Source organism: Lithobates pipiens, unplaced genomic scaffold (genome assembly GCF_037356315.1).
Source record: "Lithobates pipiens isolate NorthernLeopardFrog02 unplaced genomic scaffold, aLitPip1_a1.2 Scaffold_13, whole genome shotgun sequence".
Lineage (NCBI taxonomy): Eukaryota > Metazoa > Chordata > Amphibia > Anura > Ranidae > Lithobates > Lithobates pipiens.
Window position 1 is genome coordinate 272,801,128 of NW_027507718.1, and position 72,089 is coordinate 272,873,216.

Consider the following 72,089-nt stretch of genomic DNA (forward strand, 5'->3'; position numbering starts at 1 on the left):
AACTATTGTGTGCATTGAATATGAGTGATATAATGTGAGATGTGTTAGGTGCACAAAAGGCAACTCCAGGAAAAGATAGTAAAGAGGAATAAGCAAATGCTATGCTTGGAGCACTTCAAAATTAAAAACAAAAGTCCTCTGTGCATAAGAAAATCAAGAAAACCCAAAAAGAAACATAAACCTTACAGAAACAGGGGTTCCTGAACTTGGCAAATGGAACACTGGAGAAAAAGACCTAGGCTGAATTAATGAGTTCCCAGTAAAGGGAAATTATGGTAAATATGATAATTTTCTGTATTGACCAGGAAATAGCTAGCAGAAACCAAGGTAAGAAAGAAAATAACAAAAAATAAAAAACAATCCTTAAATAGGATGCAAGAACAAAGGTTTAATAAGCACAAACTTTAAACAGCCAGATCCACCAAGAGAACTCAGGCTCCTATGAACTGAGAAGAGCTGTATTCCACGTCAAACTGATCATGGCGGATGAAGACGTACAGGGACTTCCAGCTTCAAACTTTGAAACTACAGCCAAAACCAATGCACAAACTTGCCCAAACAGCCCTTTTGGAGTGTGCAGAAACCTCTTCTAGAGGGGAAACACCCAAGGACTATCCAAACTGAGATGACCCTTGTTGAAGCTGCCTGACTTTTTTGTGACCTTATGGTAGAAGGAAGGGACTCTGAAGTCTTTTGTTGTATGAAGACATGTAGCAATGACCTGGAGTGGATCCAATCCCACCCTCTCCCTCTGGTTCAACAAGTCAGCAGCAGGCACTGGAAAAGGCAGGACAATTCCCCAGTTCAAGTGAAATGTTGTAGCCACCTTTGGGAGGAAAAACAGAGATGGGTGTAGGGGAATATGGAGGGGTTACCTTCGTCCTAGGAGTCTTTCACCCTAGAGAGGCTGAACCCGGGCAGGAAGGTAAGTAATCTTTTTTGTCTCCGAGCCAGGACAACTTCTTTAACCACTTGCCTACAGGGCACTTACACCCCCTTCCTGCCCAGGCCATTTTTCAGCTTTCAGTGCTGTCGCACTTTGAATGACAATTGTGCAGTCATGCAACACTGTACCCAAATTCAGTTTTATCATTTTCTTCACACAAATAGAGCTTTCTTTTGGTGGTATTTAATCACTGCTGTTTTTTTTATTTTTACAAAAAAAGACCAAAAATTGTGAAAATATTTTTTTTTTACTTTGTTTCTGTCAGTAAATTTTGTAAATAAGTAATTTTTCTCTTTCACTGATGTGCGCTGATGAGGCGGCACTGATGGGCACTGATAGGCTGAACTGGTGGGCACTAATAGGTGACACTGATAGGCGGCACTGGCGGGCACTGATAGACGGCACAGATAGGCAGTACTGATGGGCACTGATAGGCATTGATGGGTGGCACTGATGGGCAACACTGATGGGTATTGATGGACAGCAGTGATGGGCATTGATGGGCAGCACTGAAAACCAGCACTGATAACCAGCACTGATGGGCACTAATTGGTGGCACTTGTGGGCAATTATTGCTGAAACTAATGGGCACTGATTGCTGGCACTGGTGGGCAATGTTGGGCATTGATTTCTGGCACTGATTGGTGACCCCGTTCTCTGTAAAGAGTCATGTTGGCAGGGCTGTACACCCCCTGCAAGCGTGCGAGAGTGCCCATTCTGGGACGCCATCATATGACTGTGGGCAGGTGGCAACTGGTTAAAAAAGAAAGCTTTGCAGCAGAAAAAAAAACAGTTTAATCAAAAATAAAGAACCTAACAACATAGAATAAAAACATTATACACCCAAAATAAATAATAACATCAAAATACTAAACCAAAAAATTTAATAATAAAAGCAATAAAAGCCCCTAGTAATAATAAAAAGGTAGAAAAGGAGGTGATTGCCTAAAGAGCTATCAATCAGAATTAAAGTACCGTTTTCTAAGAGATCTTAATCTCTGTCTATGCAGTTTGACAGCTTTCCCTATTCCTTTCCCTACTGCAGCTTCCAATACAGTGACACTATGGCTGTCCAATGCCCACCCCTTTTGCATTTAGGAGGCTGGCGCACATCAAAGTCCCCATTATTGGCAATTCTGAGAAAGCTGATAAACGTTTGAAGCCCCTCCCATTGCATTTATGTTAACTAACAGAGGTTGGGTGAATTTCTGCATTAGTTCACAGGTGCTTCCACCTGCAAATGACCTGGGCTTGCCTCCAACAGACGTCCGACCCAAAACCAAGCACATACCTATTTTCTGCTTGTTAAAGTGTATGTAAAATATCTGTATCCCTTTAAGGAGATTTACCTTCACCTCTTGTTGCAGACTCACATTTGGAAGTAAGAAGCTCTCTCCAGCCTTAGGCAGTGAAGGTAGGTGTCAGGTCAACTGAGGTCAGTTGACAGATGCACATCGTTGGTGTTAGGAGCACAACGCTGAGGTTGTGAACCCTTCGGCTGACTGCTGCAAATGGATCTCTGGGTTGTTCAGGAAAGCAGCTCCAGCTGAACACCAACACAGACCAACAGGAAGCTAGAGTATAGGATTCCCCTGGGTGCGGAGTCTAAGAACCAACAGGTTTTCACCAGAGCCTCTGATGGTTAGGATGGGTTTGGCTGCAGCTAAATTCAGGTCGCGGCCCCTGGGGTCTCTCAGCTCACGCTCATGGACTGGCTCTGGTGGACAGAGCAGAAGCAGCAGTTCGGGGCTGTCGTGGAAAAATTCCCTTGGGCCCCGTACGCAAATCCACACTGTGGCAAAATGTGCACTTCCAGCGTCTAAATGCACACAAAGCACAAAACAATTCCTTCGCGCTTAAAATCGCGTGTGTATCAAGCTCTTTTGTACAAGGAAATTGAAGTACTTCATAGCACCAGGTAGAATCAGGAACAATGCTGCTTCAAGCTGGAATCTCAAGCGTCTGTCCATTGGCCCCAGACCCTTGGTCTTTTTATTGCTTGGACACAAAAGAATAACAAACAGGAAGTGATTGCCCACAACAGGCAAGCACTTCCTCAGTGCATGAAATAATATCACAGGAAATGACACATAGAAGGGGAGGGCACTCACAAGAGGAAGTGCACACACCCCCTTTTAGTCAGCATGCAGCACAGCACATACTGTTTAAAGTAAACAGTATCTATTAAGCTCATTCTACTGGTTCTTCAGACAATCTGCGGGGACATTGCTACTGGTGTTGATAATATACGGTACGAGTATATCAATAAGGCAGGTACCAAAGTCTTCTTATTAAAGCAGATATGTATCCAAAAGGGATAACGTAGCCACAAAGAGATAAAATAATATGTTTATCTCGTTATGTGGACTTCGCTTCTCTAATGTTCATAGTCATTTGAAGGCAAGAAGCCCAGCGCATTGCACTTGGTACCTACAAACCAACAAACATCCACAGACACAGAGAACATGTCTCAAATCCCATGAGAAGGTTTTCATACTAACCGTTTTTACCACTGGTCTTGATTTAACCCAAGAGCGCTCTGCTAGAGCGCTCCTCGATTAAACCAGACACAGGGAGACAGATGACAATCTATAAAACACACATTCTAGGATAAAAGGTTCACATAAATGTTATACAATCAAATTTCCACAACAAGGCTAACACAGGATAGTCAGGAGAACAAGCCAAGATCGGGGAACTAGCAGACAGGGATGGTCAGATGGACACTCCAAGGTCAGGGTCACTGGCAGATAGGAATGGTCAGAAGGACACCCCACGGTCGGTACACGGAAGTCAGCGATAAACAAACAGCAGGACACCACAACAGAAGCCAACAGAAGCCAAATCACAACTTTGCATCTGCAAAGCTAGCTTGTAGTGTTTCCTGTTGAGAGGCTGGGGTGGAGCCATACTGAGAGCTCATACTAAAACTCCCAGGTGTGGGGGCACGCTCTTTTAAGGCTGAGACACAGACCTGAAAGGTAAGCAAAGAGTCAAAGCATAAAACATTACTGCAGATTCATGACAATAGGTCTTTCCAGTGGGGACAAAAAGAGAAATACAAATTATACAGGGTTTCTAATCCCTGAATATTTAATGCAAAATAAAAAGTTCTGCATTTACATAAGTGTAGAGGGGATATAATGGTGTATTAATGCAATGAATGTGAAGTACAATGTAAATATATGGACATGTATTCAGATGTATTCACTAGTATTGGATGCCATCTAGTGACCAAAAACTGGAACTGGACCTTAGCTATTTTTCTTTTCTATGGTGTTGAAAAATAACAGGAAGTGACTGTGTTTACTTTGGTCATTTTGACCTTATCTACCCAGGAGTCTGTGTGACTTACCCATGAACACTTTGATATGCAGTGCATGCTGGATAGGGTATAAAAGGGACTGCAGCGGCCATTTTAGGTCTCTTGGATCCACGTTGCCTGCCTGTGTGTAAGGTTCTCAGACGCATCAGTAGATAGTCACCGCGGAGTGCAAACCGGACTGTTTGCTGGGTGACTTGACAGAGCCAAGAGCTGGTGATCAGACAGACGGGGATTGGAGACGCTTCTTGGAGCAACGGAGTGCCGGATCCAGTCGGTGGAGTGACACGAAGCATCTGGCCTAGTCAGCGGAAGCAAGCTGCAGCTGTAGGACTCAAGCCATCACTCAGAACTCTGATCCGATTGGTGAGCGGGTTGCGGCCCACCGTTTAATCTATTACACGTACTTAGACTTACTAATAGGCCTAGCTGGAACCTGTTGTCCCGCGGAAGTGCAACTGAGCAACTTACACTTAGTAGGCCTAAGGCCCGTTACACTTTGGTATCTAAGTGTGATTACAAGTTTCTGGAGTTACACCTGGAGTGTTCTAAGTTTACTTTCTCTACTTACCCCTTTGGATTACAATTATTTGAGAAACTATTTAAGCTAGCGAAGAAAGAAGATAAAGGAGGAAGTACATTAAGTGAGGTCTCACGTTGGACATTAAATAAGGGGAGCTCCCAGGTCTAGATAGCAACATACCTGCATGCTGTTTATTGTATTTGACTGTTGATTTATGCTGTGCTGACGTTCTACGTTGAAACGACAGTGCAAACTCTGTAAACACGTATTTGCTATATTTTCAGTAAAAGTATTCGTGTTTAAGTGTACAAGTGTGTGGTTTACTGTCTTTCCCCACCAGGTGGAGCCAGAAGATCCTGAGGGATAGACACAGGTACATTATATTTTTTACACTGTATTATATCATTATTGCACCATAGTTGTGCCAAAGGGACAGAGTCATTCAGAAGGGGGGTTTCTCAGTAGAGTGCAGGCCCAATTTAAATCAGCAGCTCCTTCGGGGGTCAGTGCTACATAAGCTTTAAGAATAAATGCATATTTGAATTTTCATGGCCTCGCCACAGCTCTATTTATGTTTGCCAATTTGCTGCAGGTAGTGCAAGGTGGCCCTTTTTACAAAGTACTGGTCAAATTCTGAAAAGATAAAAAGTAGCTGTGGCGGAACGTGGCATCAAACTCACATTCCATCATGAATGCATGAGGATAGAACTCTCGGTCTTACCCTACTCAGATATTTTCTAGCTTTCAGGACCAAGATCTAAATGACCAGAAAACTGAGACATGTTTCAAAGGTATGTCCTTTATCAGAGGCTCCGATGAAGAAGAACATATCTTCAAAGCCAGCAGGAACCCCGGTGAGGTCCCCTCTAAGCTTGAGCTATTGGCTAGCCTGGGAGAGTGTAGCCACGAGGAGTGGCCTGATGAGTGTTTTTGCTACCTATGTTTGGGATTAGCTATTTATTGTATTTTACTCCTAATAAAAAATATTGTTGGATAATGCACTAGGCCAGTGCACTCTGTGTCTTTATCTATTTCTACAGTGTTCTCAGGACAACTCCAGTTCTAGATGGCAGCAAGGCTTCAAGAGAATTATCCACTTATAACAACAGAGTGACTTTTCCTATTTGGGCTATCATGTATGCACAAGGCATTATCGTTGCAGTTTACGTTGGTGAATCACTGTGACAAGTCTGACCATTAAAGATATGTCTGCAATACATGCTGTCACGCAGGCAGAAATATATCAGAGATTTACATTATAATAGCACTCATCAATGAGATAGGAATTCTTCAAGTCCTGACTTAGCTCATTAGAGATAAGTGTAATGATTTTAAAATATAATTTAATAAAAGAAAAGCAAAACTGCGCAGAAAAAAATATTTTGAGAAAAGGATATTACAATGAAAATAGAAAATAGTACAACAGCAAAACAAAAAGCATTAACAATGAAAGAATTTATCTAATTCTTGGATTCTGTAGCTTTTGGTGGAGTACAGTCAATTGGCATAAAATGGATCAGAGATTTTGGGGTTGATTTACAAAAGGCAAATAGACTGTGCAATTTGTAAGTGCAGCTGCACTCTGCAAGAGCAGTTACTCCAGAGCTTAGTAAATGAGACTATTAGAATTCTTTATGAAATACTGTTATCGGCAGTAAACAGCTATAAGAACTAGGGTTAAAAGTAACTATGGCTACACTAATTACAACAATACAGAAACATGTTTTTTCTCACACAATGATACAGTATGCACTTCCATGAACAGTAATTTTTTGGCAATGGATTCATTGCTTTTTGCACCTTGCACTACATTACTATTAATTGTCTAAATTATCTAATGTACCTAAATGCATGCTATTATACCTTAACATCTGTGCATTCTACTGTACTTAATACACAAGGTGTACAATGCTAATAAGCCTCTTATTATTTACAGTGCTAATCACCTCTGACAAAATTTTGGACGTTGTTACCGTATAGAAATACATAGACGGAGAACCTAGCTCTGTTCCTTTACTGAGTACCTTATGTTTGACATTAACCATTTCATGTTTTGAGGTCATTAAAGTGGATAGAAGAAACCCTCCCCTATACCCAGTAGTGAACAGCCTCAGATGATACATACAGTAGGGATGAAACAAATCTCCCTACATATGTTTTACTTGTATATCTGCTGTCTTTGCCTTTCTAAATCCTTGAGAAAGTGCACATTGTGTTAGAAATCTTTCTTCCTGTTTTGGCAGCACATAGGGGTGGAAGGAGAGTCTGGGCTTTAACTGTGTGTGAGCTGATTGGATGAAAGGCACATACCCCCCTCCACATAGGCAGAGGAACAAAGAAAATTGCAGAGCTGTACTGTGAGTAGACAAGCTCTCTGCTAATATATCTCAAAGTTCCCTCCCCGACACAAATTTCCGGCTGCTTTTGTCTCCTGTGTCGGAGAGCTTGTCAGAAGTTATCATACTGATAACAGAGAAACAAAGCAGCATAAAGACATGGGACTTAGAGCTTTGGACAGAGATAAGTAAACACTACAGATATATGAGAGCAGTTAAGATTTCATGAATGGGCTTTATGTCCACTTTAAAGTGGTTTTAAAGTCATTTTGTGAAACCATGTAATCCACTGTGTTACATGATAATATAAAATCCAGTGTGTGTTTTTGTGTAAAATGTTTTCTATAAATACCTTATTTACAGTGCCGCTGCGTGCTCATGTGACCCACCTGAGCTCTCAGTCCCCACTCCAAGCACTACAGAGGGAGGGGCTGAATTCCCTCAGCTCAATTCTTCAGCTGGGAGGGAGGCAGAGCTCTCCAGCGGGTCCTGTGAGCACCCAGCTGCGCTGTTAATTACGTATTTATGGCAATCAGTTTACACAAAAACACACACTGGATGTTATATTATCATGTAAATCAGCAAAGTACATTATTTCTCAATAGTAATATTATACACTCCCAAGCTGACAGGCAGCTAGGGAGGAAGAGAGGTGGGAGAGAGGAGATCAGTGGGTGACGGAGTCACGTAAAGTGCCCATGGTGGCAGGGCTCAGCAGCCATGATTATCGTGGTCAGTACAGAGAGGGGGACACAGGAACTGTCAGGATCAGACAAGTTTTTTAGAACATAGAGAGGGATAAATGACACAGCACAAGCACTATGCTGTATAACATGCTTTAAAGGATCAGGATAATTTGTATTTATTAAATTTTTTTAGGGTTACATTCTTACACTTTAAAGCTGATCTGCAGCTTTTGGTAAAGTTTAACCACTTGCCGCCCACCCTATAGGCAATTGACGGCTGCAAAGTGGTTGCATAATCCTGACCGGACGTCATATGACGTGATAAGGATTATGAGCCGCTGTGCGCCCCCGGGGGCGAGCATCGCGGCGATCGTTGTTGCGGGGTGTCAGTCTGACACCCGGCAACTACGATCTCAGTAAAGAGTCTCAGACGGAGACTCTTTACCACGTGATCAGCCGTGTCCAATCACAGTGTAAATGGGAAGAGCCGGTGATCGGCTTTCCCTCACTCGCGTCTGTCAGACGCGAGTAGAGGAGAGCCAATCGGCTGCTCCTCTGACAGGGGGGGTCTGTGCTGATCGATTATCAGCACAGCCCCCCCGAGGATGCCCACACTGGACCACCAGGGATGCCACCAGACCACCAGGGAAAAGGTAATCCTCCCTAGACCACCAGGGATGCCAGTCATCACAATGGGTGCCAATCAGTGCCCATAATGGATGTCAATCAGTGCCCACAATGGGCATCACTGATTGGCATGCATTATTGTTTGGCACTGATTGGCATCCATTACTATAGTATAACACCAATGCCGCCTATGAGTGCCCACCTGTGCCGCCTATGAGTGCCCACCTATGCCGCCTATCAGTGCCCACCTGTGCCGCCTATCAGTGCCCACCTGTGCCGCCTATCAGTGCCCACCCATGCCCATCTGTGCCGCCTATCCATGCCCATCTGTGCCGCCTATCCATGCCCATCTGTGCCGCCCATCCATGCCAATCCATGCCAGCTATCAGTGCCCGTCCGTGTCGCCCATCCGTGTCGCCCATCCGTGTCGCCCATCAGTGCCGCCTATCAGTGCCGCCTATCAGTGCCACATATCAGTGCCACTTCATTGGTGCCACATTGGTGCCCATCAGTGCCGCCTTATCAGTGCCCATCAGTGTAGCCCCATCAGTGCCCATCAGTGAAGGAGAAAATGTACTTATTTACAAAGTTTTGAAACTGAAACAAAAAAAAACATTTTTTCTTTCAAAATTTTCGGTATTTTTTTATTTGTAGCGCAAAAAATAAAAACCGTAGAGGTGATCAAATACCACCAAAAGAAAGCTCTATTTGTGGGAAAAAAATGATAAAAATTTCATTTGGGTACAATGTAGCATGACCGCGCAATTGTCATTCAAAGTGCGACAGCTGGTCTGGGCAGGAAGGTGTTTAAGTACCTGGTATTGAAGTGGTTAAAAACTTAATTTGGACCAAGCTGGTCCAAATGAACTATTACTTTCACCAACACCTGCAGCAGAGGGTAGAGCTGTATAAACTGTATGTGGCCTCAGCTACATACATACAGTGTGTAGCTCAGTAGTGGGATGAAAACTTCCCTACCCACTCCTATAACAAAATCAAGTTGGGCTATGAGGCGCTTAGCCTTTCACTGGGAGCTTTGTATTCTATGAATAAATGCAAAGCTTTCTCTGATTGGCTGAGGTGGAGAGACGGGTGAATGATGTCACAATCTCTTACTCTGTCAATCAGAAGGAGCTTTGTATTCATTTATAGAATACAAATCTCCCTGTGGAGGGTTGAGTGTCGCTCAACCTGACTTTGTTCCGGGAGTGAGATGGAAAGTTCCTATTCCACTGCCTGAACACAGCACTGTATACTGTACACAGCTGAGTATGCATACAGTTAATACAGTGCTCCCAGCCACTGCATTTATTAGTGAATGTATTCATTCATACAATTCTGCATTAAAATATCAACAGGGAATTTGCTCACATAATGTTTTGATATATGCTATAAAACATATGCGATTCCCTAAACATGCTCCGCTACTCCATTAAATAAATTGTGAATAAATTGAATCAGTCCAATTAATATATAATAACATACAAATAGTGATGGACGAACTTCTGACGTGACGTTTCGTGAACGCGATCTGAGAACGTGCCCAAATGCGACGGACCCCATTCACTTTAATGGCAGGCAAACCTTAAAAACCTCCAGGTCATATTTTTAGCCACAAAATACTTACTAGCTGTGCACACATAGTCCCACAACATGGACACTGACATAACAGAAGTATTAAGTGAATCTGGGATCGACAACGACAAGCATTCTTTTTTTATCTGTGACAATTCAGGAGCGCATGAAGGCCATGGAGGAGAGTCAAGGTCAGGCAAGGCTATGAAGGGGGTGCAGGAGATGATCAGTGCCACAGTCAGGGCAGCGCAGTCCTGTGCCAGTGTCCCAGTGTGCCAACCTGTGTTTGAGCCCCCCCCTCTGCCCAGCCCTTACCCCATCTATGCAGGGCTCCACTGCGGTGGTCCGGAGGTGCCAGTCCAGTGCTGATCCTCAGCCATGGTGCTGGCACTGCCTGCTGATTGGCTTCTCTGCTGCTATCTCCCTCACTGTCTGAAACCAGCACCGCGATAGAGACTGAGCACTGACACCAGCACCACGATAGAGACTGAGCACTGACACCAGCACCGAGATAGAGAGCACTGACACCAGCACCGAGATAGAGAGCACTGGCACCACACCAGCACCATGATAGAGAGCACTGACACCAGCACAGAGATAGAGAGCACTGACACCACACCAGCCCCATGATAGAGAGCACTGACACCAGCACTGAGATAGAGAGCACGGACACCACACCAGCACCATGATAGAGAGCACTGACACCACATCAGCACCGTGATAGAGAGCACTGACACCAGCACCGATATAAAGAGCACTGACACCACACCAGCACCGTGATAGAGAGCACTGACACCACACCAGCACCGTGATAGAGAGCACTGACACCACACCAGCACCATGATAGAGAGCACTGACACCAGCACCGTGATAGAGAGCACTGACACCAGCACCGAGATAGAGAGCACTGACACCACACCAGCACCATGATAGAGAGCACTGACAACAGCACCGAGATAGAGAGAGCACTGACACCACACCAGCACCATGATAGAGAGCACTGACATCACACCAGCACCGAGATAGAGAGCACTGACACCAGCACTGATACCAGAAACTCGCTGCGGGACCCAAAAATATGACACCGCTCAACCTCTTCAAACAGGAGGGTATGGGCATATAGTACCATGTGCTTTTTTTGTACAAGGAAGTGAGCCAACGGTAGAAAAAAGGTCTGTGTGCTAGATTATATAAATTGTTTATAGAGTTATGCATATGCATGGTCTACTGGTCACATGTGTTGAATTCCTCCGAGATCCATGCCTCATTCATGTTTATAAATGTGAGGTAGTCAACACTGTCGTGAGCTAGGCGAGTATGCTTATCGGTCGCGATCCCCCCTGCTGCGCTGAACGTCCTTTCGGACAGGACACTGGATGAGGGGCAAGCCAACAGTTCCATTGCAAATTGGGCAAGCTCTGGCCAGAGGTCAAGCCTGCCCACCCAGTAGTCCAGGGGTTCATCACTTCTCAGAGCGTCCACATCGGCCATTAACCCGATGTAGTTGGACACCTGACGGTCTAGGCATTCCCTGATGCTGGATCCGGATGAGACTTGTCGATGGGTCAGCTGAAAGAAGGATCTCATATCAGAAGTGACCAACACATCTTCAAACCGCCCTCTTCTTGCAGGCGGTGTTGGATTAGTACCCGCAACTCTTTCTCTGGTAGTGGGAATTCCTCTGCCAGCGCACGCAAAAGCAGAATGCAGCATTTCTCTAAGCAAGGCCTGTAAGTGCTCCATTCTGACAGCCCTCTGTGATGGTGGTAACATTTCCACCATTTTGTGTTTGTACCGGGGGTCTAAGTACATTGCCACGCAGTACTGGTCCTTGACCTTTATGCTTTTTATACGGGGGTCCCTGTTAAAACACTGGAGCAAGAAGGCCCCCATTTGCACTAAACTGGAAGCGGTGTGGTGGCCTGGCTCGTGCTCATCATCCAGGATAATGTCGTCCTCCTCGTTCTCCTCCCCCCATCCACGGACAACAACAGGTATCCCAGAAAGGTTTAAAGCATGCTCTTCTTGCTCCTTCTCATCCGCTCCGGCACCATCCTCCTCTGACTCCTCTTCAGACCCCTGTTGTTGACTTATCTCAGATAGAGTAGCCCCCCTGGGAATTCATCCAGCATTGCGACTTCCTCATCTTCCTGCTCCTCCATGGCTTGATCAATGACACGATGCAATGCACGCTCCATAAAGAAGGCATAAGGTACGATGTCACTGATGGTGCCATGGGTGCGACTGACCAGTTTGGTGATCATCAAATGGCCGCAGAAGTCTGCATGTGTCGCGCATGAGCAGCCACTGGTGCGGTGAAAAAAACCAAGCTCCCAGAACCTGTTCTGCCGCAGAGTTCGTACATGTAGTCGTTAACTGCACCTTTCTGCTGGAGGAGCCTATCAAGCATATAGAAGGTTGAGTTCCATCGCGGCGGGCAATCGCAAATAAGATGTCTGACCGGCAGATTGTGTCGCCGCTGAATGTCAGCAAGGCGAGCCATGGCCATGTAAGATCTTCTGAAATGGGCCGAGATTTTCCTTGCCTGCCACAAGATGTCCTGGACCCCAGGGTATTTGACGACGAATCGCTGCACGACCAAGTTTGAGATGTGTGCCATGCATGGCCCGTGTGTAATTTTGCCCTGTTTCAATGCGCTAAGCAGATTGGCACCGTTGTCACACACCACTTTACCAACTGTCAAATTGAGTGGTGTTAGCCACTGATCTGCCTGTAAACGCAAAGCTGAAAGGAGTGCAGGGCCAGTGTGGCACTTGGCTTCCAGGCACAACAGATGCAGCACAGCATGGCAATGTCTCACCTGGCATGTCGAATAGGTTCTGGGGAGCTTGGGCGGCACAGCGGAAGAGACGCTAGCAGCGGAAAAGGAGGAGTCAGCCAAGGAGAAGAGGGAGGATGGAGTAGGAGGAGGAGAAGAAGAGCCAGGCCTGTATGCAATCCGTGGCAGTAAAACCAAATCTACACGGGTGCCACGGGTTACATCCTTGACGGCCGTCAGAAGGTTCACCCAGTGGGCAGTAAAAGTTATATACCTTCCCTGCCCGTGTTTGCTAGACCAAGTGTCTGTGGTCAGATATATCTTGGCACCGACACTGTGTGCCAGAGATACATTCACTTGCCCCGTTGAACATGGCCATATAGCTCTGGGATGCCCTTCTGTGAGAAATACTTCCTTCCATTGTGGTGTTCCAATGGCCACAAATTTTCGAAAGACCTCCGAGTCCACCAGTATATATTGCAGTAGTTGGCGGGCTAACAATTCTGACAAGCCAGCGGTCAACCGTTGTTGGGCAAGATGGTTATCCGGCGTCATCATTTTTTTACACTCGAACATTTGGCCCACGGAAGCCTGCCTTATTCCAGAAAAATGTGAGGACGGCATGATGGAAGGTGGAGTGGAGGACAATTCTGAGGAGAGAGGAGAAGGAGAAGTAGAAGTGGCTGGACGGTGAGAGCCTGGAGTGTGGCTTTCTGGGTTCCGTTGCTCCCACTGGGCTCGGTGATGGCAGCTCATGTGCCTTCTTAAGGCGGTCGTCCCTAGGTGAGTGTTGGGCTTACCGCAACTTATGCGTTGACTGTAAAGGCTGCAGATGGCAACACTATTGTCAGCAGCGGACACATTAAAAAAGCCCACAACGCAGAGCCATGTGCCTCCTGGGAGCACCAGATGTGACCGTACATGGTTTATGCCTCGCTCCTGATACATTAGCAGTCTGCTTTGTCCCTCCTGTGCAATCTAAGTTCCGCCTGCTTCTCCTCCCTATCTGCTGGTCCATATCTCCCTCTGAACTCCCCTCCTCTTCCTCTCTTGTGGGCACCCACGTGACATCACTAGACACGTCATCATCGACATCACCTTCCCCACCACTATAATTAGAGATCTCGGAGTAGGCAGCAACACCGGGGACAACCTCTTTGGGCTGATCTGGGTACTGTCGTCAGACTGCTGAGTGGCGGTTGTTGCTGCCTCCTCTTCCTGATGCAATGTCAAGAATGGCTGCGCATCGGCAATGTCTTGTGATGGATGGCAAAATTATTCCTGTGACTCAAGCGGAGGGTATATGGTGGTGGTGGGGGTGTTGGTGGTAGTGTCTTTGGGGGTGCACACAGCAGAGAGTGAAGAAGGTGCAGATCAAGAGGATGGGGAGGGTGCAGAAGAGTAATGCCGCGTACACACGACTGGACTTTTCGAGGGACTAGGTCCGACGGACTTTCGGCGGAGTTCTGACGGAGTTCTGACAGAGTTCTGACGGACTTTCCGAATGAACGGACTTGGCCACACACAATCACACCAAAGTCCGACGGATTCAAACGTGATGACGTACGACCGGACTAGAATAAGGAAGTTCATAGCCAGTAGCCAATAGCTGCCCTCGCGTCGGTTTTTGTCCGTCGAACTAGCATACACACGAGCGGATTTCTCAGTAGGAACTGGGTCCGGCAGGGGTTTCTGCGGAAAAAATTGAAATATGTTCCATTTCTAAAGTCTGACGGATTTTTGCAAATCAAAAGTCTGCTGCAGCCCACACACGATCGAATGGTCTGCCGGAATCGTTCCGTCGGACCTTTGAGTCCGGTCGTGTGTACGCGGCATAAGGCTGAGTAAGCCACTCAACCAAGTCTGGTGCGTCCTTTGACGTAATCGAACACACCTTCTGCAATTTGCCACTTTGACTCAAGCCTGTTGCTCCTGCCCTACCCCTACTACCCCTGCGGAAGGGCCTGCCTCTTCCTCTGCCTGTCATTTTTTAAATGACCCTATGACAAAAGTCTCTAGAGAAGTGCAGTATATGTGGAAGAAGGTATATAACACCCTGCTTCAATCTGTCATTTTGGAGGGGCACTGGTCTATCACACCAGTTATAATACTTTTTTCTAATTGCATTTGTCACTCTTTGTAGTATTGCTGCAGAACCACTCAGCAGTCACAATGCTGCACAGTGGAAATGCACTATACTATGCTTTCTATATTTGAAAGTATGTTATACGTGTATTACACCCCTATATTTTGCACACCAAATAGTACACCTATACCAGTCCTTAAAAGGACCTTTGTGGACCTAATAGTAGCTAGCTAGTAGCTAGTGAATTGCAGATTGTCCCTGCTCCAATCACCAAACTGTCCCTACACTGAGAAACGACAGCTGCAGAATTGGTCAGCAGCACTGCATGCAGTGCAATATAATATGCTTTCTATATTTGAAAGAAAGTATATTATACGTGTATTACAACCCTATATATTTTACACCTATACCAGTCCTTAAAAGGACCTTTGTGGACCTAATAGTAGCTAGCTAGTAGCTAGTGAATTGCAGACTGTCCCTGCTCCAAAAACCAAACTGTCCCTACACTGAGAAATGACAGCTGCAGAATCGGTCAGCACTGCATGCAGTACACTATAATATGCTTTCTATATTTGAAAGAAAATATATTATATGTGTATTACAACCCTATATACTGTACACCTATACCAGTCCTTAAAAGGACCTTTGTGGACCTAATAGTAGCTAGCTAGTAGCTAGTGAATTGCAGACTGTCCCTGCTCCAAACCCCAAACTGTCCCTCCCTACACTGAGAAAAGACAGCTGCAGAATCGGTCAGCACTCAGCAGCACTGCAGTGCACTATAATATGCTTTCTATACTTGAAAGAAAGTATATTATACGTGTATTACAACCCTATATACTGTACACCTATACCAGTCCTTAAAATGACTTTTGTGGACCTAATAGTAATAGCTAGTGATTAGACTGACTGTCCCTGCTCCACACAGCGTCCTTTCCCTACACTGACAAAAGACAGAATGTAAAATGGCCGCCAGATCAGGTCTATTTAAAAGGTAGGGGGTATGTCCATGTGCTGAAATGTCTCAATTGGCTGTCCTGTACCCCATGATGGATGTGTCATGGGTCAAAGTTCTTCCCCATGCAAACGAATATATCCGCCGCAAACAGCGCCAGAAGTCCACCGGTTTGGCGAATTGTGAACGAGCAAAGTTCGCCGCGAACTGACCGCCGGGCGAACCGCAAGGCCATCTCTACATACAAATAAGGTGAAATAATTGTTTTAGTGAAACTAAAAAAAGACCAAAAAGCTTTTTTTACTTTCAATACGTTTTTTTATTGATTATACACCGAAAAGCTTTTTTAACCACCTCAATACTGGACACTTTCATCCCCTTCCTGCTCAGGCCAATTTTCAGCTTTCAGTATTTAAATAAAAATTACTGATGAGTCAAAATTAGAAATATTTGGGTGTACCAGGAGGCAGTTTTGTCACCCAAAGGGCTGGAGAGTGGTACAATAATAAGCGTCTGCCAGTAATATTGAAGCATGGTGGAGGATCCTTGCAAGTTTGGAGCAGCATTTCTGCAAATTAGGTCAGAGATTTCGGTCAGGATCCATAGTGTCCTCAATGCTGAGAAATACAGGTAGATATTTATCCATCATGCCATACCATCAGGGAGGTGTGTGATTGGTGATTGGCCCCAAATGTATTCTGCAAAAGAACAACAACCTTTTTTTATGAGTAAAATTGTGCACACTTTGATTGTTTAGAGCCCCTTTAGTTATTATGTATGGTTACTATCTTATTGGTAGTCGGTTTAGTGCTGATAGGGTTTTTTCATCTGGTTCTGCTGGGCTGATGTTTTCATGTTGTCACCAGATTCTATTCATTATTTCCTATTTATCATAATTTTTGTATTTAGGACAAGTGAATTATTTAATTATTTGATCAAGACCGTTCTTTGAATAGGGCCGCATGCATAGATTGCAGTATTTTTTTTCTGCAGTAACTTTCATTACTTATGTGTTTTTATTGACATACTATTATCTATTTATATTTCCATCTCTTTGATGGACGCATGTTTAATATGATATGTTACATTGTGTATACGATTAAGTAGCTAGACATTTTTATTAGATTTGCCTGACCTGTTGGTTCTGGTCATAGGTATATATTTATTTATTTTTGGTTTCTAGACGATTTAGTTCAGATAATTTTTATTCGTCTATTTCCATTTTTGTTTTCTAGCTAACTGGGCAACTGCTAATACCAGCATGTTCTAATTAACACACTATTATATATATATCTTATTTGGTTGATGGGCATAAGTTTAATGTATTGTGCTGTGTATGCGATTACTTAGGTCCAGCTACGACTAAGGCTATTCCCAAAATGCGACAGCTTTACTGTCATGCTGATGTACCAATAAACGACATTTCAAGGATTACAGTGTTGCCGGCTCTTCTTACTACTGTTACCAAGGTAGATAGGCACATGCTTAATATGCTTCACTGTGTATGTCATTAACTAGTTGAATATTCATCAGTGTTTAATTAGCTGGATATATTTTACCAGTTTGCCTCACTTGTTGGTTTCAGGATATATACATATACATATACATATATTTATTTATTTTTGGCTTTAGATGATTTGGTTTAGATCGTTATATCAGCCTATCCTTGTTTTATTTATTTATTTATTTATTTCTTGTCTTCATTTCAATTTTTACATTGTATCAAAGGAGAAGGTTTGAATAGATACATCTGGCAATGAGATTTCCGTAATCCTTCTTTAATGTAACTCTTCTCATTTGATATGTGTTTTTTTCATGGAATATTTGTATATGTTTTTTTCTGGTGATTCTTTAGTTAGTGAGCACCATGCATATTATTATTATTATTATTATTATTAACTATTTATATAGCGCCAACAGTTTACACAGCGCTTTACAATGTATAGGTGAGACAACACAATTACAGTACAATACAAAAGGTACAGGAGGGCCCTGCTCATAGAGCTTACATTCTAAAGGGAGGGGGTGGTGGTACAAAAGGTAATAGCTGCAGAGAATAATTTGATGGGGGCGGCTCAGGGACAGTTAGGTGGATGTGGGATAGGCTTCCCTGAATAAATGAGTTTTCAGGGAACTCTTAAAGGTGGACAGGGTAGGGGCTGAGTGGACAGACTGGGGCAGGGAGTTCCAGAGGATGGGAGAGGCTTTGGAGAAGTCTTGAAGGCGAGCATGAGAGGAGGTAACAAGGGAGATAGAAAGCAGGAGGTCGTCGCATGAGATTTTTTACATACAAAATGAAAAATATTTTTATATATTTTTTTAGGTTGCACCTGTATCATTCTCTCTAAAGACAGGATTTGTCTTGTCATGTAATTTATCACTATTGTATGTTTTCAATATGTTAACTACATTTAGGTATAAAAGGGCTTTTTTCTATCCACTCAAGGGTTAATCTTTGGATTTTGGATGTTTACAGGTGCCCCTTTGTTTGCTATTGAGTCATACACATATTTTATTAATTTGTTTAATTGTATGGGTTGTGTATATAGATTTGTATGTATATTCTGCACATTAGCTATGACTAAGCACCGTGTTTGGTGTGAAACATGTCAGCGATTGTGTAGTTAGTCTGTACATTAGCCTGGATGCTATGATTTTAATCATATGTTTGCAATAAAGTTGAATACTTTGGAGTGCGGCTATCCAGCTATATTTTTTCACTGTTTGGGAGAGGTCATTACTTTGGAGCAGTAATCTTTTTGTAACAACCTCAAATATACAGCCAATGTCTGTAAGAACAAGGAGTCTTGGAAGCAATGGTTTTGCCCCCACAGAACCCTGATCTTAACATCATTCAGTCTCTATGGGATTACATGAAGAGACTGAAGAATTTGAGGAAGCCTACAGCCACACAAGATCTGCAGTAGGATCTCTAAGCTGTTTGAAACAACCTACGTGCTGAGTTCCTTGAAAAACTGTGTGCAAGTGTACCTAGAAAGACTGATACTGTTTTGAAGGCCAAGGGTAGTCACACCAAATATTGATTTGATTTGTATATCTCTTCTGTTTATTTATTTTCCATTTTGTTAGCTGATACTAATAATCAATTAACCCCTCTATTTATGAAAGCATTCTTATCAGTGGCAGCCGCTCCATTGGGGGTCGCCACCCCTTGATCCATGCACCCAGCCCCTAATCTACATGCAGGGCACTGGACACATGGATTCCAATAGGGGATTTTTTTTGATGCATGTGATTAGAGCACATAATCAAAGAAGGGTGGGCTTGGGGGGCAGAGCACTGCGTCCTGAGCCCACCCATTTGTTTGACAATAGCAAATGAATATTCGCTATTGTCTTTCTGCTTCTTCTCCAATCAGGTAACAGGTTCTGAGACCCGATTGGCTGGAAGTCCTGATTGGTCATGAGGAGAAGCAACTGCTGTAACTTAAGAGGAGATGTAGGCCTGGATGGGGTAAGTGCAGGGCTGGCGGGGGACCTGAATGGAAGCGACAGGGGGCGTAGAAAGCTGGCAGGAAGAATGCTGATAGGAAAGTAGGAACTGATAACAGGTACAGCATGGTTGAATCATTTGCGTGAAGAAGAGCCAAGGCAAGGTTAGACAGTCCAGGTCGGCAACTAACAGGCAGCAGGCAGAATAGTAGTCAGAAGTCAGGCTGGGTTCAGTAATATCATGTCAGGTTAGCATTAGGATAAGGCAGAAGCGTAGTCCAGGTTTGACCCAGGGGTCAGTGCAGGCAGAGTTCAAGGTCAGGAGAAGATCTTGTTAGCAATGGGTGAGCAATACAGGAAAATATGCACAGATGCTTCAGAAACGTAATAGACCAAACGGCACTGACACAAGGCACTAGTGCATTTTGAATAGAGTGCCTGGCGCCAATGTGCATTCACGCATGTGCATGCTTGCAAATTTGTCTGTGCGATCATGCACATGAACATGCATGTGCACCAGAATGCACACCCGCTAAATGCCCACGAACAGGGCTTACAGGGACCATGCGCCTGTACACATGCATGTGTCTTCCCTGACGGAGGCAATGTATCACCTCCTCAACACCTGCCTTAGCCCCTTGGATCCTACAAAAAATGTGAAAGGTAGTCAGGAAGTTAGATGTGTAATTTATGCCCGTAGAACGCCTGAAAGTGCTCCTTGGATTTTGGGCCCCTCTCTGTGGCTAGGCTGTGAAAAAGTCTCACACGTGTAGTATTGTCATACTTGGGAGGAGTAGCAGAATGCTTTTTGAGGTTTAAATCAAAATATGTTGTGTGCTCGAAATAAAGTAATTTTTTATTTTCTTTCCTGCATTTTCCAAAAACTTGTGGCAAAAAAATTATATTTTCAAAAGACTCCCTATGCCTTTCAGAAAATACCTTGAGGTGTTTACATTCCAAAATGTGGTAATTTTATGGGTATTTGTCCTGCCCTAGCACTCAACAAATATGATAGGTAGTCAGGAAAATAGACATGTAATTTAGGCTCCTTGAAAGCCTGAATGTACTATTTTGATTCTGGGCCTGTTTGTTCTTCTAGGCCAGGCATCACTAAATGGCAGACCGTGGTCCAGATCAGGACTGAGTCACTATCCCAGACTATCTGCGGTTGCACCATTTAGGAGCCAGTTCTCCCCGCCAGCTGCTGCTTCACAGAGCTTACATCAGGAGGCAGCACAACATTGGGCAGAGGAGCTGCCACAGGTTACTGATTGATTGCTGTGGTGCAATCAATTTCAAGCTAGCTAACAGGAAAAGTTGCACAACTCTGGTCCTCCATTTAGAACTGTCCTGCCTCCCTATGTCTGCTCTAGACGCCCTGTGCCTCCCGACATCTGCCCTGTGTAAGGTAGAACAGGGAGGAGGGCTGTGTCACTAATTTGAAGGATAGGAGGAAAAAATGGGTGTGATGTCAAGGGGGCCCAGGGACTGCAATGTGAAGGAAGAGGGGAGGTCATATAAAAGAGAGGTGTAAAAGGAATGAGAAGGGGGGCTGGGGACTGCAATCTGAGGAGGATCCTATAAAGGCAGTGAGGAGAGGAATTTGTAGGGGAGTGAAATGAAGGAGGTCTGCGGACTGCAATGTGAGGGATGGGGGATGATATTGTACTTTTTTATACAATAATGGGTGTTGGTTTAAAGTTCTTGAATACTGTGTGTATATACTGGTACCAGTCACACATCGGTTCAATATCATTTACGGTACAGACATATCTGAATTTTTTCACCTTTGCCTATTATGTTTGCGGGGTGCTCCTGGGGTGCTCTCACTTCCTCCTTGGGTTCATTCCCTCAGCTTGATAGACTTGCCTCGCAGATCCTGACTTGCAACACTGCTACAAGTTTTACTGGAAGATACATATCTTGTTTCCCATTGCCACTACCTTCTTTCTCACTATCTGGGCAAAACATTAGATCCTATTTTAATTTTTTTCAGATAGGCTATGCGCTTGCTCCTGATGAGTGGCAACTGGCCACAAAACGCATCAAACCTATCAAAGTCATGATGTTCCCAACACAGAGCTTTACCTTAACTGTGATTCATTTGCATCCTATAACCCATTTGTATCCATTACTCAATAAGCATTGTTTTTTTATACTAGTTACTTCCATGGGATACTATACAATTTCAGATGAGTGCATGTACATACATGAATTCTTCTTTTTTGTATGCCTTCACCTTGTATATACTGTATTTGCTGGCGTATAAGACTACCTTTTACACTTAAAAAAAATGCCCAAAAATCGGGGGTCGTCTTATACGTCGGGTATACAGGTATACAATGCTGCCCGATGGATGTCAGCCCCCAAATGTCTGCTAATACTGTATGTGGCTTCAGCTACAAACAGTATACGCCGTTGAGCCAATCCCGGCGAGCGATGTATTCTATTAATGAATACAGAGCCTGCTTGGATTGGAGTAACAACCTCTGCCAACCCGAGTAGGCTACATAGAGTAGCCTGCTCGGATTGGCTTTGAGAGAGAGAGAGAGAGAGAGAGAGAGAGAGAGAGAGAGAGGCAAGGGCTGATGATGCTACAGCCTCTGCCAATCCAAGCAGGTTTTGTATTTATTAAAATAATACGGGGGGCGTGGCCTAACTCCGGACGAAGATGGATGCCTGATCCCTTAGCTCCGGCACTCGGGAGTACAATCCTCTGCAATCAGGCGAATCTTGCAGCATCCACGCCAGGGAACATAAGATCTGAGTCCCCCAGCACCCCAGGCTTAGATGGAGCAGCAGCAGCAGCCGCCGGTAAGCATTCCGGCGATGTTCCGGACAGCGCACGGAGAAGGCCCCAAAGCCGCGGCCTCGCCTAAACCGCCCATGCCGCCCGGCGGCTCCGCGGCCTCCGCGGACGCCGGTAATAGCGCGAACGGCGCTCAAAATCAAGGGGCATATCAACAACACTCGTTCACCCTAGCAGACCTCCAGACCAACCTGCAGGCCATGTCAATGGACATAAAAGCCTCCTTTTCTGCTGCTATTAATGACATCAGATCTGACATACAGAGCATTGCAGCCAGGACAGGAGCAATAGAACAAACAGCAGCTCACCAGGCAGAAGCAATAAAACAAGTGCAAAGACATGCAGACATCCATCTCAATCACATTATTGATATGCACCGTCGCATAGAAGATTTGGACAATAGGGGGAGGAGACACAACATTAGAATCAGAGGGGTCCCTGAAATGGCTGATCAAAACCCAGTTGAACAAACGGCAGCCGCTCTATTCAATGACATCCTGGACAGACCCCCTGACTCCCCTATTGAATTTGAGAGGATACACAGAGCTCTTAGACCCAGGGGTAGAGATGATGATCCCCCTAGAGACATAATATGCTGCCTTGTTAATTTTCCCCTTAAGGAAGCAATCCTCAAGAAAGCCAGAGAAAAAGGTAGAATCATATTTAATGGAAATGAAATCAAACTGTACCAAGACCTATCAAATATCAGGCTACAGCAGCGCAAAGCTCTACGCCCGATCACAGAACAACTGCGCACCAGAGGCATTCCATACAGATGGAAATTTCCGTTCTGCCTCTCAGCTACATGGAGGGGCCACACAGCACTACTACGCACACCAGAAGACCTCCAGACTTTCTCTGAAACTCTAGATCTTCCCAGAATTGAAGTTCCGGACTGGTACAGCACCTTCACTCTGAACGAATCCTGGATTGCAATCTCTAACAACCTCACTCCAAGATCCCAGAGGAATAGAGACCGCCGTCGCAGATCACCGTCTCCACACTTCAGCAGAAGAAACGCTCACCAAAGAAGTCCCGGAATTTCTCCACCCAGACGCAGAGATCGCATAGATCACCGAGAGCAAATGGACACCTGAATACTTACCTCCCAGGATAAGTTTTAATCTTAGAAACCCTTAATAACTTTGACTTTGTTCACCTCACGCTACTAAGTCTCACCTCTTTTCTCTCTAATTGCTATATTTCCACTTTGTCGCTCCTTACTCAGCTCCGTGCTGGCTTATTCCTCTCATTTCTCTCCCTCTCTCTATAAAGGACTCCTTAAGCACCGACGGGTAAAAAAACTTTGGGAAGGGATCAAAGGTTCTTAAGGGGGAGACGGAGGGGAAGTGTGAGGGCATATCTTCTTTACTTAACTGTTATGATCCCCGTTGATTAAATGTGGTTTTAGATCACCCCACTAACTTAGTTTAGAAACATCCCCTCCCCCCCATCTGATGTGGATCTTTCGATCATTCATGGTAACAATCACCCCGGTAGTTGAGATAATTATCTAAAAAACTCAGACGTGCCAAACCCCAGATTAGATAACCAACGCTTAATGGTATGCTATGATACCAAAAAGAAATAAGGAGGGCAAGGAGAATAAGGAAAACAGGGAATACAGAGATTTCTAAGGCAATTAGATTACCTTATTGCTATGTAAGCAATTCTCACTAACCCACAGAGACCTTATTTTAGGGTTAACGGAAGAAAACAAAGGTAAAAAAAAAAAAAAAAAGAAGGGAGGGTGTGTGCAGTACATTCATAACACTCATTAAGGTTAAAGAACATATCGCTCAGCTTACAAATTGATAGATATATATTTGCTTTTTACGAAATGTTTTTTTTCTTTTCTTACACGCTCTTTATCTCAAAGTTAAGACTATCTAGTTAAGAAAACTGGGTATAAGTTGTTTACGATGTTTACAATGTTATTACGGGTTAATATTGTTGTGCAGTTTGAAATGGCAATAGAGTTGTTTCTAATAGTGGTAACCCCGAGGGTGCGACTTGCCCCCTAGGTAGTATGGAGGCGGTTCCACTAGTCGTTGGAAAGCAACCCAAATCCATTTTTTTTCCTTTTTTTCCCTCCTGTATTCCACCAGGAGCGACACTACTTTCAGAACGGAGCCAACACATTCAGTTTCTCCATTCTGGACAGTTATTACTAGCATTTGGTAAAAATTTCTGTGACTACATTACACAACACACACCATCTCCAATGTTTTAAAATAAACACAAAGATATGGTCAAACACTTGTTCCTAATGTTTTTACGTTGATTACAAATATGGGTCACTGGAGTGGCTTAAAGCGGGCTCCTTGTTTTCATCACGATATTCATCTGGTGAAACCATCCTTTAGACCGGACCTAGAGCCATACTCCAAAGACCAATTTATCGCTTTATTAATCCCCTTAGGGCGCTAGTCATACAAGAATGCATCGTTAAAAGGTATACGTTTTGGTACATCTAAAAAACAAGTTTCCAAATATGTTTCTACAGGTATACACATAAGTTTGTAGCACAACATATCATTTCTAAAGCCATCCAATTGATACGAGGTTGAACACCCTCCCTCTCCCTGGCCTACAATATTGATAAATGTCCTGAACTACCCAATTTTATGTTAAATGACTTCTCCCGAGTGCAGGAAGTTACTATCTGTTAGAAAAAGTATCTTTAAGGAAGAAAAGAAAGGAAAAGCACAATAAGAGTTAAAAGAAATCACTTCCTTTTGATTAATATTTCAATAATTAACAAGCAAACATTAGCATCCATTGAACCCCGAGTGGACCCCGAACTCACACAAAGGGCAACTATCTTTGCCCTTTGAACATACCGGATTATTCGTTGGGTAGACTAGCAGGTCTATATCTACCCCCGGTCTAACACCAATCACATACCCCTATCCCCTCCCACCCTATCCCCACTCCTTTTTTTTTTTTTTTTTTTTTTTTTGTATCTGGAACTGAACATCAAAACTCCAAGATGCCTGATTACAAACAAACACTAACTCCACTAACGATTAAATTTCTCTCAATTAATGCCAAAGGTCTTAACATACCTGAAAAAAGGTCTAGACTTCTTGATGAGCTTCATAAGCACAGAGCAAATATTATTTGTATCCAAGAAACACATTTCAAATCTGAAAAAAACCCAAAATTACAAGACAAAAGGTTCCCATTCGCATACCATGCCACAAACCCAGAAGGTAAAACAAAAGGGGTCTCGATTCTGATTTCCAAACAGACACCTTTCCAACTCCAAGACACTATGACAGACCCTGGAGGCAGATTTATTTTTCTGAAAGGCAAAATAGGACTTCATCCCATAACCATTGCTAACATATATGCCCCTAATATTAAGCAGGTAGCTTTCTTTCGCCGAACCATAGACCTTCTAACAACCTTCGCGTCGGGAATTATTATTCTAGGGGGAGACTTTAACACCTCCCTTAACCCCGCAATAGACACCTCAAATGGAACATCGAGTCTCCCATATAGAGCACTGAAACAAATCAAAATTCAGTTACAAAACCTTATGCTACATGATTCATGGAGAACCCTTAACCCCCTATCCAGGGACTACACATTTTTCTCCAATGTTCACCAAAAATATTCAAGAATTGACTACTTTTTTATAACACAACCGGACATTCCCCTTCTGAGCAACAGCACTATTGAACCGATGACGATATCCGACCATCATACAATCACCATGACAATGACCTTCCCAGAGAAAATTACCAGCACCAAAACATGGAGACTGAACACATCCTTACTGAAAGACCCCAAAGATATTTCCGAGTTTAATGACACATTAAAAGATTACTTTACAAGAAACGACAACGGGGAGACCTCTTCAATCACACAGTGGGAGGCTCACAAATGTGTTATTAGGGGCGAATTTATAAAAAAACTATCCAAAATAAAGAAGGAAAAACAAGCCAAAATAAACTCATTGATATCCCACATCCACAATCTGGAAAAAACGCATAAACAAACTATTGCAGTCTCAACATTTGAGGAACTTACAAACGCACGAAAACAGCTTGCAGAGGAACTTAATATAAAAACCAAACGGCAATATATACTAAGACACAAAATTTACTACGAACAAGGCAACAAGAGTGGGAGACTACTCGCTAAAGCAGTACAAAGCAAAAAGTCCTCAGCAACGATCCATCAGATAATGGATAAACAAGGTAAATTACGATCCTCAAATGAGGAGATTGCAAAACAATTTGAACTCTACTACCAATCTCTTTACAATATCCCCTCCAATCCCAAAAGCCCACAAAACTCTGACCTAAGAGCCAACCTCATTCAGGACTTTTTAAGGAAATATAGTCCGCCCCGAATTTCAGATAAAACAGCCCAAAAACTAGAAGAACCGATTTCTGGCACAGAATTAGATAAAGCAATAAAAGAGATGAGGATAGGAAAAGCCCCAGGCCCTGACGGATTACCCCTACAATACTACAAAACTTTCATTGAAACATTAAAACCTCATTTCCTGAATTCTTTCCATTCTCTACATACGGAAAATCATCCCCCTAAACAATTATTAGAAGCACATATAACTGTAATTCCCAAAGAAGGTAAGGATTTAACCCAAGTCACAAATTATAGACCAATTTCATTAATTAATGTAGATGTAAAATTATACGCAAAAATCCTAGCAAACAGAATCTTACCTTTACTAACATCCTTAATAACATTAGACCAAGTGGGCTTTATACCCGGCAGAGAGGGTAGAGATAATACGACCAAAGCGTTAAACATTATCCATTGGCTAACCTCGAAACAAAAACAAGGATTCTTTCTCTCCCTCGATGCAGAGAAGGCGTTCGATAGGGTGGCATGGGATTTTATAGACGCAGTATTAACTCATATAGGGATTCTACCCCAAATGAGATCCTACGTCAAGGCGCTCTATTCCAATCCTACAGCACGAGTCCGCGTAAATAACCACCTATCGAACGCCTTCAACTTACGAAACGGCACCCGTCAAGGATGCCCGCTTTCCCCACTCCTATTTGTTCTTACTCTAGAACCACTGTTAAATAGGATCAGAGCTAACAATGACATCAAAGGAATAGAAATTCAGAACAACACCTACAAAATTGCAGCTTTTGCGGATGATATGCTCCTCTTTCTATCAGAACCACACACATCCCTACCCAACCTCCTTAAAGACCTGGAACATTTCCATCTTCTCTCTAATCTCAAAATAAATCATTCCAAGTCAAATGCACTTAATGTTACATTACAGGCGAGCTCAGTGGAACTATGTAAGAAAAACCATCCATTTACCTGGGCAGACAAAAGCATCACTTATTTGGGCATTGAAATTCCCTCGGACTTAGAAAACCTATTCCAGCTTAACTTTTTACCCATTTTAAAAGAAACTCGAGAAGACTTGAAAAGATGGAATGCCCTAAACATCTCGTGGTTCGGCAGAGCCTCACTGATAAAAATGACAATTTTACCTAGATACCTTTACGTTATGCAGACAGTTCCCATCAGAGTGCCCTCATCTTTTTTCACAGCCTTCCGTAAAGCATGCTCCTTGTTTATTTGGAGAGGCAAAACCCCCAGAATAAAATTTGCCAGATTAAACCTCCCTAAACACAAGGGTGGCATAGCTCTCCCAGATCTTAGGAAATATTACCAAGCTACTCTTTTAACGCGTATAGTGGATTGGAACATTCATCAATCTGTAAAGGATTGGGTGACGCTAGAACAATCCCAATTTCCTCTACCAATTAAATCACTCCCGTGGATTAACCCTAAATTTCATTCTAGCGATATTAGGACACATCCCCTAGTTGGACCCACTTTAGAAACCTTTAACAGTACATTCAAATCCAAAAACTCTACCCCCTGGTATGGCCCCCTCACCCCCCTAGCAAACAATCCTGATTTCCCACCAGGTCTAGAAAGAAATTTTCTCAAACAGAACTGGCCATATAAGGAAATCCTCACCAAGCATTTCTTTAAATATGGGAAATTACTCTCTAGAGAAGACCTACAGGACACTATAGCACCCTTCCAAATACCCCCTTGGTCTTATACCCAAATTAGACATTTCCTAACCAACAAACAGTTATCACATCATTGGACAAAACCCCTAACGACAGTGGAAGACCTTTGTTCGAAAAATACACCACATAGACACCTCATCTCAATCATATATAACTCACTATTCGAGGGTGCACCAGACTTAGCCAGTACAACATGCAAAAACTGGGAAAGAGACCTCGACATCTCGATCTCCGAACAACAGTGGGAGAAAGTACATATTTATGCACACAAAGGGTCTCTAAATGTAGCTACTCAGGAATGCAGCTATAAGATCCTATCCAGATGGTATAGGACACCCTCCATCTTACACAAATTTTCCCCCACAATCTCAGAAAAATGCTGGAGATGCAACCGAGAGGAAGGGTCGATGATCCACATATGGTGGTCCTGCCCCTTAATCCAGACTTTCTGGGAAGCGGTTCATGATACCATTAACAAGATATCCTCAGAACCCCTGAGCTTTAATGCCGCACAGTACCTCATTCATGTAAACGATATCCCTAGGAAAAAATATCTAAAATCATTACCAATGTTTATGGTCAACGCTGCACGTCATTGTATCCCCTTCCACTGGCGCTCCGAATCCGTTCCAACGAAAAAGGAATGGTTTCGGAGAATAAATAAGATAGAGCAAATTGAAGAGCTTACTAGTATTTCTCAGGAAAAAATCACCAGATTCTATGCAACATGGCATGAATGGATAGAATACAAGAATTCTCAAGAATATAAATCAACTATTACTCAGTAATGAAGCAAGGTTTTAGGAGATGTACTAGTTTATTAACGAAATTGTATCTGTAAATTTCAGTGTTATTGCTTTTTTTTTTTCTCCTCAACCCTCCCCAACCCCCCCCTTTCCCTATCTATTTGTACTCAATTTAACAAACAGCTATTCTCCATTAATACGGTGTATTATTATGACTATTCGATCTCTTACTTAATGTATTACCTATTTGAATATTGTCCATTTGTAACAATGCAATTGTACCCGACATGTGTTACATATACAATATGCGCTTCTATGTATTTTGTTACTTTAAGTTGTATTTTATCCACTTTTTCAACCAATAAAAACTTGTGAAACAAAAAAAAAAAAATAATACACTGCTCACCATACTTCCCTGGGTAAATCCATTCACTGATCTCCTACTACTATACATCCTGCTATTTGCCTTTGAGGTCCCAGGCACCCAAGAGGGACAGGTAAATCTGGGACATTTGATAGGGGGTTTATTAAATGCATTTTGGTGGACAATTCCCATAGAATGTAACCCAAAAGTGGTATAGGTTTGGTTTGTGAAAAATTCTACTTTCCAGAGTTGTGGCATTCAATAGATCTCTGTTTGTGTTATTATTGTTTGATTTACTTTATGACATAACACAGCATGGCAGATGAGTAGTTGGCATTCTTGCTTTGTATTTTTTAATCGTTCTAATGTTTTTTTAAAATGGTGTTGCCTCAGAAGGGGGGTAGTCTTATACCACGAGTATTGCCCAAAACCTATGTTTTCACTTGAAAAATAGGGGGTCGTCTTATACGCCCAGTCGTCTTATACGCCGGCAAATACGGTAGATACAAATACTCATGTTCAACGCTTTGTTTATATGCCAATTAAACAATTTTACCATTTCTCCTACCACCTGCCTTGTGCCTCACTCAAAGTCCCAAAAACCCTTTTCTTATTTTTGATATAGGGATGGAGGTTCATGTTATCATTCACCTCATTTAAATCCCAGAGCCCCCTTGCTTCCTCTTTTTTTGTTTATAGCGTTAAAAATAAAAACTGCAGAGGTGATTAAATACCGCCAAAAGAAAGCTCTATTTGAGGGGAAATAAAATACAAAAATTGTGTTTGGGTACAACGTCTCACAACTGCGCAATTGTCAGTTAAAATGACGCCGTGCCATATTGCAAAAAATGGCCTGGTCGTTAAGGGGGCAAATCCTTCCAGTCCTTAAGTGGTTAAAGTATCTTCTGTAACTGTGTTTTAGTTCATATAACACATGCTGATGACATAGTGATGGCTGTTGAGATAGCTGAATTGAATCCTGAGCGTTAACGCCTCAGAAAGATACCATTAGTATACTATCTCAATTTCAAATACTATGTTATTAATATTACAAAGCTTAAAGGCAATCTAAACGGCAAAACTCAGATTAGGTTCACTGTATATGGAAATCTATCAGATGAATCATGAAGGGAGACAAAAATTATCTTTGAAGATAGATGTGGTGTTAAACATATTCTCTGGCATGCACATCTGCATATATACAAACTGGCTAATTATTTTATATATATATATATATATATATATATATATACACATACATATTGATATACACACATATTACACACTGTAACTGAAAAAAGTGAGTACACCCCTCAGATTTCTAAAGATATTTTATTGTAAATTTGCTGTCCCCTCAAAATAACTCAACACACAGCCATTAACGTCTAAACCGCTGGCAACAAAATTAGTACACCCCCTAAGTGAAATGTCCAAATTGGGAAATTGGGACCAATTAGCCATTTTCTCTCCCTGGTGTCATGTGACTCCTTAGTGTTACAAGGACTCAGGTGTGAATGGGGAGCAAGTGTGTTAAATTTGGTGTTATCGCTCTCATTCTCTCATACTGATCACTGGAAGTTCAACATGGCACCTCATGGCAAAGAACTCTCTGAGGATCTGAAAAAAAGAATTGTTGCACTACATGAAGATAGCCTAGGCCAGTGATGGCGAACCTTGGCACCCCAGATGTTTTGGAACTACATTTCCCATGATGCTCCACTACACTTCAGAGTGCATGAGCATCATGGGAAATGTAGTTCCAAAACATCTGGGGTGCCAAGGTTCGCCATCACTGGCCTAGGCTATAAGAAGATTGCAAAGACCTTGAAAATGAGCTGCAGCACAGTGGTCAAGACCATACATCGGTTTAACAGGACAGGTTCCACTCAGAACAGGCCTCGTCATGGTTAACCAAAGAAGTTGAGTGCTCAGCGTCATATCCAGAGGTTGTCTTTAGGAAATAAACATATGAGTGCTGCCAGCATTGCTGCAGAGGTTGAAGGTGTAGGGAGTCAGACGGTCAGTGCTGAGACCATACACCGCACACTGCAGCAAATTGGTCTGCATCGCTGTCATCCCAGAAGATAGCCTCTTCTAAAGATGATGCACAAGAAAGCTCACAAACAGTTTGCTGAAGACAAGAAGACTAAGTACATGGATTACTGGAACCATGTCCTGTGGACTGATGAGACCAAGATAAACTTATTTGGTTCAGATGGTGTCAAACATGTGTGGCGGCAACCAGGTGAGGAGTGAAAAGACACGTGAGTCTTGCCTACAGTAAAGCATGATGGTGGGAGTGTCATGGTCTGGGGCTGCATGAGTGCTGCTGGCACTGGGGAGCTACAGTTCATTGAGGGAAACATGAATGCCAGCATGTACTGTGACATACTGAAGCAGAACATGATCCCCTCCCTTCGGAGACTGGGCTGCAGGGCAGAATTCCAACGGATTAATTTCGGAAGAGGTCCGGAAGTGATGTTGCATACACACGGTCGGACAAAGTTGTTGGAAAATCCAATTGTACATAACGTGATGAAGTTATTTCGTTACGATGGGACTACGTTCAGGCTAGTAGCCAATAGCTTTGGTCTAGGTATTTGATCTGAGCATGTGTTGCACTTTGTCCGTTGGAGTAGGCTACACATGATCGGAGCATGTCCGATCGGAGCATTTTGTCGGAAAATTTTACCGGCAAGTTGGAAAAGTTGGTCCGTCGGATATTCCGATGGAGACCACACACAGTTGGAATATCCGACAAAACGGTCCGATAGGAAACATTCTGTCGGAATCTCCAACCGTGTGTACAAGGGCTAAGATGACCATTGCCTTGCTTAAGAAGCTGAGGGTAAAGGGGATGGACTGGCCAAGCATGTCTCCAGATCTAAACCCTATTGAGCATCTGTGGAGCATCCTCAAACGGAAGGTGGAGGAGTGCAAGGAAGAGGACTCCAGTGGCAACCTGTGAAGCTCTGGTGAACTCCATGTCCAGAGGGTTAAGGCAGTGCTGGAAAATAATGGTGGCCACACAAAATATTGACACTTTGGGCCCAGTTTGGATATTTTCTGTTAGGGGTGTACTCTCTATTGTTGCCAGCGGTTTAGACATTAATGGCTGTGTGTTGAGTTATTTTGAGGGGACAGCAAATTTACACTGTTATACAAGCTGTACACTCACTACTTTACATTGCAGCAAAGTGTAATTTCTTCAGTGTTATCACATGAAAAGATATAATAAAATATTTACAAAAATTTGAGGGTTGTACCCACTTTTGTGAGATACTGTATATGCAGAGTAGTTATGATTATTTATTTTAGTAGAATTTTAAAAGCAAGTTCTTGATCGGCTGCTGTTTCGTTTTTATTTATTTAGTTACACCCCGCCCCCCCTCTGACACACAGGGAAAGCCAAAGAGAAGTCTGTGTGCGTCAGAGGGGGGCGGAGTCATCGGGTGGCCCGCCCTCCGTTATATAACAAGTGTCAGAAGAACAGAAGCGTCACACGGCAGAAGACTCCCACAGAGGCGGATCGTGTGGACGGAGCGGAGAAGAGGCTGGAGCAAGATGCGGGACGAGAAGAGCGGAAGAAGAAGAAGATAAAGAAGAAGATGGAGAAGAAGATGGAGAAGAAGAAGATGGAGGAAGAAGAACACCGAAGGAAGACCAGAAGAAAGAAGATGGAAGAAGAAGTGGGAAGAAGAAGAAATTAATAAAGGACTTGTCAAAAACCGTCTCTTGTGTTTTTTTAACCCTTTTGATACTTTTTTTGTGAAATGGTAGGGGTACAAATGTACCCCATTACCAATTCACACGGGGAGGCCGGGAACTGGGGGTCCTCTTGTTAAAGGGGGCTTCCAGATTCTGATAATCCCCCTGCCCGCAGACTGCAACAACCACTGGGCAAAGGTTGTGGGGATGAGGCCCTTCAACAAGGTAGTTTGGGGTGGGCTGCAACCCCAAAGCACCCTCCCAATGTTGAGGGCATGTGGCCTGGTATGGTTCAGGAGGGGGGGCGCTCTCTCTTCCCCCTCTTTTCCTGTGGCCTGCCAGGTTGTGTGCTCACATAAGGGCCTAGTATGGATTTTTGGGGGGACCCCATGCCATTTAAAAAAAAAAAATTGGCGCAGGGTTCCCCTTAAAATCCATACCAGACTCAGGTCTGGTATGGATTTTGAGGGGGACCGCCACGCCATTTTTTTAAAAAATGTTGGCGCGGGGTTCCCCTTCATATACATACCAGACCTGAAAGGCCTGGTATGGAATTTAGGGGGACCCCCACACCTTTTGTTTTTTTTTTAATTTTGGTTCGGGGTTCTCCTGTGGGGATATTCCATGGCGTTTTTATCAATGAGCTGTTATGTGTATTCTCGGACCCGACAATTCATTACAGGCGCAAGTAGTTTTAAATTACTTTTTCCCTTTAGAAATGTCATTTTGCTGTCAGACTGTTCTAAACACGGGAAACATGCGCCCCTTTACAGACATACTATAGACACCCCCCAGGTACGAAATTTAAAGGAATATTATTGTTTCACTTTAAGCATTATTAAAATCACTGCTCCCGGAAAAACTTCAGTTTTTAAAACTTTTTTTTGCATTGATGCATGTCCCCTGGGGCAGGACCCAGGTCCCCAAACACTTTTTATGACAATACCATGCATATAAGCCTTTAAAATTAGCACTTCTGATTATTCATGTTTGTGTCCCATAGACTTTAATGGTGTTTGTGTGTTCGAACAAATTTTTTGAGTTAAAAAAACGGGGTCTGTCATGTGGCGATAATTCCTGAAATCATCAGGATTATTCTCATGGATTTCCCGCAACAAAGGCATCTTTGTGATGATGTTTCTTATATTAGGAGGGCAGGGCCACCCATCACCTGACCCCGTCCCCTCTGACGCTGGTGAGGGAAGCCAGGGGTTCCCCAGTGATGTATGGGTGACCCCGCCCCCTCTGATGTAACGGAAACCTGATTTTTTTTTTAACGGATTTTAAAAGACTTTTTTTCCTGCACAAATGACACTTTGTGCAGGGACAGTTCTAAGCACGGGAAACATGCGCCCCTTCACAGGCATACTATAGACACCCCCCAGGTACCACATTTAAAGGAATATTACACTTTTAGGCCGCGTACACACGCGCGGACTGTTCGCCCAACTTTGTCCGTCCAACAGTTTCGGCAAACAGTCCGCTCAAACTTAGCATGGACGGGCATGGCCACACACGACGGACGAACAGTTTGCTGAAACCGTGCGCGATGACGTGAACGGCACGCACGACGGGACGAAAAATACGACGTCCTATACACTGCATTATAGCTTTCGGCGTGAAAATCCTTTCTGAGCATGCGCGCAACTTTGTTTGACGAACAAGCCTACACACGAGCGGACTGTTCGCTGAAACAAGGTTTCAGCGGACAGTTTTACGGAATTTCCGAAAAACCTTGTCCGTCCAACTGTCCGCTGAAACTGTCCGCTGAAAGCCCACACACGAGCGGACTGTCCGCCCAAACACTGTTCAGCGGACAAAGTTGGGCGAACAGTCCGCGCGTGTGTACGCGGCCTTATTGTTTCACTTTAATCATTATTAAAATCACTGCTCCTGAAAAAACTGCAGTTTTTAAAACTTTTTTTTTGCATTGATCCATGTCCGCTGGGGCAGGACCCAGGTCCCCAAACACTTTTTAGGACAGTAACCTGCATATTACCCTTTAAATTAGCACTTTAGATTTCTCCCATAGACTTGTATAGGGTGTTCCGGCGAACAGCCCAAATTGTTCACTGTTCGCTGAACAGGCGAACAGGCAATGTTGAAGAACATGAGTTCAACTCGAACTCGAAGCTCATCCCTACTTGTGAGCAAGTGAGAGAAAATCCAAAATTTGAAGCTGTCACTGGAACAGGAAATTGTTCACTATGCACACTTGTTCTGGTGACAAATGGCTACGAGGGCATTTCTTTCACATATTTTTTTCACTTGAGTCAATTATCATGTAACCCTCTGTGCCGTTGTGGGACTGGAAACTAATGATCCAGCACTGCAGTACAACAAGTTTTGTTGCCATCCCTCATAATCACATTGCCACAGTCTTCTAAAGCCTAAGAGAACTCCACCACTGTTGAACCAATAGAAAGTATCCAAATTGCGCAGGCAGAGATGTTGGCACTCAAAGAGGGACCCGCAAACCCAGCAATTAGTAATAGGGAGCTAAAGGGTTTTGGGGGTCTGTTCCGAGATATGATCTTTAAAATGTTTGTAAAGCAAAACTTTTAGAAAAATAGAATAGGGAAGGGTTAATACCCCTAGCGAGTTTAGGAATGATCTGCCGGTTCAGTCCAAACTCAGCCCAAGGTTTAGACTGAATTTTGCTTATTTGGAGGCTTGGCAAATGACACAATTAAAGAGGTGTTCAAACTTACAGTAACAGTGGGAAGTGGGCCATATAGCAGCATTATTACAACTACTGCTAATACTGCTAAATGTGAGAGCTTCCTCTCTGGCTGGTAACAATCATTACTCATCCCCACCACCTCATTCAGCTTTGAGCTCGCAATTCACCATGGGCATAAAACCTGGAAACATGGACATAATCATATTTGTTCTATGACATCAGGCAAGGTATTTAGAAGAATGTTGCCTGTTAAACCTCAACATTAAAAAGAAAAAAACATCCCCTGTAAGGCAATGGCTTAATGTGCTAATGTGCATTGCATGTCACTACTGACAGGGCTTCCATCTTCCCCCTATCTTCCGTCGAGTTTCACGGGCTCTGGCTGTATGAGTGGCCAGGGCCGTGATTAGCTCTGAAAGTCTAGTGTACCATGCCAGGTGCAGGTGACGTCATCAGCTGCATGCAGTGTGAATATCTACTAAACCGTTTAGGAGATATTCACTGTACCTACAGGTAAGCCTCATTATAGGCTTACCTGTAGGTACAATAAAAAAAAAGGACTTTACTACCACTTTAGCATTATTGATAATGCTGCTTCCTGCCAAATTAATTTTCTTTATGTAGCCATGCCCCTGTAGGGGTTTCTGAATGTTGTGGTTCACACATCACCCTGCCCAGCCTGACATCCATCTCTCAGGCACTCAAAAACAGTCCATAAGCTTTGTTTTTTGTTTTTTATTGAGGAGATTAACTTGGATGCGTAAAGGGCAGTTATGGGATGCCCAGAATGATTCAGCACAACTTTCTTGGGACTTCTATATACACACAAGTATATACACTTCAGTCTTCTCTCCAGCACACTTGCTCAAGACCTCTTTTCCTTCACTTCTCCAGCACTTCACTTGCTGAATAGCATTACTCCTCCAGCACTTCCCTTGCTGTAGACTGTTACTCCTTCAGCACTTCCCTTGCTGCAGACTGTTACTCCTTCAGACTAACTAGCACCACATGGTTAGGCCTGACACTAATTAAGCTAGGCCTCGGTGGATTGCCTTTTGCGGGCAGAGACCTTGGACCCTTGTGGTGCAGAAATAGGTCCGGTGCTAACTGTCCTCTATTCAGCTACCACTCCCAGATAGCTCCCTTCAGGCCCTGCCAGCCAGCCTGGCTGCAATGACCTCTCTCCACTGCCCTTCCCACAGTCCACTCTTCTGGTTCTGCACCCATCTCAAACTGCAAACTCCCAGTTCTCTCAGGTGTGCCTCCTCAGTCCTCCCGACTGCGACCAGTTGTCCTCCCTGGAGTCCCTTAGCAGTGTTCTCTCCATGCTCTCTCATGTGCCACTCTTCCAGGATCTCTTCTCTCTTCCTGGATGCGCCCAAGCCCAGCCCAGGGTCACTCCCCCCCTCCCAGACTCCAGACTCTGACTCTCTCACTCCAGCTTTTCCACCGACAACTCCTCCCTAGCTGGGCTGAACCTGGGTATTTGAGGAGGCCTGCCCTCTGCCAATCCAAATTGGGGATTGATCAGGGCTCCCCAAGATACCCCAAACAGCTCCACCTCTCTTCTCCTCCTCTCTTTTCAGATCTTTCTAGCTGACTCTAGAAAGAAGAGGGAGGTCCCAGTGATGGGGCTTGTGAGTCACCAGCTGCGACCCTGAGTCACTCCCAGCCCAAAATGAAAACAAACAGGCCTAGCCACCAGGTAGGCCTATAAAAATATATAATTATCTCGCACCTAATTAGAAAAATATTTTTTGCAAAAAAATCAAAACTAAGCTGCTATCCCCAAAACTTAGTGAATAGATCACTAGTGCAAATTGAAAGTGTTGATAGGGGGCGTTAATGAGAACAATTAGGTGAATAGATTCAACTCATAAAATTAGGAAAAAGTTCCTAATTAACTATACAATAGTGGATAACTGCAAATACACCAGCCTAACTAGATGCAAAATATATCATAATGGTTAACATACGAAAAACAGTGAGCCTGCTGGCAATTAATCTCCTTTATTGTATATAAAAAATGTGCACACACAGAGTCTGTGTGATCTGGGATTAAACAACAATGTGTGGAAACAATATGGAAAATCTAATGTCCTTATTGGTCCAAAGAAATAAAATTGTCAAACATGTAAGTGAATAAAAGTTCAATGTGGTAAACTCTGTTAAGAAATCTTCCAATCCTGGAGATAAATGCACCACCTTCACCGGCTACAATATCACCAAAAGTGCTCAGTATATGGATGTCAGCTTACCAGAGGATGTTGACCTTTTTAATGAAAAGGTCAAATGGGCTTTAGCAAGATAATGCTTGCTGCAATGTTGGAGATTGTGGACTGGATCAGCCTCTCACACTGTTGGGAGTATCAGATGGGATATGTGAAACAGATGTAGGAAACCAAAATATGTAATCCCGTTTAATCAAAAAATGTAAAAACACTACAAAGTGCCAAGTGGCTGCTTACATTGTTAGTGCCCTAGCCTGGCACTGAGGCTGGATTGCATAACAAAGGAGTGGATGTGTGTCCCACAGCAAAAACTGTTGGCTAGCGTGCATTCCACCTCCGATGGCGAACAACCAGAGAGACCAGAAATGATGTAATCGCGTGACCAAGTACTGCCTCGACGTACGTTTCATTTACATGTCTTCAGGAAGCGTACTTGGTCAGCAGAAAAATAGCGTTTGACTGAATATCAACAGGGGAGGAGATCTACATGTTTAACAGCCTCAATGTCGGTCATGAGCGGACATAAAAACTGACGTTAGAATACCGGCTAATAAAACTCAAGCTTTATCAATCATAACCACAATGATAAATAATAACGCGGGAATATTTTTCTTTTTTTTTAAAAATAACTTATGTCTAACACCGCGACTCTTTATTCCTTCCCCACGGCCAAAGTAAGGATTAATGGTCGCCTGTCGGACGCCTTCTCCGTGTCGAACGGAACTCGTCAGGGATGCCCACTATCGCTGCTAATTTTCATTCTCACCCTCGAACCCCTCCTACGAAAGCTAAGAGAGAATTCTGATATTAAAGGCATCAATATAGGCCATAAACAATACAAAATAGCGGCATATGCCGATGATATCCTCCTATTCCTCACAGACCCGATAATTACACTACCAAACGTATTAAAAGATAATTTTTTTTTTTTTATATGTTTTTTATTGGAGAAAAAGGAACAGTACATAACAAAACGTTATATATACCATGGAAAAAGGGTGTATATGGTACATATGACTAGTCATAATAGCAAGTACAACATTTTGAACAACCTTGGAAGGATAACAATCAAACCCTTGTTACTAAACACCCTGATAACTATTATAAAGCAAGAGGAGGGTAAGTGGGTCTCGTTGTGAAGTAACTGGATATCTAATAGGGCAGCGGGTCAGTTGGACAGCCCACGAGTAACTGATGAAAAAATATATGTGAGTTGTTACCATTGTTGAAGCAGTTACCTAAGGAAACCGGTATGGGATAATAATTTATGATAAGCTTTGATGACCGTATCTAATATGTTTTGCATAGGTTGTTGTCTGAGGCTATAACTGGTGTGTGTGTCCAGCACACCACCAAGATTTTTAAAAGAGGGGGGGGGAGGGGTGGGGGGAATTAAGAAAGGGGAAAAATTGGAGGGGGAGTGGGTAACTGCCAGGTGCCATAGCAGGTGCATATTATAAATAGAGTGAAAGGAATATCCCATTTGAGGATGTGTTTCAGCATCGTAACCTATAGAAGGTATAGAGGTCAAAGTTATTATGTCGATCGGACAGTCTTTTGAGTTGGGTAAGTGGTCGCATTACCAATACTAGATTGTGCCTTGGGAGGGCCTAGTAAATGGCCAATAGGTATCTCAATTGTAAAAGATTTTACACTTTTCAACCAATTGCCCAAGTTGCAAATTAATTTTGCAAAATCAAAAGCTCTTAACATTTCCCTCCCTTCGTCTACAGTTGATCTATGTAAACAAAATTTTCCCTTTAGTTGGGAACCCAAAGCACTAACGTATCTAGGAATCCAATTACCTAACTTTTTGGACAACCTTTACGACCTGAACTATAAACCGATCCTACAGTCCCTACAACGTGACCTCCACAATTGGACGAATGGCAAGTTCTCTTGGTTTGGCCGTATAGCCATTATAAAAATGAACATTCTACCCCGCATTTTATACATAATGCAGACTGTGCCGATTAAACTCCCTGCATCATTTTTCATAGCTTACAAAAAATTATGCAGGAACTTTATTTGGGCCTCAAAATCCCCGAGAATAAGTTGGGACACATTGGTAATACCTAAAGCTTTAGGGAGCCTTAGCTTACCTGACATTCGTAGATATCATTCAGTGTGTCATCTTACGAGAATTATTGACTGGCACATACACAAAGATACGAAAGACTGGATAAATTTAGAGGACTCATTCGACTCAATTCCTATAGCACACTTGCCGTGGACCTCAGCGGGGAACACACCAAAAGCTTATTCCACACACCCACTGACGGGAGCGTCTCTACGAGTGGTTAGGGCTATAGCCGCACACTTGCATTGGAATCCGTCCCCGGGTCCGATGACTCCAATAAATAGCAATCCGGATTTCCCCCCGGGGATATCCCTACAGGCTAATGTAGGAGATTCTAACATGCAGATCCTAAGAGCCTCGCAGTTGGTTAAAAATGACGACATCCTCTCATTCCGAGAGATGAGTTCGTCCCTCCCTGACTACGCTATCCCATTTTTAAAATTTTTGCAACTTAGACACTTCTTTGATAGTGCCGTTCACTTATCACACTGGAGTAGAAATCTGAACCCCTTCGAAACCCTATGTATGAGCAAACCACCTCTCAGGCACCTAATTTCGGAGGCATACTCACTAGTATTTAGAGACCATAACCCCAAAGACCTATTAGCAGTTCGTAATTGGGAGAGGGACTTAAACTTAGATCTCACTGGAAGGGAGTGGGAAATGATCTTTCGTAACATCCACAAGAGCTCGGTTAATGTATCTGCCCAAGAAAACTCATATAAATTTTTGCGAGATGGTACCGAACACTGGACATTCTACATAAGTTCTTTCTCTCAGTCTCTCCGTTATGCTGGCGCTGTGGCCAAGAAGTAGGAACTATACTACATATTTGGTGGGAGTGTACGCTAATTAAACCTTTTTGGGAAAAAATTGACAAAATAATCTCAGAAATTTCATCGAGAACACTCGACTTCTCACCGATGCAGTTCCTGCTACATTATGCTTCCGCACCACAAACAAGTTTCAAGAACTCAATCATACCACATCTGATAAATGCAGCCAAGCAATGTGTCCCACTCTTTTGGAGGTCTACGACCCCCCCCAACAGTGGCAGATTGGGCTAAACGGGTGGATAAAATCTCTGAGATGGAACAATTAATCCATCAAGCTCACAACACCCCTTCTAAATACACCACATTATGGATGTGTTGGATACACTACAGAACCTCCCCGCAATTCGGTGACCACAGTCGAATACCCTGAGCACCTTCAAACCTTAGCCTCCTTTAGAGGTTGTACTCTCCAGCATATGGGAATAAATACACAAGGAAATATATTTTCGGTTCTTTGTCCAGGACTATATTTCCTCGGGTATGACTCTAATTATCCAAGCCTCTCGGGAAACTTCGATGTCAGGCAATTGCTCTGTGATGAAAGCCTGCTTGACCTCACCAAAAAGGAGCACATAGGAATTTATATCATAGGTTGGACTGTAACGTATTACTCGAATTGATATCTCCCGACTCCCTCTGTACAGCAAGCTCCCGTAAGGGGTGCAGAGGTTGAGTTGGGAATATCTAGCCACGCATTTTTACACAGGCAGTTTCACATTATACAGATACAGTATACATTCCATGCAGAATTTGAACCTATCCTCACACCTTTACTAATGCTAGTATGTCATAATTGGTTGTACTGTTGTAATATGGTTTATTATAAAAATGTAATAGGACATGAGCGGGTTTTTCTCCTTGCCTCACGCTTCTAAACTGTGTATAATGATATGATGACTATATACAGAGTGCTGTTGTGATATGTTCAATGTATGTAAACAACGTATTATCACAATTTGTTTATTGTAATGGTTTTCTCGAAATTACCTAATAAAAATTATATTGAAAAAAAAAACTTATGTCTAACACACAAGGGTGGAACATATTGTGATTCAAACACAGTATTCCATTTATAATGTATAAACGATATAAGAATAAAATAAAGAATTAGGGAATTATAAAAATTGGTATTAAAAATAAATTGGTAACTTCCTCTAAAGAAAATGGAGGAAGATGAATTTATTATTCGTTGGTCAAGAAACAATTAAGATCCCCATTCAATGTTTAGACCCAGTGGCTGCATAGTTTGTAAACGATATAGCCACTGGATCTCATTTTGGGAGATAGCCTTCTTGAGGTCAGTACCCCTCCAGTGTTGAGTTATTCTATATATACCATAAAAAGTGATTAGGCGAAGATTCCTATCATGGTACTGATGGAAATGCCATGAAACACTATGATTAAAAAAACCTTTAGAGATATTGGCAACATGTTTGTTTATCCGTTTGAATCACAATAGGTTTGTATGTTACACAAAATGTATTTATTTATTTATTTATTTATTTGTGTATTTTTTTAATTATTCCACTGTTATTATTTATCACTGTGGTTATGATTGATCAGTTTGCAGCCCATATGGCTGCTCTGGTGCCAAGGGTAGAGGGGATCTTGGTCAGAATCAGGATGGATGAGGTCAGGAAAAAGAAAGCAGCTCTTCTGGGCCCACCACCAGTAGCAATTTGCAGTCGCCTGGCCTGCTTTTATCTACTCTTGGTGGTAAGCTGGTGGTAAGAGCAACTGCTAATATACTGTTAAAGCTAATATACTGTTAAAGCATTCCTGGGAACAGTCACCCAGCCCTAGCTCCACTCTACTACTGTAACACATACCACTCTAGTGTCAAAATATGTATTGTGTGGTCCCACACTTTGAGTGTGAAATCAACCGATCAGAGGCTGGGACCATGCTATACATTTCTCACCACTAGAAAAGTGTTTCTGGCTATGTGCTCCAGAGAGGAGGAGGAACCTCAGGATTGGTGGGAGACATGAGTGTACCTGTTGGAGCTGGGAAAGAGCTGCTAGAGTTATGGATGAGTGCTGGAAGGAAGCAGAGATAAATGTGCTGGTGTGTATGTATTAAGGACAATTAGAAAGTGGTGTGTATACTTTAAGGGGTGGAAAAAAGGGGTGTGTATATTACTGTGAGAAGGGGATGTACTGCAGAGAGTGATGTATACTGTATACTCATTTGGATGGGTGGAAGTTTTTATATAGTATTTTGTAGAAGAGTGACATACTGCTCTGGGGGGTTGTATATGAATTGGAGTAGAGAGGTTCATTTACTGTTCTGGAGGGGTGGCAGTCTATATACTTTTGGGAAGGGGAAAATACAGTACCTTTGATACTTCAAAAATAAACATATAGTTTTCATATAGCTGAACTTCATTTTAAAAAGTTTCTGAGCCTGTTCACTTCAGGCCATTACAGAGTAGTGCTATTCCCATAGGAGCCACTGAGTTGTTTTGTGATTTCTCTGCACACCCGCAGATCACCCAGCACTTACCAACACACCTTAAGATATTTTTAACTATTTATTAGGTCAAGCATAGCCTGATGCCACGTACACACGAGCGGAATGTTCGACATCAAAGGTCCGACGGAACGATTCTGGCAGACCATTCGATCGCGTGTGGGCTGCAGCGGACTTTTGCAAAAATCCGTCAGACTTTAGAAATGGAACATGTTTCAAATTTTTCCGCCGGAACTCCGCCGGACCCAGTTCCTACCAAGAAATCCGCTCGTGTGTATGCTACTCCGACGGACAAAAACCGACGCGAGGGCAGCTATTGGCTACTGGCTATGAACTTCCTTATTCTAGTCCGGTCGTACGTCATCACGTTCGAATCCGTCGGACTTTGGTGTGATTGTGTGTGGCCAAGTCCGTTCATTCGGAAAGTCCGTCAGAACTCTGTCAGAACTCTGTCAGAACTCCGCCGAAAGTCCGTCGGACCTAGTCCATTGAAAAGTCCGGTCGTGTGTACGTGGCATAAGTTACTAACTATCAAGAAAAAAGGGAAGAGGGGAAAATAGAAGAGAGGGAAAAGCGGAAAAACCTTGAAGCATGCCCATTCATCTATCTCCATAAAAAAAAAAAAAAAGAAAGGGGGGGGGGAGTGAAAGGGAAGGAGGAGGGGATTTTCCTAATCAATATCCTCATGTAACGTGTCTCTATTTATCTTTTACTTTCAGTGTTATCCACCTTTGTGTTGTGAGAGGAAAAAAAAGGGGGGGTGGAGAGGGGGGGGAGAAATTATCCGTCTCCCTGTAGACTACATTACCCCATTATAAACCATACTATTCTATTCTTACCCATGACTATTTTTCCTACTTTCAAGGTATAGAGAGGAGGAATTCCTCTCCCTCTATCCCGATTACCATCCTCCTTTAATTTAGATTAGATTAAATTAGGGGGAAGGAAAAGAGAGAGAACAAAAACATTTTTTTTTTATTATATTCCCATCTCCTTCATAGGCCGGGGGGATGGAGAGAGGACATCAGGGGACCAGGTCCTGGATGCTCCCTCCATTCCCCATAATTCCCAAATAAGTCAGGGACTGTTTAAATTCTAACCATTTCTTCCAGGTATCCTGAGATCTTATTCCTACTCCCTTTTGAAGGCATATTAATTCTTCCATAGTCCTCATTCTATCTATTTCTCTAAATCAATCCCTTATCCTTGGTATTTCTTTTATTTTCCAATGTTTCTGGATTAATACTTTCGCTGCATTCAATAAAAATGGGGTGAGTGCTGCTCTATATTTTTTCCTAGAGCCCCCAATCGCATGGAACAAACATTTCCAAGGATCTAATTCTATTTCTGTCCCTTCAATCTTTTTAATTAAGTCCAGCACTTCTTCCCAATATAACTGGATTGAGCTACACTGCTGCCATATACGTGCATGGGTTCCCTCCTTCCCACATTCTCTCCAGCATAAAGGTGATAGATCATGATTCATTTTATGCATTTTAGATGGACCATTTAGTCATTAATTTATAATAAATTTTTTTATCCTTATGTCCATTGAGGTGGAGTGGACATAGTCCATAACTTTTCCTTTCAGCTTTTCCGGAATAGGTTGGTTCAGTTCTAGTTCCCACCTCCCCAAGGGACACATTAACCCACCATCCATAGAGGTTATCAACAGCCTATATATTTTAGAAATCCCTTGTCTTCTTATCCCCCTTGGTCAATCAATCTTTCCCAAGGGTTTAAGCTATCAACTGAAGGGAGGGATTTAGGGAGGGATTCTACAAAATTGTTGGAGTTGTCTATATCTCCACCCATCCCATGATGTTGTACCGTATTTCTCTCGTAGCTCCACTAGTGAGCACAAAGTGTTTGCTTTTAGCACATCTCTTAGTCTTAATTGATCCGTATGGGTCCATTTTAAATACAATTTATTTTCTTTCCCCGGGGGAAAATGATTATTTCCTGTCAAGAGCATCAAGGGGCTATTGTTTTGCCCTGTTGTACCTTTAAGTACCGTATCCCATGCTCTTAATGTTTCAGTTGTGATTGGAGCCGTTTCTCTGGGGAGACCTCTGTACTTCATTGGAATCCAGATTATCTGACCCAGAGCAACTTTACTCATTTTATCTTCCATTGATACCCATTTTTTGTATGGGGCATTATAGACCCAGTCCAGAATTCTACTCAATGCTACTGCAATATGGTATTTCTGAAAATCTGGGAGGAGTACCCCCCCATTATCCTTAGGTCTACTCATTATTTTATAGGAAATGCGACTGCCTCTTCTATTCCATACAAATTTCTGGATCAGGGATCTAATAATTTTAAAATAGGCCCCTGGGATATTAATCGGAAGGCTTTGAAAAATATATAGGGCTTTTGGAATTTTAATTACACTTATCCTATCAAACCAAAACAATCTATATGCAGGGTATCCTTTCAGTTCTTGTTTCATTTTATTCAAAAGAGGTAGGTAATTATCCTGGTATAAGTCTACTATTAATGCTGATAGAGACGCTCCCAAGTATTTTAGTCCTTTTTCTTTCCACACAAAGGGGAAAAGAGCTCTAAGTTCCTTTCTCTCCCTTGGGGGGACACAAACATTTAATATCTCTGTTTTCTCCCTATTGATCTTAAAATTCGAAACCGCCCCAAATTCATCCAATTCCTGCAGGATCCTTGGAAGTGATTGCTTAGGATTCGTTATATAAAGCATAATATCATCTGAAAAACACAGATATCTTGTGCTCTTGCCCTGAGACCTCAATTCCCTCAATTTCATTGTTTGCTCTTAGGGATACCATAAGGGGTTACAAAGAGAACACAAAAAGTAAGGAAGAGAGTGGGCATCCCTGGCACGTCCCATTGTAAAGCCTAAATGTGTCTGACAATGTTCCATTCACCTGGATTTGAGCTGTGGGGTTGGAATATAGAGCCTCTATCCCCCTGAGCATTCGTGGGCCAAGGCCAAATTTATATAGTGTCTGCAGCATATATTCCGAATCTATCCTATCGAAAGCCTTTTCGGCATCTACTGATAGGAAGATGCATGCATTAAGAGGTTTGTCCTTAGTATGTTGTCCATTGCTTCCCTGATCCCTTTCTATGCAATCTGGCATATACTGCTTCAATCTTTCGGCCAGAATCCTTGCGTACATTTTTACATCCTCATTAATCAAGGAAATTGGTTTGAAGCTGGAACATAGTGTTGGATCTTTCCCTTCCTTTGCCAGGATTGTTATGTAGTCCCCCAAAGCTTCCTTAACCACTTGCCGACCGCCGCACGACGATGTACGTCGACAGAATGGCACGGGCAGGCATATTGGCGTACATGTACGTCCGTGCCTTCCCGCGGGTCGGGGGCCCGATCGGGCCCCCGCCCGGTGCCTGCGGCGGTCGGTATTCGTTCGGGAGCGATCCCGGACGAGGGGACGGCTATTCATTCATGGCCACCCCCTCGCGATCGCTCCCGACGAATAGAAATCCTTCGTGACATCACTTCCTCTCCTGTAATGTAAACACAGGAGAGGAAGTGATGTGATCTCTCCTCGTGTCAGTCTTTTTCGTTCCGGCACGGAGGAGAGAGGATCGGTGAGTTGCACCCAACACTACACTTACAGTAGAACACGCCAGGCACACTTTTCACCCCCCCCGATCACCCCCCAATCACTCCCCAATCACCCCTGCCCCCCCCAGTCACAGTGACACCAATTGCAATTTTTTATTTTTTTTTGCATTGGTGTCATTTGTGACTGTAATAACTGTTAGGGCAGTTAGGGTTAGCCCCCTTTAGCTCTAGGGTGCCCCCCTAACCCCCCCAATAAAGGTTTAACCCCGTGATCACCCGCCGTCGCCAGTGTCACTAAGGCTGGGTTCACATTGCAGCGGTTTATGAGAACGAATGTGATTCGCACCGCACTGCAGTGCAAATCAAATCCGATCTCTGTGCGATTCGAGTTCAGCCATACAGATAGTATGGCTGAATTCGCATCGCACCCGCCGCAAATTCGCACGGGACCCTTTTTTTGGCCCGCAGCAGAATCGGATCGCATGGGTGTTCACACCATGCGATCCGAGTTTGCAGATCGCACTCCGATATGCGAACTGATCTGGGGGTGTCATTAACATTTCACTGACACTCCCAGCAGTTCGCATAGGGCAGTGTGAACTGCCGCCGGGAGGCATGCGATGCGGGAATCCGCCGCGGATTTGTGGCGTTCCCGCATCGCTCCAGTGTGAACCCAGCCTAATAAGCGATCGTTTTTCTGATCGCTGTATTAGTGTCACAGGTGACGCTAGTTAGGCAGGTAGGTATTTAGGTTCGCCGCAGCTTTTTATAGCGCCAGGGACCCCCATATACTACCGCATAAAGCCCCCTGATTGCCCCCTAGTTAACCCTTTCACCAGTGATCACCATATAACTGTTACAGGTGACGCTGGTTGGTTAGTTATTTTTTTATAGTTTCAGGGCACCCGCCATTTATTACCTAATAAAGGTTTAACCCCCTGATCACCCGGCGGGTGTCATTTGTGACTGTAATAACTGTTAGGGCAGTTAGGGTTAGCCCCCTTTAGTTCTAAGGTACCCCCCTAACCCCCCCAATAAAGGTTTAACCCCGTGATCACCCCCCGTCGCCAGTGTCACTAAGGCTGGGTTCACATTGCAGCGGTTTATGAGAACGGATATGATTCGCACCGCACTGCAGTGCAAATCACATCCGATCTCTGTGCGATTCGAGTTCAGCCATACAGATAGTATGGCTGAATTCGTGTCGCACCCGCCGCAAACTCGCACGGGACCCTTTTTTTGGTCCGCAGCAGAATCGGATCGCATGGGTGTTCACACCATGCGATCCGAGTTTGCAGATCGCACTGCGATATGCGAACTGATCTGGGGGTGTCATTAACATTTCACTGACACTCCCAGCAGTTCGCATAGGGCAGTGTGAACTGCCGCCGGGAGGCATGTGATGCGGGAACCCGCCGCGGATTCGTGGCGTTCCCGCATCGCTCCAGTGTGAACCCAGCCTAATAAGCGATCGTTTTTCTGATCGCTGTATTAGTGTCACAGGTGACGCTAGTTAGGCAGGTAGGTATTTAGGTTCGCCGCAGCTTTTTATAGTGCCAGGGACCCCCATATACTACCGCATAAAGCCCCCTGATTGCCCCCTAGTTAACCCTTTCACCAGTGATCACCATATAACTGTTACAGGTGACGCTGGTTGGTTAGTTATTTTTTTATAGTTTCAGGGCACCCGCCATTTATTACCTAGTCTCACTAGTGTACCCCTAAATTTAGGGGTGTCTACTTTCCAAAATGGGGTCATTTGGGGGGGGGTTTGTGCCATCTTGGCATTTTATGGCCTTCAAAACTGTAACGCCCTTAGAAAGCCTGAAGGCGGTGCTTGGTTTTCGGGGCCCCGTACGCGGCTAGGCTCCCAAAAAGTCCCACATATGTGGTATCCCCGTACTCAGGAGAAGCAGCAGAATTTATTTTGGGGTGTCATTTCACATATGCCCATGCGTGAGCAATATATCATTTAGTGACAACTTTGTGGAAAAAAAAAAAAAGTTTGTAATTTTCCCACAACTTGTGGCAAAATATAAAATATTCCATGGACTCAAAATGCCTCTCAGCAAATAGCTTGGGGTGTCTACTTTCTAAAATGGGGTCATTTGTGGGGGTTTTGTGCCATCTTGGCATTTTAGGGCCTTCAAAACTGTAATAGGTAGTGAGAAGTGAAATCAAAAATTTACGCCCTTAGAAAGCCTGAAGGCGGTGCTTGGTTTTCAGGGCCCCGTACGCGGCTAGACTCCCAAAAAGTCCCACGTATGTGGTATCCCCGTACTCAGGAGAAGCAGCAGAATTTATTTTGGGGTGTCATTTCACCATGCCACTTATCAATTTCCTTAGGGTGTCTACTTTCCAAAATGGGGTCATTTGGGGGGGGTTTTGTACTGCCCTGCCATTTTAGCACCTCAAGAAATGAGATAGGCAGTCGTAAACTAAAAGCTGCGTAAATTCCAGAAAACGTACCTTAGTTTGTAGATGTGACAACTTTTGCGCAAACCAATAAATATACAATTATTGACTTTTTTTTTACCAAAGACATGTGGCTGAATACATTTTGGCCTAAATGTATGACTAAAATTGAGTTTATTGGATTTTTCTAATAACAAAAAGTAGAAAATATCATTTTTTTTCAAAATTTTCGGTCTTTTTACGTTTATATCGCAAAAAATAAAAATCGCAGAGGCAATCAAATACCATCAAAAGAAAGCTCTATTTGTGGGAAGAAAAGGACGCAAATTTTGTTTGGGTACAACATTGCATGACCGCGCAATTACCAGTTAAAGCAGCGCAGTGCCAAATTGTAAAAAGACCTCTGGTCATTTACCAGCAAAATGGTCCGGTCTGAAAGTGGTTAAGTATCTTCATTCCTCCTCCGATGGAGTTCATATATAGGTGAAAGTAAGGTGTCAGGGATCCTATAAACTTTTTTAGAATATAATGACGTATACCCATCTGGTCCTGGACTTTTCCCACTCTTGCTGTTTTTAATTGCCTTCTCTATCTTCTCCTTAGAAATATCACTATCAAGCTTACTTGAATCTTCTTCTGTTATACTTGGTAATTCTATCTTCCAAAGATACCGTTCAATTTCACTTTATATAATAACTGATAGTATTCTGAAATTTGTTTACTGATATCTCTAGTTGAATGTTTTATCACTCCTTTTTATCTTTAATTTTTGCAATGTAATTCAAATTTCTTCTAGGTTTAATTACCCCTGCCAGTAGTCTCCCAGGTTTATTGCCAAATTCATATTGCCTTTTAGCTGACTTAAAAAAAAAACCCGCCTGGTATCCTGTTCCAGCAAGTCCCTCAGTGCTTCCCACTTTCCTATTAATTCGACCATTACTTTGTGATTGTTTAGCCCTTTATGTAGCTGTTCCAACTTCTGAATTTCTTGTAGGATCTGTTTTTGCGTTGTCCATATTTTCCTTCTCTTAGCTGCCTCTGCTATCAATCTCCCTCCCTCCCTATATACCTTATGGGTTTCCCACAGTACAGTTGGTGCAATATTCCCTACTTTGTTTTCTTTAAAGAATAGATTCAGATCTATTTCTAGTGCCTCAAATATATTATGATCATATAAGAGATTCATCTAACCTCCATGATCTTAGCCTATCCGGTATGTCCTCTAAGTCCAAGGTAGCGATAACCGAGGCATGATCCGAGAGGATTATTGATTTCACTTCCACTTTTCTCAACCCTTCTAAAAGCTGGTGATCTAGGAAGATATAATCAATTCTTGAATAGGAGCAGTGTACCTGAGAATAATATGTAAAATCCTCCCCCCTAGGATGCACAATTCTCCATACCTCCACTAATTGCTGCTGATGTAGTTTTCGTTTAATTACCTTAAAATATTTTCCTTCTGAGCGTAGTGATGGAGGTTGGGTATCCAGAGCAGGGTCAAAAACAAAGTTAAGATCCCCTGCCATAATCACCCCTCCCTCCTTAAAACTTTCCAGTTTATTTAATACCTTTCCAAAGAAAGGACAAGGGTGAGAATTAGGGCAGTAGATATTTACTAATGTATATGTTTTATTGAACATGGAACCTTTAGTGAATAAATACCTCCTTTTGGAATCCAATTCCATAGCATTTAGAACAAATGGAGTGTTTCTATTGAATCCTATAGCTATCCCTCTGGACCTCTTGTTGAGGGAATATCCATGGAACCAGGTTGGGTAATTTGTGGAGTTCAGACAACCACTATGTGACCATTTAAATTGGGTCTCCTGCAGGGAAACAATATTTGCTGACCAACTTTTCAATTCCTGCTAAATTTGATACCTCTTACTAGGGCTATTTAGCCCTCTAACATTGTATGTAACAATCCTCAGAGGGGCCATTTTTCACAGGAATTAGATGTATATGTCCAAGGACAAACAGCCGCGGTGTCAGAAAAAGGCAAAAGGGAATTTTTTTTCCCCAGGATCAATCCAATCAGTGTACCAAACAACAACCAACATGACATAATATAATCTTCCCCCTCCCATTCTCCCCTCATTCCCATCCCTTTACACAACCTGCCTCCCACCTCCCTCCCCTCCATACATTGAATATCAATGTAATAATCCATCAGGCTAGCACCTGTTACCAGACCCCAGACCTGGTTGGACCTCCCTTGGGGGGTTGTATATGCCTGCGTGGGCCCCCGAGCCTCATCCCCTTTTGGGGGTGGTCCCGGGGGCACAGACGGGCACCGCCAGGCCCTCAGCGCCCTCCCATCCCGAAGCGAGCCTACTTATTTTATCCCTACCCAAGAATCTATTGTTTATTTTCTAATTTTCCTACCTTATTCCTACACCGGAACCTATTATTTATTTTTAATTTTTCCTAATTTTCCGCTTCCATCCCCTTCTCCTCCCTTTTTACTAAGAAGCCTCTATACTCCATGACTGATTTCTAAGTTTCATCCATTCTGGAGGTTTCTTTTCCCAATTTTCTAGATTAATGCATGGCAGGTCTAATTTGCTACAAAATTCTTTCAAGTCCTCTGGAAATCGCAGGGTAGCTATATTCCTTGATTTTTAGTTATTAGGCATGCTGGAAAACCCCATCTATAGGAATTTTTCTTCTCTTGTAATTGATTTATTAGGGGTTTCAGGGCCCTCCTACGAGCCAATGTCTCCTGTGACAAATCGGAAAAAATAAACAACGTAGCTCCATCATATTTAATAGCTTCAGGGCTTCTCGTACCTTGCTGCACCTGTTGTTTTATTTCATATTGGGCAAATCTCACTATTACATCTCTCACCATCGCAGAAGGTTACTTCATTGTTGTTTGTATTCTATGTATACTATCAAAAACTATAGGGGATGTTGCTTCTTTTTTCATTATTTTATTGAACACTTCACGAATCACGATTTCCATCTCGTTACTTTTCACGGATTCTGGAAGTCCGCAGATTCTTAAGTTGTTTAGTCTATTCCTATTTTATTGATCTTCCAGCTTATATCTGATATTTCTCATTTCTATCCAATCCAACTCCGCCCTCTCCCGCAGTTCCATTATGGCTTTTTTACGTTCTTCTAACTGTACTTCCGATTCTTCTATGCTTTTTAATACATTCTGAATATTCGCTCTAGTTGCATTCAGTTCGCCTTTGATCATGCATTTTAAATGCATTTTTTTTTTAAATTCTGATGGACCTAGAAATAGAACATGTTCTAACTATTTCAGACGGAACCAATTCCTATCGGGAAAACCGCTCGTCTGTATGCTGTTCCAACAGACCAAAAACGATGCATGCTCCTAAGCAAGTACTAGACAGAAGCTATTGGCTACTGGCTATTGAACTTCCTTTTTCTAATCCCGTCATACATGCTGTATGTCACCGCATTCTTGCCGATCGTACTTTGGTATGATCGCGTGTACGCAAGACAGTTTCAGTGGAATTCCATCAGAAAAACCTTCAGAGTTTATTCCAACGGGAAAACCAGTCGTGTGAACAGGGTATATGAGATGAGAGGATTAGCAAGTGCACTTATACAAAAAAATCAATAAGATAATGTCAATACTCTAAGCCCTTGTACACACGGTTGGAGATTCCGACAACCAAATTCGTCGGATTTTGTCCGAAACTGTTGCATACACACGGTCGGACAAAGTTGTCAGAAAATCCGACGTGATTACATTATTTCGTTACGACGGGACTACGTTCACCCTAGTAGCCAATAGCTTTGGTGTAAGAATTTGATCTGCGCATGCGTGGCACTTTGTCCGATCGGAATTCTCTACACATGATCGGAGTATGTCCGATCGGAGCATTTTGTCCGAAATTTTTTTCCAACAAGTTGGAAAACTTGGTCCGTCGGATACTCCGACAGAAACAGTCCGATGTAGACCACACACAGTCGGAATATCCGACAAAACGGTCCGATCGGACACATTCCGTCGGAATCTCCGACCGTGTGTACCAGGGCTAAGAGGTATGGTTAAACACCTGCAGTATTCTGACTAGCAATAATTAACAGAACTGAACTGCATTTACATACCAACAGTATATAAAGACATTCATAACTTGCTATAACAGTCCTTATTTTGTCACACTGACCACTGAGTGATGAAAAAAATAAAGTTGGCCAGCAAAGATGGGACTCTTATTCAATAAATGTCAAGTTTAAGTCAGACAGGGATATAAGTTGATGTGATCTTTCTCTCTCTCTCAGTCCTGCTTAGACATTCCCTCTTTTCTTTCATACAAATGGTGGGCATCTTTAGTACAATTTGATCTCACCAGGCATCCAAATCACACCCACCCAGGCAGAAGGTTCTTAGTCTCTGTGCTTCTCTGAGTTTTCACCCGATTGTGGTCAGCTATGGCAGGGATCCATTCATCCAAGAGCAGGAGCAGCTCAGTCTCTTTCCCATATAGCCTCTTGTTTCAAGATAGCCCCCTTCCTTTTCCTCCTCAGCCTGCTTACCAACCTTCTCCGTACTCTGTGTCAGGTCACCTTGAGGCGAGGTGACAGATGCACACCGTAGGGATCAGGAGTGCACCGCAAGGTTTGGACCCTACGGCTGACTGCTGCGGATGGGAGACAGGTCCCACCGGGGTTAGAGCGTAAGATTCCCTGGGGCGCGGAGTCTAAGGCTGCGTACACGCGGGCGGACTGTTGGCTCAACTTTGTCCGCTGAACAGTGTTTCAGCGGACAGTCCGCTCGTGTGTGGGGCTTCAGCGGACAGTTTCAGCGGACAGTTTGACGAACAAAGTTTTTCGGAAATTCCGAAAAACTGTCCGCTGAAACTTGGTTTGAGCGAACAGTCCGCCCGTGTGTAGGCTACTTTCGAAATGAGCAAACTGTTCCCGCTCGGAGGGAAGTCTGCTCATTTCGAGCACGTGTGCAGGTAGGCGGGGCCCGCGACGGAGACGTCGCGGGCTCCGCCGCCTGGAATGGACTTAAAGGGGAACCCCAACGCCGAAAAAAATCGGCGTGGGGGTCCCCCCAAAGTCCACAACAGACCCTTGTACGAGCACGCTACCCGGCCGGCCAGGAAAGGGGGGCGAGCGAGCGTGCCCCCCCTCCTGAGCCGTACCAGGCCGCGTGCCCTCAACATGGGGGGTGCCTTGGGGAAGGGGGGGCCTCGCGGCCCCCCCACCCCAAAGCACCTTGTCCCCATGTTGATGAGGACAAGGGCCTCTTCCCGACAACCCTGGCCGTTGGTTGTCGGGGTCTGCGGGCGGGGGGCTTATCGGAATCCGGGAGCCCCCTTTAATAAGGGGGCCCCCGGATAACGGCCCCCCACCCTATGTGAATGAGTATGGGGTACAATGTACCCCTACCCATTCACCTGTAAAATAAAAGTACCCAAAAAAAACCACAACACACGAGATAAAATATTTTATTGCACAGCTCCGGGGGTCTTCCGTCTTCGGTGGTCTTCTCGCCGGACTCCTCCGCTATCTTCTTGTAGCTCTTTTGCTAGCGGAGGAGTCCGGCTTTCTTCCTCCCCGCCGCCGGCCTCTTCTCCCGACTTCGGGGGTCTTGTCCCCCTCTTCGGTTCTTCTGCCGGGCCACCGTGCCTTCTTATAGCTCTTTTGCAGGCGGTGGCCCGGTCTTCTGTCGCCGCTGTCGCCGCTGTCGCCGCTGTCGCCGCCGCCTTCCGTTCTTGTTCTTCTTCTTGTTCTTCTTGTTCTTCTCCAGGAGATGTTGACACGTCGCTCTCTCCGGCCGGAATACCAGAGCCGCGCTGAGCGGCCACTTATATAGTGACAATGGGGCGGTGTCACATGGTATATGTCACATGGGTTGGTCACATGGTGACCCCGCCCCTTACGATGTCATAGTCCCCATGTGACATCAACCCATGTGACCAACCCATGTGACATATACCATGTGACACCGCCCCATTGTCACTATATAAGTGGCCGCTCAGCGCGGCTCTGGCATTCCGGCCGGAGAGAGCGACGTGTCAACATCTCCTGGAGAAGAACAAGAAGAACAAGAACGGAAGGCGGTGGCGACAGCGGCGACAGAAGACCGGGCCACCGCCTGCAAAAGAGCTATAAGAAGGCGCGGTGGCCCGGCAGAAGAACCGAAGAGGGGGACAAGACCCCCGAAGTCGGGAGAAGAGGCCGGCGGCGGGGAGGAAGAAAGCCGGACTCCTCCGCTAGCAAAAGAGCTACAAGAAGATAGCGGAGGAGTCCGGCGAGAAGACCCCCGAAGACGGAAGACCCCCGGAGCTGTGCAATAAAATATTTTATCTCGTGTGTTGTGGTTTTTTTTGGGTACTTTTATTTTACAGGTGAATGGGTAGGGGTACATTGTACCCCATACTCATTCACATAGGGTGGGGGGCCGTTATCCGGGGGCCCCCTTATTAAAGGGGGCTCCCGGATTCCGATAAGCCCCCCGCCCGCAGACCCCGACAACCAACGGCCAGGGTTGTCGGGAAGAGGCCCTTGTCCTCATCAACATGGGGACAAGGTGCTTTGGGGTGGGGGGGCCGCGAGGCCCCCCTTCCCCAAGGCACCCCCCATGTTGAGGGCACGCGGCCTGGTACGGCTCAGGAGGGGGGCGCGCTCGCTCGCCCCCCTTTCCTGGCCGGCCGGGTAGCGTGCTCGGACAAGGGTCTGTTGTGGACTTTGGGGGGACCCCCACGGCGATTTTTTTTGGCGTTGGGGTTCCCCTTTAAGTCCATTCCAGGCGGCGGAGCCCGCGACGTCTCCATCGCGGGCCCCGCCTACCTGCACACGCGCTCGAAATGAGCGGACTGTTGCCTCGTGTGTGGGCGAGTCCGCTCATTTCAAAAGTTGCGCGGACTTAGTACGACGAACAAAGTTTGCCGTATTTGTCCGCTCAAAAAGTGCCGTGTGTGGGCGTGTTCGTTCATTCAAAATTTTGAGCGGACTGTTTGACGAACTTAGTTTCGGCAGACAGTCCCCGCGTGTGTACGCCGCCTAAGAGCCAGCAGGTGTTCACCAGAGCCTCGAGTGGTGAGGATGGACTTGGCTGCAACTGGCTCCAGGTCGCGACCCCCAGGGTCCCCCAGCTCACACCCACAGTAGGTAACAGGAGGATAGGGATGGTGAGGGACAAAGCCAAGGTCGGGGCCACAAGCAGACAGAAGTAGTCAGGGACACGCCAAAAGGTCAGGATCACAGGCAAACAGGGATAGTCAAAGACACGCCAAAGTCGGTAACAGAACAACAGAAGAGCACACGGCAGGTAACAGGAAGCCAAACACACAAAGGAATACACAATGGTTGATCAGCACTGATGCCTTCAGTGCACAGGTTAATATAGGGCTCCCTGATAGGGCCTGGGGTGGAGCCATGCTTAGAGGAGAGGTTATAAAAACCACCAGGTGGAAGTGGCTGGCCTTTTAGTCTGAACACATGAGGGGAGGTAAGCAAACACAGGAAGATCACTGCATAACCATGACACTCTGTTGCCTCAGCCAATCACCCTCCTTCCAGGCTCGAATCAGAACAAGAGTCAAGAGGGCTGCACCCTGCACTGGTGACATTCCAAAGATCAGCATTGCAAAGTGGTATTCTTAAAGATGACTGCTGCACTTTTTCATTAATTAATATTCAATGTTACCCTGTCCATATTTCGGAAGGATAATACAGCAAGAAGAAAGCAAGAAGTTCTGCAGCAGTTATCAGCTACAGTCCAGTTTACAACAGCAATGCTAGTTATGTGCATTGTGGTGACATTATTTTCAAAGGCATCCCAACATACCTCCACAACACATATATCCAGAAATGCACCATAACCCACCACAGCAGATGTTTTTTTCTTAATTCACCACTCTATATACTTTTATTATGCAAAATTAGCTCATATGTGGCCAGATTAAAACACAATCTTAAAGCAATTATCCCATTTATTTTAGTACCAATTATGCCAATAATTAGGCGATTATATTGTATATACACATTATTTCTTATTATTCCTAAATTCTTAATCTCAGAAGGTATACTAATATATTACCAGTCTTTTCTTTCTTTAAATATTGCTTTCAATTTTCAATGCAAAATATTGTACCTATGAATCTGGCTTTTTGCCTGTCACAACATAGAACTATCAGTTTCCCAGTGCTCTCGTAATATCAAAAGCTTATCAGGCAATGAAAATCTAGAGACGTTCTCCAGCAGCAGGAAATTGCATCTTATTGTGATTATATGATATCATCCCAATCCAACATCTCAAGCACAAGTGTGAAGTTTATTTTTATTGCTTTTATATGTGCTGACTATATCTGAAAAATACTTGATATCTGATTATTTATTCATCAGAATACAACTTTTGTCTTCATACTGTAAAATTTTGATTTTCATTCACTTTCTGTCTTGGTGACAATGGTCACCAGGACAAAGAGGAATGATTAATCTACCCAACGGGGACACAGACAGCAATCCTTTCATACTCAGACACTAGGAAAAATGTTTTGTCCATAGATACACTTTAGGCTACATTCATTTGGCCGTAAACATTTTACTAATGTTTACTAGGGATGAGCTTGATGGTTGAGTCGAACATAAGTTCGACTCAAACATCAGCTGTTAGCCCGTTCGCTGAAGAGCAAACATTATGGAGCATTCCTGGCAAATTTGAGCGCCACGGAATGCCCCATAATGCACTGCAAGATTGTAGTCCATTGCTGAATGATAATGTATATATTTATATATATATGTATATATATATATATATATATATATCTCGTATATACAGTATCTCACAAAAGTGAGTACACCCCTCACATTTATGTAAATATTTTATTCTATCTTTTTTTTTTCAAGCCATTTTTATTAGGGATTTTGTAAGTACATTACAAAGAGTAATAAAGAACACTTTAAACATTAAATCGCAAGCAAACAATAGCCTGTCTGACTTATTATGAGTACATTGAAGATGTTATACCAGAAGAACACTGTTTAAATTCCAGCCGCTTCATTATGTCGTAGCATTGCTCTACCCTACCCTCTCCAGCACCCCAACTGGAAACTATCTGTGCCGAAGAGGGCCAGGCCGAGCAACTATTAGTCGCTTCATGGTGGTTGAACTGTATACATTAACATGAACATTGTCCTAATATCTAATATCTAAGGGAGGGACCGCAGCTGTCAAAATAGAGTAAGGGAGTCCAAGAGGGATGGGTGGATGGGAAGGGGACTTAAGTAGCGGTTCACACTTAGTGTACATTGGGTTATCGCCTATATCATTCTTTCCAGCATTTCCAATTGGTATCAAAAGTTTCACAAGAGGATTTTCTAATGCCTAATAGCCTTTCGTATTGGTGATTGAGATTAACCTGGACCAGTACTTCAGAGGGGTTCAGAGATAGAGTGCTTTTCCAATGTCTGGCTATAACTAGCTTTGAGGTGACCAAGACGTGGATCACTACAATTCAGAATTGGACAGGGCATTTGTTTATGTCCAGGTAGATGACTGCCAGTGCTGGTTCTGGGGCCTGTAGGATCCCAGTGATCTCTACTAGCATACTAAAGATTTTTCTCCAGTAACTGGATAGATTTTTACATTGCCAAAATATGTGTAATATTGTTTCTGGGGTACCACACTCTCTCCAACACAGTGTGGAGTGAGTGGGAAACATTTTGTCTAGTTGATAGGGGGTTCTGTACCATTTTGTTAATACCTTTTGGGTCAATTCCCAATGGTTAATGCAGTGTGTGGCTGTGTAGTTGTATCAGAACGCTGTGGTCCATTGTTCTGTGTCATAAGTTTTGTTCAAGTCTTTTTCCCATGACAGAATAGTTGTAGATTTAAGAAATCTTTGTGCTGAAGGGTGTTGTATATAATGGATATGCCCTTACACTTATTATCGGTGGATGTGTAGAATCGCCACACTGAGGTACTTAATTCGGTTTGTGGGGGGGGGGGGGGTATTTGGCCAGGAAGGATGACACCTGCTTACAGTATATAGAAAACAGCTCATATGTGGGATATTGTATTTGGCCTGTAAAAAGTCAAAGGATTGAAGATCGAAAAGATTGTCCACCCACTCTATGCTGTTTTCTTTCCATTTATTAACAGAGCTGTACGGAAGTAGTACTTCTAATGTTTGGATTGGAATTCTGATTGTGGTGCTTGGTTTATCCCTACCTGATTAGGACAGTAGGTGTCTCCATGCTAGTATTGATATTTTAATTGATGGGGGGAGGTTAAGGCGGTTGGTTTCCACGTATCTGCTAGTAATAAGAGGCTCATATGTGGAGTTTTAGTGACAGTATCCTCTATGCTCACCCTCAGGGGATCTGGAGTGGCATTAAACCAGTGTTTTATTTGTGCTAATATGGATGCCCAGTGCCAGTAATAGTCCTTAATGTCGAGAAGACCCATTCCTCCCACCTTCATGTGTTGTATAAGTATGTTATGGGAGCATCTAGCCCTGTTTCCTTGCCAAATATATTGTTTGAGTATTTTGTTCAGCTCACAGAAGTGGGAAGGGGGATGTTTTAAGCGGTATTGGGAGTGTTCAAAATATATACAATATTTTGGGAAGTATCAGCATTTTAAAGGATGCTATTTTCCCCGCCCAGGATAGTTCAGTGGTGGCCATATGGGTTACGGTCTTCTTTATGTCTAGTAGAAGAGTTTTCATGTTTGTTTCTGCTAGTTGTGAAATTTTCACAGTTAGGAGAATACCTAAGTAGGGAATGTGTTTAGTCGCCCAGGTATATGGGAATGTTTGTTTTAGATATGAACTAGCATGATGGTTTATGCAGAGATCTAGAATTAAGGAAGTTAACTTTGTAACTTTGTAACTTTGTAACTTTGTGGCTTTGAAATCTAAAGCCTGATATGTGGGGATGTGATCTAATGGCCTCCACCAGGGGTTCCATCATTAAGTTGAATATAGATGGCAAGAGTGGACATCCCTGGCGGGTTCCATTCGATATTGTGAATTTTTTGGGCAAAAAGCCTGAGGTGAAAACTTGCGCTGAGGGATTTGAGTAGAGAGCGAGTATGACAGATAGTGATTCGTTCTGGAGTCCAAATTTCTGTAATACTGCCTTCATATATCCACAGTGTACTCTGTCAAATGCCTTCTCCGCATCTATAGAGAGAAGCAAAGAAGGCATTCACCGAGTTTCAGCATGGTGGATAATGTTTAATAAGCGTCTAGTGGCATCTGATGCTTGGCGTCCCTTGGTAAATCCTGTCTGGTCTGGTCTCACCAATTCTGGTATAATGTCATATAGTCTACTTGCTAGCATTTTGGCATACAATTTGACATCTCCATTTAGTAGAGATATGGGGCGGAAGTTGGCCGGTATATCTGGGGAATTCCCTGGTTTGGGTAGAGTGATACCTGTTGATCTAGCCTCATTAAATATGGGTAGTAGATTGGGAATCAGTATTTGACTGAAGGTTTTAAAAATATCTGTTTGATAGTCCGTCTGGCCCTGGAGCTTTTTCTAGGGGGAGAGATTTTATGGCTCTTTACAACTCTGCTGAGGAAAATGGGGTGTTTAGTGCTTGAAGTTGGGTTTCAGATATCGAGGGAAATTTTAGTTTAGCCAAGAAGTTATCTATGTTCTCTTTCACTGGTTGATGTGTATTGGGATCTTCTGTTAATTTGTAAAGTGATGAATAAGAGGCTGCAAAGGCATCTGCTATTGCCTGCGGGTTTTCTATTTTAGGTAAGGTTGTTGGGTGGAATATGTGTGAAATTACCTAGCTAGGAATTTACCTGCTCTATTATTGTTTGCATAGTAGTTGAGTTTGAGCTTTTGCATGGCTTGGTCGTGTTGTTTGCAAAACAATTCCCTGAGATTAAATCGTAGATTAGATAACTTCGTGGCCAAATCCGTGGATGGGTTTGATTGATTTTTTTGCTCTACTGTATGGATTTTGGTAAGGAGGTTTGTTATTTTAGCTGATCGGGCTCTGTGTAGTCTTGAGTTGAGTTTAATAAGGACGCCTCGGATAAATGCCTTATGGGCATTCCAGTTGTTAAAGGGGTTAGTGGTGCTGGGGTCATTGTAGTGAAAATACTCTTTGAGGTGCTGAGTTATTTCTTTTTGGAATTTTGTGTCCTGAATTATCGAGTCATTGCAACATTTCCCCCCTCTATTTGGACTACTACAGGAGCATGGTCATACCACGTTATGTCATGGATAGAGAAATGTGAAATTCCATGCAACAGCTCTTTACCTGCTAAGAACATATCTAATCTGTAGTAGAAGTTATTTCTAGGGGAGTAATAGGTGTAAAATCTTTCACTTGCGTTTAGGCAACGCCAAACATCATACAGTTCCTCTCTAAGCAGAAGATCACTTGTTATCTATGATCATATTGAAATCACCACATATCAATATGCTCCCCACTCGCATTTGTGCTATTTTTTTGATGACTGTTTTTAAAAATTTGAGTTGGTGTGAGTTCGGTGCATATACACATGCAAGAGTAACAGGTAATTTATTGAGAGTACAAACCAAGATGATGAATCTTCCCTCTGGGTCATTGAATTGGTCTTTTAGGTTGAAAGTCACTGTGTCTTTTATGGCCACCATTACCCCCTTTTCTTTGCTGTGATGGAAGAGTTGAAAATATGAGGGAAGCTTGGGTGCGAGCACTTAGGGGTGGCCAACTTCTGAAAGTGCGTTTCTTGAACTGCCAAAATGTCCGCTTTGTGTTGGGGAGTATCTTTCCATAAGGATCTTCTCTTGGCAGGATGATTGAGTCCTCTTACGTTAATGGAGAGTAGTCTAAGGCTCATGTTTGTTCTTCCAGGTGAGATGGAGGTTGATATAGGATTCTTGTTGGGTTCAATTCTGAGGATGTGTTCTTCCCTGTGGACAGTGCAGTCCCGTGACTGTTGTTGGTGGAGGGGTTCCATAGGAGGTTGTTGTTTGGGGGGTATCGGGACAGTAACATCTATGCATTTGATTGCTTTAGTTTCCAGTGTTCTGTGCCAAAGATAAGGGATTAAACAGTGTTCCATGAGGAAGGCAGGAAAAACCGTGTTCCCTAAGGTAATCAACTTGAAAGTATCCATCTTTCTTTCTAAGCCCTTGTATAGACAGTCGGACATTCCGACAACAAAATCCATCGGATTTGTCCGAAACTGGTGTTGCATACACATGGTCGGACAAAGTTGTCAGAAAATTCGATCGTACGTAACGTGATGACGTAATTTAGTTACGATGGGACTACACTCAGGCTAGTAGCCAATAGCTTTGGTCTAGGAATTTGATCTGAGAATGCGTGGCACTTTGTCCGATCGGAATTCCCTACAAACAATCGGACAAAGTCCCATCGGATCATGTTGTAGGAAAATTTTATAGCCCGGTTCTAAAACTTGGTCCGTCAGATATTCAGATGAAAACAGTCCAATGGAGCCCACACACTGTCGGATTATCCGCCAACATGGTCCGATCGGACATTTTCCATTGGAATATCCGACCGTGTGTACAAGGGCTTAAAGTAACAACTTGAAAACGAAATTAAAAAAACCCAGAAATAATAAACAAGTCCAGTTGGACCAGGCAGCTTAGCTGCCCAAATCGAAGGGGTCTAAGGTACGGTGTTCAGTACCGTAAGCACTTGGGGAATCCTAGTGGAAACCTTTGGTGGGAGACCAGGTTAAGTGGGGTTCATGTGTGCTTTGCATTCGATCTCCTTTGTTGTTTAATATGCCAGTCTTGGTGTGTCTTGCCTGAGGGAGCTCCGTGTTGTGGGAGCGGGTCCCGCGCCAGGTGGTATGATATGCCAGCTTTTCAGGAGGTGTAATCCTTCTTCCAAAGAGTTAACCAGGTGGTTGGATCCTTTATAAGAAATATTGAGTTTAGCCGGGTATTTCCATTTATATATTATCTTATGATTCCTCATGGCCTTTGTGATTGTCGCCATGTTGTGGCGTAGTTGTAGCGTATTTTGTGAGAGGTCGGGAAGCATTTGCAGATTAGCAGCTTGGCTTCGGGAGGTTGTCTTCTTTGCGGAATGCCTCTAGGATTTTTTCTTTAGTTTGAAAGAAGTGAACTCTGAGCAGCACATCTCTTGGAACCTCCTGTGGGAGGAAGGTCGGTTTCAGCACTCTATAAATTCTGTCGATCGTGAGGTCCAGTGGGGACAGTGACGGTATGGCTGCTTGAAAAAAGGTCGTGGGCATAGATGGGGAGTTGTTGTGCTGTGATAGTTTCAGGTATCCTGTGTATTTTTAAGTTGTTCCTGCGGGAACGATCTTCGAGATCGGCTAATTTGGATTGCATTCTGGAGATGGTCTCCTGTTGTGACGCATGAGAATCCACCAACACGTTAAAGGATGTTGTGACGTTGCACATCCTCGTTTACACTTGGTGAACTCTGTCTCCGAGTTCATTTAGTTCAACTCTGCATTGTTGGAAACATGTTAGCATGTCTGTTTGCAGCGATGTTCTTAATGACATCAACATTTCTTTAAACGTGACATCCGATATTGGTTGCCCTGTGGTTGGAAACAGCGCAATGGGGTCTGCATTGTATTGGGCTGTTGGTTCGTTTCTTTGGGATCCACTCACCTCCATGTCCAGTGCTGCAAATCTGTTGTGATGTACAATAGTCTCAGGGTCTAGCCTGGACTTTGATTTCACAGGGCTCCTTGATGATGGTGAGTTGCAGGGTGTCAGCTTCGCTTGATTGTGCTTCTTCCACGGCGTATGTGGCTGCTGAGTCAGTGTCACTCTCCCTTCTGCCTGTGTTAGCATGCTCTGCTGGCTCTGGAGGTTGGGAGAAGTGTCCTGTGACTTGTCCCCCACCGCCATTTTGCTGGAGCCCGCGGGAGATGACCGGGTAGAAATCCGGCAATTTTGATGACTGTGGTCTGGCTCTGGTACTTCTCCGTATGGCGTTTCCGAATGCTGTGAGGTGGCGGCGTCTCTGTGGAGTAGGCTGGAGTTCCGTTTCTTTGTCTGGCGGGATGTAGGCTGTTGATTCCCCTTATGCCGAGCGGAGCTCTCTGTCTATGCGGCTATCGCGCTGAGCGGTTGCCACGCCCCCCTTTTTATTCTATCTTTTCATGTGACAACACTGAAGAAATTACACTTTGCTACAATGTAAGGTAGTGAGTGTATAGCTTGTATAACAGTGTAAATTTGCTGTCCCCTCAAAATAACTCAACACACAGTCATTAAGTCCTCTTACACTCCTCCATGACGACATCACGGAGCTGGTGAATGTTAGAGACCTTGTGTTCCTCCACCTTCCATTTGAGGATGCCCCACAGATGCTCAATAGGGTTTAGGTCTGCAGACATGCTTGGCCAGTCCATCATCTTTATCCTCAGCTTATTTATCAAGGCAGTGGTCGTCTTGGAGGTTTGTTTGGGGTCATTATCATGTTGGAATACTGCCCTGCGGCCCAGTCTCTGAAGGGAGGGGATCATACTCTGCTTCAGTATGTCACAGTACATGTTGGCATTCATGGTTCCAACAATGAACTGTACCTCCCCAGTGCCAGCTGCCCCAGACCATGACACTTCCACCAACATGCTTGATTGTAGGCAAGACACACTTGTCTTTGTACTCCTCACCTGAGTACCACCACACACGCTTGACACCATCTGAACCAAATACGTTTATCTTGGTCTCATCAGACCATAGAATATGGTTTCATTAATCCATGTCCTTAGCCTGTTTGTCCCTTTCAGCAAACTGTTTGCGGCCTTTCTTGTGTATTATCTTTAGATGAGACTTCCTTCTGGGACAACAGCCATGCAGACCAATTTGATGCGGTTTGCGGCGCATGGCCTGAACACTGACAGGCTGACCCCCCCCCCCATCCCTTTACCCTCTGCAGCAATGCTGGCAGCACTCACACATCTATTTCCAAAAGACAATCTCCGTATATAAAGCAGAGCATGTGTATTCAACCTCTTTGGTCAACCATGGCAAGGCCTGTTCTTAGTGGAACCTGTCCTGTTAAGTCGCTGTATGGTCCTGGCCACCATGCTGCAGCTCAGTTTCAGGGTATTGGTAATCTTCTTTTAGCCTAGGCCATCTTTATGTAGCGCAAGAATTCTTTTTTTTGGTTCCTCAGAGAGTTCTTTGCCATGAGATGCCATGTTTAACTTCCAGTGACCAGTATGAGAGAGTGAGAGCAATAACAACAAATTTAACACACCTGCTCCCCTTTCACACCTGAGACCTTGTAACACTAATGAGTCACATGACACCAGGGAGGGAAAATGGCTAATTGGGCCCAATTTCAAAATTTTCACTTAGGGGTGTACTCACTTTTGCCAGCAGTTTAGACATTAATGGCTGTGTGTTGAGTTATTTTTAGGGGACAGCAAATTTACACTGTTATACAAGCTGTACACTCACTACTTTTAATTTTAGCAAAGTGTAATTTCTTCAGTGTTGTCACATGAAAAGATAAAATATAGAATAAAATATTTACAAAAATGTGAGGGGTGTACTCACTTTTGTGAGATACTATATATATATATCCAGTGTAGCCTATATTTATAGTACATTCCGTGGTGTACTGTTTCTAATACACTTCAAGCGGTGTACACAGTATCTAATACAGTGTTTAGAGTTTCTACTACGCTTCTGGTGGTGTACACAGTACACAATACAGTGCAGCTGTAGTTCAGTTGTTAAAACAGTGCAGGGGGTGTACACAGTATCTAATACAGTGTGTACAGTTTCTACTACACTTCTGGTGGTGTACACAGTACACAATACAGTGTAGCTGTAGTACAGTTGCTAATACAGAGCAGGCAGTTTACACAGTATTTAATACAGTGTGTACAGTTTCTAATGCACTTCTGGTGGTGTACACAGTATAAAATACAGTGCAGACATAGTACAGTTGCTAATACATTGCAGGCAGTGTACACAGTATCTAATACAGTGTGTACAATTTCTACTACACTTCTGGTGGTGTACACATTATAACATAAAGTGCAGCCGTAGTACAGTTGCTAATACAGTACAGGCAGTGTACACGGTATCTAATACAGTGTGTACAATTTCTACTACACTTCTGGTGATGTACAATCGCAGGAAGGATCAATCAATCGATTGCAGGAAGAACTGCCGATCAATTGCAGAAGGGATCGCTCTATCAATCACATGAAGGATCGATTGATCAATCGCAGGAAACACCAGTTGATCGAAAGATGGCCAAAAAGGATCAAAGGTAGGATCGATCAATTGCAGGAAGGATCGGTCGCTCGATCGCAGGAAGGAGCAAAGGAAGGAAAGGATCAGTCGGTCAATCAATGAAAGGATTGGTCAAAGGAAGGATCGGTCAGTCGATTGCAGTAAGGATCGGTCAGTTGATTGTTCATCCCTTATGAAAGCAATAAAGTTTATAAAAAAAAGTAAGAGACAGTGTAACGAAAAGTTTTGATTAAAATAAATAAATAAAAATTGTTTTGAAAATTTAAAGTTCCTCTTTCCCACGGCGCTTACGTGTAAACGCGAACGCATACGTATTGCCGTGAACATCGGAGCAAGAGCAATAATTCTAGCACTAGGCCTCCTGTGTAACTCTAAACTGGAAACCTATAAAGGCTTTTAAAACATCGCTAATAAAGATTTTTAGGTAACGTAGTTTGGTGCCATTCCATGGGCCTACAAAAGTTTGAAATTTTGATATCTATTTACCCAGTGCTCCATCATCTTTTTTTATTTTAACAAACATTTGGGTATTATATAGTGCTTTTTGCATTTGAAAAACTGCTGAGCAAATACCATATGACATAAAAAAATTAAAATACCACCATTTTACTCTCTAGGGCCACTACTAAAAGAAAAGCTCTTGGACATTAATTAATTTCATTGGCCAGAATAAATAATTTATTATGGTCATTGAAATTAATTAATGCACAAGCACTAACGTTTAACAGCTTTTAGTAGCTTCAAGCATTTCTTCTGCCCAAACTCTGCTGCTCCTGAACGCACTGGTAGTGGCTTTATTTTCTGCCTCTAAAGCCTCTAAAAGCTCCTGCCACTAAACGCTGCTAAAAGTCTGTGTGTACATGGACACTTAAGACTTGTACACACAGTCAGATTATTGGACGAATCTTCGTCAGTTTTTTACTTTCAAAGTTTTTATTATTTTCCGAAAAGGAAAAACAGGATACATGCGATACATCAAAATCAAGATATGATGCAACATAAGATACCTCATGATGGTGTAGAATGGGCACATTCACTTACAGATATGAAAAGCACATGAGGTATGTTCTGCGTTATAATTCTGAGGCAGTTCAGAGGGTACCTCGCAGTACCCATGCCTTGATCCACCTGGTTCCGGGGGCCCTTGGAAGCTCCCCCAGCACCCCTAAAGTGATCTTACTGTGCCGGGACAGCCACCCTGGGACACCCAGAGTGCATCCAACTCTGTTGGTGGGCAAAGGGCACTGTGTGTGTGTTGGGTTAATATGTGCGCCTAGCCTATGAGCCCCTGGGGGGGCTCTAGTACTTGAGGGCCTGGAGGCACTTGTGCTTCACTGTCAAGCAGAGTGATTCATAAGGCCACATCATACCTAAACGAGATGGGTCCAAAGAAAAAAAAAGAATAAAATAGGAAGAGAGGGGGGAATGGAGAGGGGAAAGAGCAAGGAGCCATTCAGCAGGAAATGAGTTGGATGGATGTTGAAGATGAGGGATATACCCACGTGTTTGGCCCAAGGTTCCCACGTGGATTCAAACTGTGCTTTTGAGTCTAGCAAAAAACTGGTCAATTTCTCTTGGGACATCATCCAGGATATTTTACACTTGGCAGCTGAAAAAGAGACCCCGGGCTGTTTCCAGGCTTTGGCAATTGTCATCTTAGCGCCCCAAAAAATTAAGTGGATTAATTCCATTTTGGAGTCTTTGGGATATTAGCATTCAGGAGGGCTACTACGGGGGTTCTAAGTACCTGGATGCCTCTAATGAATGAATGAATGAAATATTTGTATAGCGCACAATGCAAACTAAATCACCTCTAGGCGCTGTGGTGATCTTTGATCATCTGCTAAAAGAGGAAGGTCTTGAGTTTTTTCCTAAAAGCCAGGTGATTTTCTTCCAGGCGGATGTTGATTGGTAGAGCATTCCATAGCCGAGGCCCTTGGACAGCGAATCTCCGATCCCCCTTGGATTTATACCGGGCTTTGGGCACGAGGAGGAGGTTTTTGTTGGCTGATCGAAGACTGCGGTTTGGTGTGTAATGATTTATTTTCTCTATTAGGTATTGCGGAGCTTCTCTATGCACGTATTTGTGGGTGAGGCAAAGGGTCTTGAATGTGATCCGATTTTTTACGGTTAGCCAATGTAAGCTCCTCAGCGAAGGAGAGATGGATTCCCAGGGTTTTTTTTCCTGTTATCAACATTGCCGCCGTGTTTTGGATCAGTGGTAATCGTGCAAGTTGATATTGTGGTAATCCTATGTAAAGCGAGTTTGCGTAGTCCAGTCTTGATTTAATGATTGTTCCAACTACTACTGCTTTATCATTGTTTGGGATAAAAGGGATGAGTCTGTGCAGCAGATGGTGCAGCAGATGGTGAGCATGTGCAGCATGTGCAGCATGTGCAGCAGATGGTGAGATCCACTGACTACTGCTCCTATTTGCCTATCCATTGACATTTGAGCGTCTAAAATAACCCCGAGACTCTTGACTTTGGTCTTTGGGGAGATAGTCTGCCCAAAGACGGTTGGTGTAGACCAGGAGGTTTTGGTTGCGGGCTTATGATTTGGGTGTAAGATAAGAAGCTCTGTCATTGATTCATTCAGCTGGAGGGAGTTATTGGTCATCCAGTTCTCTATTGATTTGAGGCAGTTTTCAAGTTGTTGTTGGTGATCTTTTTTTCCATTGATCCAGAAATAAAGTTGCGTGTTGTCAGCGTAAGAGTGGAAGCAGAAATCTGAGCATCTGATGATTTGAAGGAGTAGGCGAATGTAAATGTTGAAGAGAACAGGTGACAAAGGAGAGCCTTGAAGGACTCCTCAGGTGACTGCCCGAGTTTCGGAGAGGAATTTTCCTAGTTTCACTGTCTGTGACCGATTTCCTAGGAAAGACGCAAACCATTGGAGATCTATGTCTTGGACTCCGGCTACTTCTGTGAGGCGGACGAGTAGAGTATTGTGATCTACTGTATCAAACGCTGCACTTAGGTCCAGCAGTACAAGGAGACACGGCTCTCCGTCATCTGCTGCTTCGAGGGCGTTGTCCCAAATCTTAAGGAGTGCTGTTTCTGTTCCATGACCCGGGCGGAAGCCTGATTGCAGCGGGTCCAGGAGTTTGTGAGTATCCAGGTGGAGTTGTAGCTGATGTACTACAGCTTTCTCCATGATCTTAGAAATGGTGTTGAGGCTTGTAATTGGCCTACGGTTGTTTGGATCCTGAGGGTCCAGGTTTGGTTTCTTGAGTAGAGGTTTGACGATGCCTTGTTTGAGGATGCTGGAAACAATCCCTTCGTGGAATGATCGGTTTATGAGGTGGGTTATGGTTGGAGCCACGATGTCGGAGCATTCTTTCAGAAGTTTTGTGGGGATGATGTCAATAGGTGAGGTACTGTCACGCAGTTTATTTATGATGTTTTTTGCGGTGTCTACGGTAATTAGGGATAGTGAAAATTTTGGCGGTTGCGGTATGTTGGTGCAGACATCCTCTTTATGTATTTGCTGGCCGAGGTTGGATGTTTTCTTCTGACAAATTGTTTCCCTGATGGTTTTGACTTTATCGATGAAAAAATCCGACAGTTTGTCACAGTAATCCTGGGATTCGCTTTCTGGGGGTTCTAGACAAACCGGATTCATTGATTGATTAACCAGTTTAAACAGTTCCCGTGGTTGGTTTGCGGCCGTTGAGATTGTATATGAGAAGTGGTCCTTTTTGGCTTTGAAGATTGCTTTCCGATAATTCTCTGTGAGACCTTTGTAGTTAAAGTGGTTTTCCTCGGTGGGATTTCTTCTCCATGTTCTTTCTGCTCTTCTGCGTTCTTGCTTTAGTACAGCGAGGGAACTATTAAACCATCCAGAGTTTTTTTCCCTGATGAGAGCCCTGCATTTTGGTGCTACCGAGTCTGCTGATTGCAGCAATGCCCTGTTCAGGGAGCTGAGTGTTTCCTCCATAGAGTAGTTTAAGGTTATTGTAGTTATCTTATTGGACAGAGTGGATTTGAAGGATTCGGAGTACAGTTTTTTATGCGATCTGGTCCAGTGTGTTGTTGTTACAGGGTTCCATTTTTCGTTGGTGATGTTGGTAGTGCTTTTGAATTTGATGGCGTGGTGATCCGTCCAAAGCAGTGTTGTGTTGTCGAGTATGTTGACGTCAATGTTCTGTTTGAAAATGAGGTCCAGGGTGTGTCCTGACCCATGCGTGGGAGTCTTTATCAGTTGTTGGAGACCCAGTTCTTCTAATTGATTGATGCAGGCAGTCGCGATGGGGTCTTTGGGCTCGTTTGCCCAAAGGTTGAAATCTCAGAGTGCCAGGAAATTTTTGAATTTTAGGGTGTGCATTGCAAAGGATTCCGTGAGGGGTGAAAGAAGATTGGACTTTGGTCCCGGTGGTCTGTAGCACAGTAGAATATGAGTGGTGTCATGGGGTGTTGGTTGAAGATGTAGCGTCAGGGTTTCCATAAAAGGCACTGGGTTCTGAGATGATGATTTAGTGAGATCAAGGTGAGCTTTAAAGATCACTGCTAGGCCTCCTCCTTTTTTCCCTATCCGGTGTTCGGTTAGGATCCTGTAGTTTTCCGGCACCAATTCGGTGAGGATGGTGTTGCAGTCAGAGGTTAACCAGCTTTCGGTGATGAAGAGGCAGTCTACATTGTTCTCGATGATGAAGTCGTGTACTTCCAGTCTATGTTTGACTACAGACTTGTCGTTAATCAAGGCGCAATCTAATTGTAGTGATTGGGTAGAAGTCTTCCTGTGGTTGGGAGTTGCTTGTCATCCGGTTTTTAATAGTTGTTCTCTTTGAAGTATTTTTTGTATGGAAGATGGCAATGTGGTGTTGATGTTCCTTAGTCTGTGCAGAACTTCAGCTGAGTATTTGAAGTGGCACATGATTTGTGGATGCTGTTGATGGTACTATGGGCCTAAAGATGATGATCCTGATCAGGGTATTGATCTTGAGCAGGGGCTAGGTATCAGACTTGCCACCGTGCTTGAGGCTATTAGCGCGCAAGTTGATCAGGGGATGCCTATATGGACGCGGAAGGAGTTGTATTCGGTTGCTGGCTGTTCCGGCTACCTTTACTTCAGGAGAAGGTCCCGCTCAGAAAAGAAGTCTGGCTGTGATCTGGAGTAGTCGTCCTAGGATAGCGTGAAAAATACAATGGAGGCCGGAGGTAGGGGTATGCTAACCTACGGTTGTTCCTGATTGTTCCAGAGGAAGGCAAAAAAAACCCCCGGCAGTAGCAGCCAAACGCGCCAGTGGGGCAAAAATTCCTTCCTGACCCCGTAGGCGGTCGGACGGATTCCCTGGAACAATCACTGGGGGGGGGGGGGGGTGGAGGTGCGAGCTTACCTGGCTGCGGTGGTCTGGTTCTGGTGAATCTGGCTTGCTGTCAGCCTGACGTTTCTGGAGAGCGGTCTGGTTGCCCCTTGCAGTGGGATCTTTAAAATGGAGGGGAGGATGGAGGTAGGATAGAGGTTAGAGACTCCTGTCTTAACTCCTGTTTTCAACTCCTGGTTATTAACTCTCCACTTTAGTTCAAAAATCCACTTGTGTTCACAAAATCCACATGCAAGCCACCATCAAGGAGCAAGCTCCTAGAGGAGTTTGTATAACTACCCTTTTACACCTGTGAACAATGAACCCCTCCCTCTAACTGTTTGGATTATGTTAAA